The sequence below is a fragment of the Macrobrachium rosenbergii genome, chromosome 9, assembly GCF_040412425.1.
Source record: "Macrobrachium rosenbergii isolate ZJJX-2024 chromosome 9, ASM4041242v1, whole genome shotgun sequence".
Taxonomy (NCBI): Eukaryota; Metazoa; Arthropoda; class Malacostraca; order Decapoda; family Palaemonidae; genus Macrobrachium; species Macrobrachium rosenbergii.
Window position 1 is genome coordinate 42438799 of NC_089749.1, and position 72089 is coordinate 42510887.

Consider the following 72089-nt stretch of genomic DNA (forward strand, 5'->3'; position numbering starts at 1 on the left):
TACCACCGTCGTTTCGCAACGTTTGATGGCTGCATTACATATAGTCGGCCTTAAGCCAGCACGGGTCCTTGCTTAGGAGAAACCCCTGTGCGTGTGGCAAGGTGTGCAAGGGAATGACGGGCCTGGTAAGGACATCTGGACTCTGCCCAATAGGGACAAGATCGCGCCAGACTCTTCAAGGGTTGAATGGTTGCGGCTAATTTATATATATATATATATATATATATATATATATATATATATATATATATATATATATATATATATATATATATATATATATATATATATGTATAACTGAATCATATGGAACGTATGATATATAAATAAAGATAATATATATATATTACTAAAGGGACCTCATTCAAACTGGATGGTATCTAATAGATTTTTATTCAAAAAGACAAGCTTTCTTGGACAAACAGTCCACATTATCAAGTCTCCTACGGATACTTGATAATGTGGACTCTAATCCAAGAAAGCTTTTGAATAAAAACTCCATTAGATACCATCCAGTTTGAATAGTCCTTTTAGTAATTCTACTAATGCACAGAACAATTGTGTATGTGATAAAGTTAATATATATATATATATATATATATATATATATATATATATATATATATATATATATACATATATACATACACTGTATATATATACAGTATATGTATGCATGTATTTTTAACAACCACATGAATCTATAATCGTACATGATTTGCTCCCGTTTTCAGTCTTCTGTAAAAGAAAACTACTGAGATGGCTATTTGTCTGTCCGTCCGCACTTTTTCTGTCCTCCCTCAGATCTTAAAAACTACTGAGGCTAAAGGGCTGCAAATTGTCATGTTGATCATCTACCCTCCAATCATCAAACATACCAAATTGCAGCCCTCTAGCCTTAGTAGTTTTTTTTATTTTATTTAAGGTTGAAGTTAGCCATAATTGTACTTTTGGCACCGCTACAGGTACCAACAACACAGGCCACAACCGGACCGTGGCTGAGTTTCATGGGCAGCGGCTAAGAGTTTCAAGGGCCGTGGCTGCGGCCAATCACCGGACCGTGGCTGGGTTTCATGGGCAGTAGCTAAGAGTTTCATGGGCCGTGGCTGAGACCGCCACCGGACCGTGGCTGAGTTTCATGGGCAGCAGCTAAGAGTTTCATGGTCCGTGGGTGGGTTTCATGGGCTGCGGCTAAGAGTTTCATGGGCCATGGCTGAAAGTTTCATACAGCATTATAAGCTGTACAGAAAACTCGATTGCGCCGCAGAAACTTCGGCGCAACTTTTACTTGTTTCTCAGCGAAGACGAAAGCCCTTCCGACAGGACTTAGACACGACATATTTCCACTCGTAACACCGGTTTGTAATTATTAATTTTTGGAATATGACGGTGCCTCTTTTACCCTCGAGATATTATGCAAGGAAGGTATTATTACATAAGAACTACAGCGCCGTGTCCCGTTACCTTAAAACACTGACACCCACTACAAGGAACAATGGTGCAGCCGAGGTTCCTCACCTTAACCAACCATTTTTTCCTCCTCCCTCTTAGTTTTCTGGCATCACACACAACAACTGCGGATGGAAAGAAGGGCTTTTATGCAACTATCACTACTGACATTTTATATATATATATATATATATATATATATATATATATATATATATATATATATATATATATATATATAAATATATATACTGTATATATATATATATATATATATATATATATATATATATATATATATATATATATATATATATATATATATATATATATATATATATATATATATATATATATATATATATATATATATATATATATATATATATATATATATATACAGTATGTATATATATATACATAGAATATATACGAAGGAAGAGAGACGACGGAGTGGTGCTAGGCCTTTAGGCTTATGTCCTTTACTTAGCAGACTGATAGAAATATAAAAATAAGTTTACAAAGAAATAAATCTCGATGACAGATAGGGATCATAAAGGAAAATATGTACCTGGAATCCAACAGTTGAAGAATTATAGTAGACCTACCAAAAGAGAGGTTTAAAAACGATTAGGCCCAACCGCTCGAAAGCAGGGACAAATCAATTAAAAGATTATACAGGGAAAGATACTGACCACCAAAAAATGACTGCGGAAAGAGGAAGCTGATTACATATGTTATAAAAGTACAATCAATAATTCTCCTTATGGTAAACAATAAACATTTTTGCAAAGTGAATATTTTCACAAAAAAATATATTAAACATACGAATACATAGAATATATATATATACTGACTAATTAGTAATTAATTCAATGATTCTATCATTAAGGTCATTCTTGAATATTTCACTAATACAGGGGTTCAAATAATACATGCCAGGGCTAAGGTTAAAATTACAACTGGAAGTAAGCTGCATAATAGCAGATTCTAAAAGATTTCATGAAGAGAAATCTTTCCATCTGGCAAGCACTAAACTTTCAGCCCAATTTATCCTGTGAGAGTTTTCACTTAGATGAATGAATATAGTATTGGATGTTTGCCCAGTTTTGACAGAATACTTATGCTGTTTAATTCACACATCTAAATCTTTACTAGACTGGCCAATATAAAAAGAGGGACAGTCCAAGCATGGAATTTTATACATTATATGTTGTTGCTTCCTTAGGGCTATTTTTTTTATTAACATTCCTTTTAATGTATTATTAAAGGAATGTCAATAAAAAATAGCCCTAAGGAAAGCAACAACATAATATATAAAATTCCATGCTTGGACTGCCCCTCTTTATAATACACACACACACACACACACACACACACACACACACACACATATATATATATATATATATATATATATATATATATATATATATATACACACATAAATATATATATACATATATATGTATACAGTATGTATGTAAGTTTATCAAACGCCACTTATCTGAACATGCACGAGAGACAGAGATAAAGAGATTGATTAGACTGAAATGGAATTATCTTGACAGAGAGAGAGAGAGAGAGAGAGAGAGAGAGAGAGAGAGAGAGAGAGAGAGAGAGAGAGAGGGGGAGGGGGAATTTTGTTATACGGATTTTCTTTGACAAATAAAACCTCATGTTGCCTTTGCATTTCATTAACGACTGGAATTTCCAAATGTCCTCTCCAACTCCTCCACACCCCCAGCCCTCTCTCTCCCTATCTCTCTCTCTTTGACATCTACAATAAACCTGTTGCAACATACATGTAATTAACATTGAAGAAAACAAATAGGAAATTGCACATCACCTCCCCTTCCCTCTATTATGGGCGAATGAGTTCTGAGCCGAATGAGCAGAATTTCCTATTGTGCAACGGAGTCTCGATAGATCTTTTATTGGACTTTGCTAGACAGCGCCTGCGCCACGCTTCGTATTCCCGCTTCTCAGAGTGATAAGAACATTGCTGCACTTGAGGAGGGGCCTCGGACGCAGATACCCACAGCATAGGTTAAGCATTCAAGTGGTTTGTCAATCCCTTGAAATCTTATCGTCTCTCTACAAGAACATGCATTTAATAAAATCATGATGCAATGGCAAGGATGTATAAGTACACGCACAGATTATATATATATAGCCTATGTGTGTGTGTGTGTATGTATATATACAGTATATGTATATATATATATATATATATATATATATATATATATATATATATATATATATATATATATATATATATATATGTGTGTGTGTGTGTGTGTGTGTGTGTGTAATCTTACATAATATGTGTGTATGTATGAGTCTGGAGTGTTATAGAATGGTTATACACTATTGTATATCCACGTAGTCATTACAAGGGAGCTTGAAAGAAAAAATGGAAGAGAAAAATCTTGTTCGGTGTGAGCGATTGAAAAGCGTTGGCAGTTACACAAGTAATGCTCGGGATCGTTCTCAAAGGGAAATCAGGGCAGGCAATAACTTGTGCTCTTGATCACCTCATGACAGCTAAGTTAGCGTTCTCAGCAAAAGCGAAGTCGAAGCCGAACCGAAAAAGATTGCTGGATTACGCTTAGCAATTTTCAAAAGCGACTCTGTGTGGACTGTGATTTCAAAATAACCTCAGTTTTACCCACATAATTCAAGACATTCCTGCCACCCTACTGCTTTTCTTTGCAATTCTTTTTCGGTCTCTTTTGTAGTCACCAGATCATCTGCATGTAACAACTCCCATAGATACTCATTTCTAGTCCCTTCACTCAGGACATCCATAGCCAGTACAAACAGAAATGTCCAAGTACCACTCCATGTTGTAAACCCACGCTAACTTGAAAAATTTCTGGTTTGCCGCAGGCTGTTATTACTGCCGTGTTTGTTGTTTCAGACAAAATTTCAACCTACTTAACCAAGTCTCTGGCACTTTCTTCTTCCTTAGGCACCAAAAATGCCTTCTTTGTGTTTATAAAAGCAGAGTAGAACGTCTAATTACCTTCCAGCCTCCTTTCCTGCCACTGTCGAGGACCGACTTCCTTCATGTTAAAAGCTGCGTCCTCTTGAGGCAGCCTCAGAGCTGGTCTGACTCTCCTCAATCGTATAAAGAGTTAGGATTAAACACTTTAAAAGACTTGAGTAAACTTTCAAATGATGAAGGACAGTAGAATCTGAAGCAATAGGGAAGTAGTTTGAAGGATTAAAATAGCCATCTTTCTTAGGAGCAGAGTGAAGCAGCAAATATTTTCAACGACTACACATACAAATACTGCAATGAATAAAAGCCCGTTCATGCAAATTCCTTACAGATTCATGCAGAACAAGAAGTACAGGAATGGCTTAGAATTAAGGTAGGCCAGAATTCAAGACTTTGAGCACCGAAGTGACTGAACGAAGAGTGAGCTGGGAAATGACAGCCACAAAGAGTTGCCTTTTCATTAGAGAACAAGCTATTTATCCGTCAGGATGGAGGACATAAGGAAAACTTTGTTACAAGTTACTGACGATGAGCAGACATACTCCTCATTCTGAGCAAAGGTCGAAGGAACAAGCAAGCTGAAACTTTTAACTAGTCCAGAACGAATGGGAACAAGAAAAAGAAAAGGAAAAGAAAAAGAGGTGATCCTAACTTCGAGACAAGTAAAGAGGCTCTGTTTTGTTCAGCAGCCCTCGACAGCAGAATGCCCGTATGTGAAAAGAAAGATTGCGAAAAACAGAGCCAAAGGAAGTACATCAAAGCAAAACGGGGATGAAAAGCACAAATAGATAAGGAAGAAAACCAGGGTGTTTATTTATCTAACAAAGCAATTCCATGAAAAACTTCCTAGACACTTTAGAGTCTTTAAAAATAAACGACACGGTGACATTCATATTGACTCTATAACAGCAACTTTGAAAATATGATACCAATTAATCTTCACATAGTGCCTGAGAATAGTCTTTTGGCTCTCCGTCAGGCGTTAGATTAAGCTGTACTTATGCCTGCCAGCACGGGCTCTTGTACAATAGGCAACCCAAAACTTCAGAAGTTGGGGTCAGATATTGTAGGAGACTGTTGTTTACTCTCAGCTTCTTTGTTATATCTCCGAGAAACTGGCAGATTTTCGAGAACATCAGACGAATTCTATTTTCATTTAAAATGAAACATTGTTCTGTTCCTGGTGTTTGTTTCTGAACACAGAAATCATTTCCTAATTGTGTTTATGAAGTCAACTCACTCATGTTAATCCTACCTACCATTAGCTGGCAGGCCTCAGTGTGACCCTTGCTCCATTGAGACCTCTTATTTTGTCAGAGGAATGGGGTTTTGGAGGGTGGGTGGGGTGATAGTGGGGAGACTTCATCTTAGCAACAACAGAGTAACAGCCCAAGCATAGTTGTTTTTCTTACGTCATAGTTCCTCGTTGGAAGGGTCGGTAGAGTTGTGGGCTAGCACTCGCTAGGCCCGAGTTCGAGTCTCCGACCGGCTAATGAAGAATTAGAGGAATTTATTTCTGGTGGTAGAAATTCATTTCCCGCTATAATGTGGTTCGGATTCCATAATAAGCTGTAGGTCCCGTTGCTAAGTAACCAATTGGTTCTTAGCCACGTAAAATAAGTCTAATCCTTCGGGCCAGCCCTAGGAGAGCTGTTAATTAGCTCAGTGGTCTGGTAAAACTATAAGGTATACTTAACTTTTCTTACGTCATATGAAACCAACCGACCTTAAATATTCTATGACTGGACCCAGAATGTCCAGAAAACTTAAAGAGAGTTTTATGTCTATTCATACTGTAATTCTACCTGCAGGTGATGACGGAATGACATCAGTTCATTGAAAGACCAGTTTCCAGAACTTTAGGCAGGGAACGGCTGGATGCAGCTAACTTTACTCACATGCATCTCGTACCGAACAGATGGACTGGAATAAGAAACAGCAATTTGAGCTGGAGAGAATGCTCTCTCTCTCTCTCATTAGTGGCATAATGCTCGCGTTGGTGAATTTTATAAGAAATTATTTTGAAAGGACACCAATCTCTCTCTCTCTCTCTCTCTCTCTCTCTCTCTCTCTCTCTCTCTCTCTCTCTCTTGACGTCACGTTACCAAATAATATACCAAATGCCCGATTTTGGAATCATGCATGTTCACTAAAAGCAGATAATAACATAGGTAAGAAGTTCGGCAACTTCACAAACAAAAGAAACAGAACTTCAATTGACCCATCAATAGCGGCCGCTTTTCGGGCAGAGCCCACCGGCGACATCTTAAAGTAAGAAAAACAAGTAAACAATGTACCGAAATTTCTTCGGCGCAATCGAGTTTTCTGCGATACGGAACTCTCAGACACGCCCCATGAAACTCTCAGCCGCGGCTCATGAAACTTCCAGCCACGCCTCGGTGGTGGCCTGTGTTGTTGGCACCTACAGCGTTGCCAGACGCACGATCATGGCTAACTTCAACCTTAAATAAAATTTTAAAAACTACTGAGGCTACAGGGCTGCAATTTGGTGTGTTTGATGATTGGAGGGTGGATAATCAACATACCAATTTGCAGCCCTCTAGACTCAGTAGTTTTTAAGATCTGAGGGCGGATAGACAAAGCCATCCCAATAGTTTTCTTTCACAGAAAACTAAAAAGAAAAAAATAGGGAAAAAGAAAAAGAGTTCTTGTGACATTGCTGCTGAAGGAACACAATAGAATTTTTACCTTAATTTCTGATTCTTTCAAAGCCAACTTTACTGATTATGAGAGTAAAAATAAAACATTCTGAAAAGGATCTGAAGGATCTGAACAGCAACAAAATGGGTGTAAGAAACACAAGCGATTATCGAGTGGTGTTATGAAAACAGAAGCTGCTATTATCATTGGTCAGCAGTCATTGGAAACTATACGTCACAGAATATTACGTAAAAGGAACTGTACCGAATATATATATATATTTATATATTCACCTGCGTACCAACGAGACTTACTGCCACACCTACATATGTTTTGTATATATACCCTTGTATCTATCATCCGTCCATATTTTACCAGTGAACAGCGGCACAGAAGGAAGTGCTCGAAATATATGGTTGCAACGTCCATACAGTGTTTTATGGGTATTTTTATCTTCATATTACACTGTTGTATCACCGTAAAAGACATTCATATATATATATATATATATATATATATATATATATATATATATATATATATATATATATATAATGTATGTATTCATATTATACATATATATATGTATATATTTACATATACATATATATACAGTATGTATATTTATAAAATATATATATAAATAAATAAATATATATATATATAATATATATATATATATATATATATATATATATATGTATATATATATATATATATATATATATAGATATATATATATATATATATATATATATATATATATATATATATATCTGTAAAAGTAGTTGATGATGGGCAGTGTATATGAAAAATGGATCTGAGGGCATGTTTAACTTCCTCTGTTCATCATTTCTACAAATGTTTTAGTATCAGAGAGGTTCATTTGCATTTTGTCCTAAATGATGGCAGATAAGAGGAAATTCGTGTTACAAAATAACCTCCCCAAGTACCTTGAGATTTATAGATTTATATTAATTAATTTTTAGATTTTAGGCATACATGCCAAGCGCTGGGGCAACTAAGGCCATTGCGCTGGAACGGAAAGAAGAAATAGAATATGAACGGAGGTACAGTAAAAGGAATGAAACCAGTTGCACCTAGGGCCGAATAGACGCTGCAAAGACCTTTAACAAACACCTAGAGGAATTCTCCTCTAAAACGGCACTATACTAGTGTTTGGTGTTTTCCTTAGCCTTCACAATGTCACTTTCATTTATTTTATCCACGTCGCACTTTCTCAGAGTTAAAATGCACGTTTTTAAACAGAAGACTCGTTAAGGAAATTCTCAGTCAGTTCACGCTCGTCGTGTGGTCTCCATATGTTGCTTCATTTTTTAAAGCATGTAACGAAAGATACTCAGAGAAAGTATGTATATTATTATTATTATTATTATTATAAATAGGTAGTACAGTAGACTCTTTTAAACGCGTGGTGTTGAAGGTGACAGCTGGATCAGCGGCATTCAGTCTGTATAGAGTTCACTGTATTTTTCGGATAACTGATAATTGATTTTTCTAGTAACCTAGAAAGATCAGTTATCCGAAATATAGAGAAAACTCTATACAGACTGAGTGTCGCTGATCCAGCTGTCACCTTCAACACCACATATTATTATTATTATTATTATTATTATTATTATTAACTAAAAAAATCACAATCTCGTGAAAAACAGTTTATGTAATAAAAACCTACAGTTAAATAGTAATCTATATTATTATGTAGAAGACAAAAGCAAAGACTTCCGAACACCTGAACGGTGTTCGTCATCAGTGTTTACGTTAAAATTCCACTGATGAGGAGGAACACCCTTCAGGTGTTCGTGTCTTTGCTTTTGTTTTCTTCACAGTAATACAGTTTACCATATAATTGTGGATTTTATAACACAAATTATTATTATTATTATTATTATTATTATTATTATTATTATTATTATTATTATTATCCATGATAGAAAACAAATAAAATATGAGCCGAAGTTTCTTCGGCGCAATCAAGATTTCTGCACAGCGAATGATGCTGTATGAAACTCTCAGCCACGTCCCATGAAATCCTCAACCGGCCGTGGTGGCCTGTGTTGTTGCGGTGCCAGTCGCACGATCATGGCTGACTTTAATCTTAATTAAAATAAGATCTACTGAAGTTAGAGGGCTGCAATTTGGTATGTTTGATGATTGGAGGGTAGATGATCAACATAACAATTTGCAGCCCTCTAGCTTCAGTAGCTTTTAAGATCTGAAGGCGGACAGAAAAAAAAGTGGACGGACAGACAAAGCACTCTCAATAGTTTTCTTTTACAGAAAATTGATGCTGAATAACATGAATTGGATGGGTATAGGACATCAACCTACTGACCCGGTGATTAAATGGAACATCGGCCTGTGTGACGCCAGTGACCGCGACCCATGAAAGGCCAATATACGTGCTGGCAGACCTCCTCTGTGTGGACCTCGCCTAGAACACATGGCGTAGACATAAGTGCAAACAACCGTCTGCAAGTGTGTAAGTATATACATGTGAGCACGTGTCTGTAAATGAAAATTAATATTTATCTGTAGACACATAGATACAGACTTTCACATACCTATATATATATATATATATATATATATATATATATATATATATATATATATATATATATATATATATATATATATATATATATATATATATAAAAAGGACCTCATTCAAACTGGATGGTATCTAATGGAGTATTTATTCAGTTTGAATGAGGTCCTTTAGTAATTCTACTAATGCACAAAACAACTGTGTATGTGATAAAGTTAAAGTTAATATATATTATATATATATATATATATATATATATATATATATATATATATATATATATATATATATATATATATATATATATATATATATATGTGTGTGTTGTCACTTAGACACCATGGTCTGGTTTAGAAACAACGATGGACAGGTATTGTGGACACCTGGTTATACACACACTCACACACACATAAACACACACACACACACACACACACACACACACACACACACACACATATATATATATATATATATATATATATATATATATATATACATATACAGAGAGAGAGATATATATCTTTACAGCTTGGTAGATCTGAAGTAGCATTTTGTTGACCGTTTCTCACTTATTTCTAAACCAAACCCCAGGTTCAAATCTTGGCCAGAGCAGATGCACTTATCAGTTGTAATTCCCCTTGGGTGGAAGTTCCCAAGGCATTGAATTCGATATTGAGCTATATTAGTGGGATGTATTAATTTAATCGAGTACTGTCAAAATTGATCATGCTGTGCCATCTTGTTACAATAATAATTTGTTATAGTAACTCTCGCTGCAGCACTTTCCACCACATATCCAATGAATGACAGTTACAAATGACATCACCATTAACAATGCTACTTTCATGATGCAACTTGACATTCACTTCACTTGTTTTGTCGCAAACCTTTTTCTTTTGTTCTACTTTATTTCTATTTTGCTTCAGAATGCTTCCTATTCCCAAATGAAGAAGCACGATTTGCTTTCTAAGTATCAAAAATAAAATTGTGTTTAAGAACGACTGATTTTTATCGCCAGATTGAAGGCTGGTGTGGAATCAGGATTTACCGAGGGGCTCCCAACTGCCCTTAGGTCTACCGAGTGGCCAAGACCCTTCAGGCTGTAAGCTCTCCTGTTCCCCGAGTGTTTCTCCCGAGGGGCTGTTAAGGCCTCACGAGAGCACCATTTCTGTTTCAGTCTGAGGAAATGCAAACCACGCGGTGATGAATGCCACATACTGTGCGCCATCTTCATAGTTGTGGGCGATCCACGTGGGAGTCACAAAGCAGGAATAACTGAAGATTACAGATCGAGACCAAAGGCTCCGTGAGTCTCCCTTTAAGGATTATACTTTTCCTGAGCACAAAATGTGCCCAAAAACAGGAAGTAATGAATTGTATAAGATTTTATTAATATATTACACATTCATGGTTCAGGTATCATGATGAGTGGTACTCTGCTATATATATCTATATATAGGCTATATATATATATATACTCATAAACATGCGTGTATGAGCACTACGCTACACGCAGCCAGGAAAATCAGCTACGCGAAACAAAACGTTGGCGGGCAATAAATGAGATACAGACGTCTTATCCGTCTGCTTGACGGATTTCGTCAGTCAAAATTTGCCAACAAGCCAACAGAAGTGAGTCAAAACCTGACAGAAATTTGACAGACGCGTGAAAGTTGTCATCAAGCATCTATTGAAAATCAGTGTAGTAGAAAACTGAATAAATATAATCAGTGAAGGTGGTCACTTCAGGAATTCCCTTTTCACTTATGAAAGCGAGAATAATATAGTGGAAAATGCAATGAATCAATAGGTCTCTGTCTCTCCCTATCTATTATAGGCTATATATATATATATATATATATATATATATATATATATATATATATATATATATATATATATATATATATATATATATCCAAACATACACATCTCTCTCTCCGCTTACTTAAATGAAAATGACCGTTATATTACATGTATGTGCATGAATGCGTGTGAACGGTTTTATACATGAGCGTGTTAGAGATAAGACTTCGTAGACCTACCAGGGGATTTAGGGCGTATGGTTAATTTAAGAAAAGGTCAACCGTCTATGCGGCATTTCCTTTTCAAAGCTCACGGGTTAATTCAAGGCTTAGCCTCCTTCCATAGCCTTGACTCCACTTGAAACGGTGATGACGTTCGCCTGAGATCGAACGAGATGCATTAGACCTATGTTTCCGTCACACCAACAGCATCTACAGTTGTTGTCTGCGTTGCTGCCATCGTCCAAAAAGACAACGGTTTTGTGCCAGCATGGGATCTTGCGCTTTGGAACAGCACAGCTGTTTTCCGTCAATTCTATAATGAGTTGCCCTATACAGAAATAGCGAAAGAAAACGTTTATTTCTTCGTATAATGTCAGATTTTCTGATCTGTAACTTGTGAAGACACTACGGACTTTTGTAAATTGTGAAGGTTACTCATTTATGGAACTGCTTTCATACGACATGGATACATTTTTTTCTGGCATCAAAGTCATTACAATAATTTTCTTTCTGACGTTAGTGAATCCCATCCTTGGTTGTAAAATCATAACTACAACACTTACAATCGATATCAAATTGAAAATCTATGGATTATATATTTATACTAACGGAATTCACCAAATAAGCAGTGCACTAGAACATTCTTCTAATTCCTGTCCGAAGGAATATGAAAAAATACATCGATAACTTGTAACCTCAAATTGAAAACATTTAATTCCCAGTAATTCTGCAATAGTTATTGACTCTTTTAAACTATGATCGCTCGCACACCACATAAACCAAAAGGTACCGGAGCAAATAGTAGCCATTACGTGTACTACTAGGTGTAACTCGAGCACAGGGTTAAAGTTTTCTGATCTTTAGCGCTAAAGACAGCAAATGAGAACGGAGAGCATTTGTATCGAACAACTTAATGCACACAGGACACGAGACTAGAGTATATGCTAATAATTATTGTACGATTGATGCAATTTGAGCAAATTAAGAACTACTCTCATATTTCAAAAATTTCGCATCTTCTCACTGAATTTTTCTACTCTCAATGATTTGTCTTCTGGCTCAGCCTCATACGATTTGAGCCACCTTGGAGCGCCTTGACACTAAATTTTGCAACAGTAATCGAGCGTTATTGAATGCTAGTTTAGCTGCAAATCGCTAGAAATAGAATCTTCTAGCGGCAGATTTATAGTACTAAAAATAACTGGAATAAAGTATACAAGGGAAAAAATAGATTTAAAAAAAGACATGGAGATACATTTTAAAATATGATTGTAATGAGACATTGTCTCTAAATACTTCAAAACGCTTGAAAGTAATAATAGAGTATACAAAAATCTAATGATCATTTAATAAAACATTAGATGATAACTTTTTTGTAAGTGACGAAGCAAAATAAAATATATACAATAGATGACTAACAAACGGTTTAAAACAGCGTCACGTTTTATTACAAGTTGGATCAAGATTTCCGAGGCAATGCACACCTGCAGAATAAAAAAAACACGCACGCACACACACACACTATATATATATATATATATATATATATATATATATATATATATATATATATATATATATATATATATGTGTGTGTGTGTGTGTGTGTGTGTGTGTGAGTGTGTGTGTGTAGTCATCCTTCCCCAAGAGACATATCAAGGGAGGACAAACGTTAAATCGACCTTTTGTAGCAGCAAACATAAAAGTGGTTGATCCACTTTCGTTTCAAAATAGAAAGTCTGGGTATTAAAGTGGGACGGAGGAATGGGGAATATTTTAACGATGACTGGTGCTTCTTTCTCATTTATAATACCAACTGGATGTTTTTCTATGTAGGTAATATTTCTGTATACGAAGAGTTTCGTAATGTGGCTCAGTCTGTTGTTATATCGGATCAGTCTGGCACACAGACATTATTCAGTTATGCCTTTTAAATCGCAAACGTATATCAGCGAGAGAGAGAGAGAGAGAGAGAGAGAGAGAGAGAGAGAGAGAGAGAGAGAGAGAGAGAGAGAGATAGTCAACATCCTTAGTTATCATGTACGGTATCTGGGAAGTTGCTTGACTCGCTACAAACCGATGGGGCCACTATACGACTATTGGGATATAAGTTTCAAATGTAAAATATTGATGTATCTCCAGTACTCTGAATATAAGTAATATGAAAACGCCACTGTGTTTATTTCATGTATTAAGAGATGGAAAAGTCAAACCTGACGACAACAACAACCTGACATTTGTAGATGGCGGGTCCGAAGCATCTTATTCTGTGCACCAATGGGAGAGCGTCCCGCGCATTCAGGCTCCTCCCCCATGCGCAGAGAAGCCTGCGCACCCCACGTGCTCCCTAGGCAGCTGTCATATAGTTGTCTGGCGCGCGGGAAACGACTAACAGTCTCTGTCAGTCTACGTTTGACTTTAGTGTGTCATAGTATCTCTGGTGTCTGTAACCTTCGATAGCATGACTCTCGACGAAGACATCGTCTGCGACGAGATGGTGGTTAAGGAAGAGATTGTCGACCACGACTTCCAGACTTACGAAATAGGTAAGTAAATAAGAGTTCTCTTCTTGTATCGAAGCCTTGTTGCCAAGGCCGCGGTTCGCGACGCAAATATAGTCAGGGCACCACGTGGTTTTTTGTACTTACTTTATTTTCATTGGTGATGTTGCCCAGCTGAGATGCAGACACGCCTTACTCTGCCTATAGACGAATATGTACTTGTAGGATGGGAGCTTTTCCAGTGTGTTTGCACGTTGGTAAAAGTTTGAAAGCTCCACGCGGTGTGTCAGAGAAACGTCAAATTGAGCGCGGGTCGCCCCCATCCCCTCCCCAACGTCTCCCTTTCATCTCCCTCGGTGTCTCCTACCACCCTCCCTCCAGCAGCCCCAGAGCTTCCTAACGCAAGACATGTCTGCCTCAGTCGAATTGGCTACCAGTGAGTATCTACATTTATATCAGTGGTAATTTTTTTTATATACTTCCCCAGTTCTTATAAAAGTCATAAATGTTAGAGATGATTTTTTTGTATATTGGCGAACGATGCCTTCAGTTCAGCATTTTTGTCGAAATAGGCTTCCCGAGGGAAGTTAGCATCGAGGAGAGAGGCGAATGTTGGATGAAGGGGGAAGGGAATCTCCTAGGCGAAGGAGAAGGACTTGCGCACACGTGCTCCGAAACTCAATCTTGAACATCCGCGTGTGTCGGGGCATCCGTCATGTTTAGTTTGCTGTTTCTGTGTATGTGATATGGTGGCCTCTTTATGCTCACGATAAATCTCTCGCTCCCTCGCCTTAGTTTTAAGTGGTTATTTAGTATTTGATATTTTCCATGAGGCAATTTCGTTTTTTGTCGAAGCACATCTGTCATTTAAGTTATACAGAGTTCAAGTCAGTCACTTTCTCCTGTAGCCTAGAAGACGAACTTTACTTCAAAGCCAGCATCTAGTATTAATCCTTATTCACCACACACAACACAATTTATATATATATATATATATATATATATATATATATATATATATATATATATATATATATATATATATATATATATATATATATATATATATATATATATATATATATATATATATATTATATGTGTGTGTACAGAGTATATCATAGTGTGCGCGTTTGTTCGTTCGTCCTTTCTCCATTCATTTAGGCTATCAATTTTCCATCGTTTGACAGCTTTGTTGGCAATTCGTTGGCCTTAAGACTCCAGATGTTATTTTTTCACAAAGAATTTAATTAGTAATGTAATTGTTCTTTAGGGCGTTTATTTCTTTTCGTCTGAAAACCGTCCTGTGATAAGCGCGGGTGACAGCATCTTCGCAAGTATCAGCTGGGATTGAGAGTTGTATGGAATCCAACGCGTGGTTGGACAGACAAGGTATCCAGGCTCGTGCTGTCAAACAGCAGACCCCCGAAGTGTTTTGAATGGTAAATTCCTCTGCTGCTCCCTCCCCCCCAACTTCCCCGGTCACCAAATTCTCCTCCATCCACTATCCCTTACGGCGTCATGTAAAAGGTGGCTGGTGGATCGCTTTACTTATTGGGTTTCGTATTATTTTGGAGAAGTCATTGCTTTGACCAAGTGAGGGCTAGTGCTTTAGCGTTACACTATTTAGGCTATCAGAATATTTGTTTCCTTTTACGGGTCTAAAGCGTATTGTTGGGAATGCGGTGGGTGTAGGTTAAGACAGAACCTTCTTTTAATGTAAATATTTTTTTTTCTGATATTTGTGTTGGCATTTTACAAGTTTGTGTTTCCGGTTTTGAGCTTAAATCCGTTTATTGTTGATAGTTACGGTAATTGAAATAAAAAATGTTTATAGTTTCAAGTGGCTTTATTATTCTTACGATGTTGCGTTGCAAAATTTTTGTTGACTAGAAAGTAAGGGCCGGAATTGCCTTTGGGGAAGAGTTTGGCGTTTTTTGCATTTTTGCAACATGACCAAAGTAAGATGATAGCTATGGGAAAGGGTTATGCTGCTGGTAGTCGCATGCGTCCTTCCTGGATGGTTTTAGTCTCGATGGAATAGTTTCGGGTTATCTCTCTCTCTCTCTCTCTCTCTCTCTCTCTCTCTCTCTCTCTCTCTCTCTCTCATCCCACCGTTGTGCATTGTGTACCTGTCCTTCTGTGAAGGTTATATATCCTTAGGTGTATATCCAAGATGAACTAGTCTGGCACAAGACAGACCAGGTATGAATTTTACTGCCAGTGGTGATGTATCGATGTTTTTTTTTCAAGGGGTTCCACAACTGAAGTATCTGCATATAGTGCTATGCTTAAATTATATCGAGGTTTTGTTATAGCCAATGCCTAAAGTACTTGTGTATGAGGCGAGTGAAGATTTTCCTGTAATGTGCACCCTTGTTCTTTAAGATTACCCTTCACACCGTTACTGTCACAACAATGGAAATTCTCTCTCTCTCTCTCTCTCTCTCTCTCTCTCTCTCTCTCTCTCTCTCTCTCTCTCTCTCTCTCGTCCATGTTAACGCGAGCGCCGTCAGGTGAACTTGATCACCGTAACGCCGAGAGAGAGCAAGAAATGAAACATGCATGATCTTGCGCATCAAACAAACATTGTAGTCTTTGCTTGTTCATCGTAATCATTTGACGGACAAGGTTCGGTACTAGAACAATCTGTCTGGTAAAACAACGCCATGTTGGTAGCCTGGTAGCGCCGTAATGAATGAATCTGTGTGAAGCCGGAATCGAGGATTATGTTACGCATGCAAGATGCATAACGAGAGGTTTTATTCGGCTGGGGTTGTGGGGAGGTGCAGGTCTGAGGGACGGGGGGAGGGGAGAATACCATGTAGGACTGGGGCTTTATTTTCAGCGCGAAAGCGTCGCCTTTTGCAGCATGTTTCACGAATGTTATTCTGCCACGGTTTGGGGGCTGAAAAGACTTTCCATAAATTGTAAATAAAGTTGTGGGCTTTCGCCTTTTCGGTAAGTCAAGTTTAACCAACATTCTGGACAGCTGATATCCCGTATGTGGCTCTGTTGCCTACAGTATGTATGGTATTGCACTGGGCTGTTGCTCGTAAGAGCACGTTATCACACACACACACACACACACATATATATATATATATATATATATATATATATATATATATATATATATATATATATATATATATATATGTGTGTGTGTGTGTGTGTGTGTGTGTGTGTGTGTGTGTGATAACGTGTAATGTTAGCAGCGTCATAATTGTCTATGAAAGCAAATAACCAAAGCGTCGTTAATGGAATAACCAATATACACTTACTAAAGTATCATTACTGTCATATTTAGGTGCGGATTATGCTCACTCTCTCTTTCGTACTGTAGTTCGTCAGTCGTGAATGTAATATGACATTATCATTTGCATATCATGTCTGAAACGTTATTTCTCTCATTCCTAAAGGCGGTAGACAAAGGTCAGGAGGTTTCAGCATATGGTACGTATGCCGTCCTGCTGAATGTATGTGTATACATGTATGTGTGTATGTATATATATATATACACTCGTGTATATATATATATATATATATATATATATATATATATATATATATATATATATATATATATATATATATCTTTTTACCAGATACGTATATAATACTGATAGCCGCAGTGCCGTCAAAAGTTTAAGGATTCCTCCCACTTTTCGTAAACGCTTGTCTCATAAACATGTACAATTATACATGTATATGTATATATATACATATATATATATGTATGTATGTATTTATGTATGTGTCATTGTAGCTAGCTTATTAGTGTTTCTCTTTTCACCTCATGAGAGTAAAGCTTGTGATCGTGATCTTCGTCAGTGGGGTTGTTGGGAAGATTCTTAGGTCTTGAGGATGGCTGGAGAGTCTCGGAGGATCCTTCGCCTTCTCGTTTGGTATTCTTGCTGCAGCGACGTCGGTGGGCAAGTCAGTGACTTCGGTGGGACATCGAGTTCTTGGTTGAATCTCAGCTCTGCGTCTTTTGGATGGTTGTCGAGATCAGAGGAATGTTTACATTCGAAGGAGTTCTCGATTTATATAATGACTTCTGTGTGTGTTTGTCTGTCGCACTTGTTCGCTCAGTAGCATGCGTGAACCACAGTTCGAATTGTTGTTCTGTTGCTCTTAACGGGGTCTCAGAATGATGGTTTTGTTCCGTTTGTACTGACACGTTTGGTCAACTCAGGTTATATATTTAAACATACGTATGTGTGTATGTATGTGCGTGTATTGAGTCCTGATAGTATGAAAGGAAAGGTATCCCAGATATTTTATGAATAAACGCGGCATTTATTCCTTCATACAGGCACTGAGGTAGATAGGGGCCTGCACAAATCTTTCTAATATATTGGTGGAATTGTTTGTTAAACGACCCCTGGTGGATAATGTGCTCCATTCCATCACTTTTTCCTCTCACTCAGATGATTCAAAGTTGTTTTCGCAGAGTTTAAGACTATTTTCTTCTAAGCTCGAAAGGCTGTTGTTGCCTTTGAAGTGTTTTGCCGCTGCGACGTTCCGAAACATTTGGAAGAGAGGAAGAGGACGCGTTTTAGTTTTGCCGGTCATTTCACAAAAATACACCGCCGCTGGATTCGCACGCTTGATTGATTGGTTTGTATTAACACGGCCTGAACAGTTGTGTTAACAATCTTCCCCATATTCAGACAGTCTGTCATCTGAATCACGTGTGTGAAATGAACGCCTGTCGTTCTTCATTTAGAGCGCGCTAAGCGTATCCCAGGATCCATTGATCCTTGTGCATCCCAGGTCTAGAAGGCGTCGTCACCGCGTAGACCTTGGTTTGGGAAGTGTTTTTCGGCGTTCAAATCTAAGTTCTTCTTTCCATGAGGCTGATTCGTAACGAGCTTAGTGGACATTATTGTTTGGGTACACACCAGAATGGGGAGCAAGGGAACCCAGCCGCAGGAATTGGCGATTGGCATGAAGTTGTGGACTTTCGTCCAAATGACATATCGTCAAATATTCATCATTTCTCGTCCGTCCTCCTTCAAGCGAACGAAAGGAGGGGAAGAAAATGAGAATGAACCAAAGAGAAGAGAGCGAGAGAGGTATTTCACAGAAGAAATAAATAAGGGTACGAAGGTGTAAAAGTCGCGTTTCAAGACTTGGGCATGCATGTCAGGCAGACACTGCTTTCACGCTCCCTCCTTCCCCTCTCGCCCGGTTTGTGTCTGTGTCCCCTGCAAAGATTCGCCCTTCATGTGCCGGTATTATGTAATATGAAAGTGCTTTGGACTGCCTCCTCTTACACAAATCCTTGGCTAATGTCAACGTGGCGGGATCAGTGACAAAAACAAAATCTATAACATAATGTATAACTTGTCCGAACAGGATCAGTGACAAAAACAAAAAAACTTAACTATATATATATATAATATATATATATATATATATATATATATATATAAATATATATATATATATATATATATATATATATATATATATATATATATATATATATATATATATATATATAATGTATGTACCTATGCATATAACAAGTGTTTATGTATGTATATGCTGGCTGCAGAAAGAATTGTAATGTTTCTTTGTATGTTGATCATGCGGTCAAGAGGTTCTCTTTTCTCAAGAAAATTCGTGTTATGTATAAATGACACAAGGAGTTGTTCTTTGACGTTATAATGTGACGCGTTTGGAGAGATGCGAGGCTCTATAGCCTAGGCAGTGTCACACAGAGGAGCCCTCTAGTTACAGTTGCCCTCTGACTCATCTATTCTCGAGAGCCACGAAAGCTAAGGTCACCGTGCCCCAAAGGAGGCCGTCGTCGTTGGCGAGGCCTTTTTGATATTCAGTATTAATTTCAATTGGTTTTCTGGGTCCTGGCGTCATGTCATCCCGTGCTCTTCAGTGCTTATGTTTGAATAAGCAAGAGCTTTCGATTGTTGTATTAAATCTGCATAAATTGTGCGAGTGAGATTGTGTCTGTGGTGGGTTGGCATAGCAGAGCCCACCACAGCTGGCACTTGGCGCCTGTGCGAGGTTGGTGCAGTGCCAGCATTTTGGCCCCCGAGGCACGGGGTTTGGCGCCGGAAATAGTAGAGTAGGGAGAAGGAAGGAGTAGGGTAGGGTAGGTGGCGGGCGATGGGAAAAGAGAGCAGGCAGTAGTGGACCTGCAGCCGTGTCTGCCCTGTCATGGAGGGCATTTAGTTCGTAAACAAGCACACGGAGAGACCATCTGACGGACACTGGGCATTGTTGACGACTTTAGTCTGATAACATCCCTACATCGCTGAGTTGGGTCTCGGATAAACTCGTTTTTCTTTTAAAGTTTGAGTAGGACTCGAAACTTCGTTGCGTAAGTCCTTTGCTGCCTTCAGCAGCTGTCATTGTCGACAGCTTGGGAAGTTGACTGAGATCATGTTCCCTCTCTCTTATAATTGAGGGGAAAAGATGACAGAGCTGTTCGTATCTCGGTTACCCCGCGTGTCAGTGATTTAAGATAAATATCAAGAAATAGTAAAAGTGGGGAAAGATGGCAAGTTCGCACGGTTTTGATACCTGGGAAGTGTGTTTACATATCTAAAGACTGATCTTGCGGCCGGTATAGGAGAGAGAGAGAGAGAGAGAGTAGAAGAGTAGAAGTTCATCAGTAATCGCATTAATCGAGGATGTATTCCAACAACTACTACATCACTTCAGGTATGTAACCAAAGTGTCACTGCAAACGGTTCCATTTTTGGATGTTCGCACTTACATTTTTTGTTTTTGTTTTTTTTTCTTTATGCAATTCCTGAAATCTTGCTCTCAGTCCTGGGAGGGAGGTGCCTCCCGGGCTGCTCATTCACTCTCATTACATGATGTTCAGTCGAATGGAATGTATTGTAATAGATGCTTTGTTTGTGCACGCATTTCGATAGGTCAGTTATTAGTTCTTGTGGTCGTTCAGTCCGGTAATGAACTTAGGCCTAGTTTTCGTGAATGAGCAAGGCGTTTTTATGCAGCGAAATTGTTGACGGTAACTTTTTCCAAAAATGCATAGCCCTTTTGATATCATCTTAAAGAGGGCCGATTGCTTTCATTCTTGATCGAAACCTGACGGAGGAGTAGATCCATACAAATATTACAAAGAATGAGACATGTTAAATAGCTGACATATTGTTACTGCATAATCGGAGTTGTGTGTCCATAGTGAGCTCTTATGTCTCCTGAAAAATAGGCTTGAAAGAGGTCGTTCTGAGTCACTGCCTGATGCCATTAGCAGTAATGAGTCTAGATGCTTTCCAACTAGGAAGAGGGACAGCCTCTATCGTCGACAGTGTGGCACTTCTGCCAACATCTCTCTCTCTCTCTCTCTCTCTCTCTCTCTCTCTCTCTCTCTCTCTCTCTCTCTCTCTCTCTCTCTCTCTCTCTCTCTCTCTCTCTCTCTCTCTCTCTCGATTGGCACGCTCCTCAGAATATGTAAAAGTTCTTTCTACTTAGAGGTAAATCATGGTCCATGGGTTGTAATTCATTACTAAACATTTAAAATTGTAAAGATTTATGTGAGGAAACAGGAAACATGCATCTTTAAGGATGATAAATACAGAGAGAGAGAGAGAGAGAGAGAGAGAGAAATCTTTTGGATAAATGTGTGCAACCAAGAGACTTGGTGGCAGAGTTAACGAGAGCAGTAGTATGAGGGACGTGGGTCCTCATTTTCCATTTGAGATTTTTCAAGTGCGCTTGTGATGTTGAATATTACTGTGGAGATGATGTTCTCTTGTACAGAATTGCCATCACGGTAATGAAGTCCTCGTGTCACGATCAAGTTATCTCGTCTGGAAAATAACAGGTTACCTCTGGTTATGTGTTAGTTGGGGGTGCGAGTTGCTGAGCTATAGTTAATGAGTTGTGGGCCCTTCGTGTCTCTTGAACATACAGTACTGCTGCTCCCGTCTTTGTCAGGTTTGAAATTTAAAGAATTTTATTATTTGGCATTGAAGGTTTATTCGTAAAACGGGTCGGGTCGCTCCTTGTTTTCCTCTAAAGATGACCCCATCTACAAACTGCCCGATGCCTTACTTAAAGTGTTCACCTTTCAGTGACCACCTTGTGTAAGTTTTCTTAATAACCGCCCCCCCCCACCCTCCATGACCCGCCTTTGGTCATGATCACAGTTGTGTGACGGCGGCAGCCGTATTGGGTTAGGAGGGATATAATGCTTTCCATCCTTCGTTGCTCAAAGATGTCGGAATTTTGCAATGTCAAGCACATACTGGATTTATAAATAAATTAGGTGCGTTGATATTTATTTGACTCTCTCTCTCTCTCTCTCTCTCTCTCTCTCTCTCTCTCTCTCTCTCTCTCTCTTCTCTCTCTCTCTCTTTTGTATGGCACACCAGAATTTTTAGATGAAATTGAAGGAATGCTAATCAGAAAATATGCTAGCAGTACACTGCTCCAGGGAAGGTTGAAAATCTTAGGGAGAGATTTCTTCACTTGCATCTCATGCGTTATGTTTTGTGAGAAGGGCGACGACGATTGGAGTTCTGACATGACGTTTGTTGTGACTCAACGATTTCGGGAATAGGCCCCCGACTTCTAGTAGGGTTTTGACGGCCAAAGAGTGGGCTTTCCTGTTGTCAAATTCAAGACCTACTATTTCATTGATGATCACTGCCGAGTTGCTTTGTACATCCATGTTTTTATCATAAATGTATTCAGACATTTTAGTTTTTGTTCTTAATAGTCATTCATTGAAATCGTCGAACTTTTGCCTCCTTCCATTTCATGGGATGTTTACCTGTTTCTCTTGTCAGTGTTTACAAGTGCGCTCTCTCTCTCTCTCTCTCTCTCTCTCTCTCTCTCTCTCTCTCTCTCTCTCATCCGATTGACACGATACCCAGAAGGCTTTGAACGAGGCTCCCGAGCTGGCTTTCTCTTTGCACAGAGAGGCTTTCTTTAGTTGTATACTTTCCATGATGTCGCCAGGGGGGGGGGCAGCTATCTCCCAATAAGTCTCATTCCTAACGTAGGTTTTTCTTCAATTTTGTTCGTCAGGTTCACTCTTGTAGAGCTGTTTTGTGTTTTTGTCATAATGAATGAAAGTGAAACATTTTTCTTTGAATAACTGATGTTTAGCCATCATTACAGTATTCGTCCTGTGTATATGTAAGTTCAGGTCCGAGAGTTACCAGAGTTGCCTTTGTTTTAAGTCCATGTTTGTCGGTTAGGTGTTTGCAGACTTAATTACAGCAAGTCATCCCTTAGTTATCAAGATAAGAGGCATTGCAATTGTTAGGGCTAAACGTCGATGATTTCTTGCACATAATTATGCACTGGGTTTTTGGGCGTCGGAGTGTGTTAAAGTTTATTGAGACACTTTGTTGCTTGCACTTCTCCAATAACTCGAAAGATCACCTCCCCAAATGTCTTCCATAAAATTAAGGAAAGAGCACCAGCTGATGCTTCCAGATTGAGGTTTCTGGAAACCCAGCTTTTGCTGTTCGAGTTTATCAGTAGTTCACTTCTTCGCAAGTATCTTTGATTGTTGCAGCGTGCGATTTAACTGTGGCTGTTATGCCCTTAGAATATAGCCCATAGCAGTTACAGATGTTGCACATTAATGTCGAACATATCGTTTGGGTAGCCGGAATCAGCTGCGCTCCAGACCTCAGAAAGCGACGTTGTAGCCAGACCTGTCGAAGGTGTCTTGGAACCTTTACTGGATATTATAACAGCAAATTTGAATTCAAAATGGGATATTGTTTTGTAGATTGTTCAGCTGAACGAACGAGAAAGAATGGGCTGCAACATAATGTCTCTGGATAGATGGGTTGTAAGCTCTATTACTCTATTCTTGCCGTGTTGTGGCCTGGTGCCAACGGAGGTTGGTGAATGTGTGTCGCTAAGTTGTGTACTGACGACTCTTGAGGATTTTTTCTTCTGAGGGAGTTGACCTCCGTTTTCCTCTTGGAGGGACTCGATAAGTTCCAAGGTGTTCGTTCGCATCAGAATTCAGTCACTGGCCGGGTAGTATGGTTAAAATGACTTGGTCAGTAGGAATGTTGTTGGGAGTCATTCTAAAAATGTTCTGCTTAGCTTTGATGGTAGACTTTGACACTGTACACATTTAATTTTCTTATGTTCATCAGCTGTGTATTGTATTCTTAAGTATGTTGATTTATTTGTCTGTACTTGTTTACATTTTTTACTATTATTTGCGTAAGTAAACGCTCAATTTGATTTCCATTTAAATGTACACATTTTGAATATTTTAGTAGTATCCAGGAACAACGCAGTGCGGGATTTAGACAAGTAAGTTCTCGTGTGTGTGTGCGTGTGTGTGCGCGTGAGTTTTTGGGTTCTGGCGCCAGTTGGCAACCTGCATTAAAAGACGAAGCCGACTTCGTTTGATTCACCCTCATTCAGAAGTAGCTTTTCTCAAGTTAGCTCTGTGGCCCCGTTCCACCGAACATTGAAGTTCATATCTCTCTCTCTCTCTCTCTCTCTCTCTCTCTCTCTCTCTCTCTCTCTCTCTCTCTCTCTCTCTCTCTCTCTCTCTCTGCATGGTGTTGGATCATCGGGAGTATCTAATCAGGTTATGCTTTCTTGGAATGTTTGGTAATGTTCCTTATTCAAAACAAACTGAACATTAAGCCGAGATAAACTTTCGTGAAATATATCATTGTGACTGGATGAAGGAGGCAGGATTCGAAGGAATCTCTCTCTCTCTCTCAAAAACATCACGGTGGTTTTGTACTCGCAGCATCACTTAGAATTGCAGCATCTCTCTGTGTTTGCAAGCATCCTCTAATTTCTATGGTTGAGCGCATCCAGGTCCTAGCAGTCTTTGGCAGGCATTGTAAATTGTCTTTTGCCTGTCCATAGCCTGGCGAGATTGGCTAGTTAGTAATATATATATATATATATATATATATATATATATATATATATATATATATATATATATATATATATATATATATGTATGTGGAGACCACCCCTTTTCTGCAGTGCCCATTCTCTTGCTTCGGTGGTAGGTTTTTGAATTTTGTGTTACTGCTAAGGAGATAAAAGATGAGTAAAACCTTTCAGGGGTGTCATGGTGAGCAATCAGTTTCTTGACAGCCAATGAGAAGGCGGCCTCGCTGCCACTCCTCTCCAAAGCCTGTTTTGATTGGCAGATGCCAGTATTCTCTCACCTTGCTAGAGTAAGTCCAGACATTGCTGAGTTTATGGTGTTATTTGCGTCGCTGTTGGGTATTTTACAAGTTGGGAAGAGTGCAAAATTCTGACCTAAGACTTTTTTTTTATAGAAAATTATTTTTGAAGTGAAGTTTTGACTTGACTGGTGGAAGTGGACGCTTGAAGCCGCGTTCCCTTGTGTGGGAGTCATTGAAACGAACTTCATTTGGTCAATGTTTGTATGAACTCGTGGAATGCGCAGTTATTGGGTGTCTGCTCCCAAGACGGGGATTTGGTCGTTTACCTCATTGTTGATGTTGAGTAAATCCAGACACTTTGTCTCTCGGTGTGTGACTGTGGGCCGCTGGGCGGCGGCGAAGGGACGGGCTTCTTGTTAAACATCCTTGAGCGCAAGTTTCAGTCTTTAACAAGTCGTCGGTGTCTGTCCTCTCCCCCTTCCCCAGCAGGCCTTGGATACACTGGCTCCTCTGTCGAATCTCACTATGCCAGCGCTTCGGAATATTTGCTTGCTCTGCACGTCAGTCTTCTCTTTCGGGACAGAATTCATGACAATATGACTTTCCCTCATGCGAGCACATGCAGGTATGAGAGCACAGACTGTACTTGCGGGGCTCACCCACGGAAATTGAAAGCCATTGTGTGCCTTATCGTGACCCTGATAGTCTGATGCCCTTTTGTGAACCTCAGTCGATTTGCTTACTAGCAAAGGACGTCTCTGTCGAAACTGCCCTTGATCCCTCCTGAAGTGGTATTAGGAGTAGTTCGCTGTGAAGTATTAGGAGTAGTTCCCTTCACAGCATACGAACATCTATAGTGATGAACTGTAGAAACAATGATTGTTTTGGCTGAAACAGATTCTTGCTATCACCCATCTGCCGAGTGACCTGCTGGTGTGTATGTTGGCGCTGAGGTGCTGGGAGGCTGCAGGGAGCTGCTGGGGTTGGGGATGGGGATGGGGTGGCTACGGGCTTCTGTGGCCTTGAGTCTGTTTCAGGTTTGTCAGTTGTGGCTATTGGCTGTTGTTGGGACTTGACGGGGGGACGGAGGGAGTGAGGGGTCCGCCTCATGTAAAGCTGAAGGTGTGTAGAAGCAGCTTCTGTAAGTTTACTCATTTCCTTAGCATTCTCATATATATATATATATATATATATATATATATATATATATATATATATATATATATATATATATATATATATATATATATATATATATATATATATCTCACCCTATACCATACAATGTCCAGTGCGTAGCCACTGCCGCTTCTTTCATATCTTCCTCTTTAGACATAATCTAAACAACATAAAACGTAACATCTTTGTCTTGTTAATAGTTTAATGGCATTGCTTAATTCTCTCTCTCTCTCTCTCTCTCTCTCTCTCTCTCTCTCTCTCTCTCTGTCTATGGCGACCGCGCTGACATCTCTTAAGTATCATTTATGATGAAATGTCAGTGCCCTACTCGTACAAGTATAGTTGTGTTCCACTTGTTTTGCAGGATAGGAAGGAGTTCCTTGTCAACATGTGCGAAGTGGATACGCCAAGTGCGAGCGTCTTTGACCCTTGAGAGGGCGGCGCTGGCCTTGATCCTGAACAGTGGCTGTGATAAAGATGGTAGTTATCAGGTCGCTGGGTTGGTGGTTCATTAGGTTAATCATCAGACTAATTCACTCCTGAATCGAAGCTTCTTTTGTCTTGAACATTCCTCGATGGCAAGTAAAACAGGCCATGCATCATTGGCCTTGGTTTTCTAAGCGTCTATGCACCTATTCATTATCTAGTGTTAGCTTAGTCATACGGAACTATCCGAGAAGATCAACAGACTGCCAAGCAAGCGTCCACAGAATTTATTTCTGGTATTTATTACAGGCACAAACTACACTGGTATTCATACGCACGCGTCACTAACATACCTTCACTCTCCATGAACTGAGCCCGATTTGCAAGGTTATCAATGGTCAGACTTGAAAGGGTTACAGCGTCAAGTACAGTAACAGGAAGGAGGAAACGTCCATGAATTCTGGTGATTATATATATATGTATATATATATATATATATATATATATATATATATATATATATATATATATATATATATATATATATATATATATATATATATATATATATATATATATATATATATATATATATATATACACTGATATTGACAAACAGTCCTCATTGTCAAGTATCCTCGATATGACAATGAGGACTGTTAGTCCTGTTCTTTCATTTGACAAACAGTCATTGTCAAGTATCCCTCGATACTTGACAATGAGGACTGTTAGTCCTGGAAAGCTTTTCATTTTTATTGGATAAATATCTCCGCTAGATACCATACAGTTTCAGTCTGTGTGTTTGTGTGTGTCAAAATTGTTCACATGCTTATACATGTGAAATTATTTTTGTAAATCGTGCGGACAAGTTTGTCAAATACCATGACGTAGCAGAAGTGGTGGACTACATTAAGTAAGCGCTGTAATAAAATTTTGTAGTAAAATTAGAAGTATGGGAGGTTCAAGCGTAACATGAAGCTGCGGACAAAATTGAGGAAGGGGGTTTAAAAGAAGTTCTTCCAGCGTTCAGGTTGGGAGGGTTATCTCTGTTGAATAGTTTGACAGATATTGAGTGTGCGGCTCTAGTACTAATTAATCAGTGGAATGAATGTGGAGTAATGTAATCATGCATTTTGCCCATAAACAACAGTGTTACCAAAGAGACGTAGAAAAATCTTTGTAACGGTGTATCATATTTAGATTTTTAAATTCATTTGGGAGGTATCATCGGTAAACGTGGCATGCTGGCTGATTGCAGTAAAACAAAACGGGCTTTTGATACAAGTTTCAAAAAGTTCCACACAGTTGTCATGAGAATCCAGGGAGCGAAGAATTAGGGGGATTACAGAAAGTCGGGTGATTTAAATCCATCATGAGGCCGTGTTAACCCCATATGTTTGGGCGTGTTTATGCTATTCTGCAAGGTGACTCAGGAAGATATTCTTAGATGCCAGGTCTTCTCAGTCGAATATGTGGCAGAAGGTTGCAGTTGCGGGATCGTGTTAATGTTTGATTTCTGTCAGCTTGAGTTAGCGTGAATGGAAGGTAGTGCAGACATGTGCATAAAATAATGCCACTTAATAACGTTTTGGAAACGAACATGCAGTAGACGATCTAGATTTGTGGCTCTGTCTGCAAGGAATAGTATGTCGATCTTTGTCAGTGTGGTCAGATACACAAGTGCTGAATTATCGATAAGAGGTGATATCCAGTAGTAAAGGAATAAAAAACCTGCTAGAAGTGGGTACCAATGTGTTTGTTTTTAGATCATATGGTTCTAAGAGACACGGAGTAGCTCAGAAAATGTATATTGAATTTTATTTTAATGTCGAGTAAAGTTCTGGGCATACGTAGTGTGCATAAGTCCTGAGAGGACTCACAATATGTTTATCTTGACTTTACACTCATTTTTTCCCTTGCCAGGATATGAAAACGTGGGGGATGCTTCAAACGTAGTTGTCCTGCCCGACTTAGGTAAGGAGAATTCTTTGCACCTTCAAGCATGTAGTAGATGTTCTCAAGCAGAATTGCATGAGACGACGCAGTTCAGAGCTCATAGAATGACCAGGACATTTGCTTCTTAGTGTGTCTTGTAGTAGGGATAGAATGCTGCTTTGGCCGCTGTTGTGAGTAGAAAAGGTGACGGCGATAGGAACAGGGAACAGCCGTGGAGTTCCAAGGCCGTCAACTTGGGAAGAAGACTGCAGGGCAGGGCAGGGGTTCATAACAAGTAAACAGACTCCATCCCGGTAGTGTGTTCGCAATAATAAAAGTATTAGTAAGCTCCAGGGTGTGGGGAGGCGATTGAGTACTTTCATTGCATTTCTAGTTTTGCATGTAGCGTTCATCGCAAATTTAAATGTTTGCGAAGCTTGTTTAGAAGTCCAGTAAATACTTAATAAGTATTGCATTGTCAAGGTCATCAGTCTACATGACATCCCTGGCCATCGACTGCATTGCGAAGATGTCGAAACTGGTGGTCAGTTGCCGGCGGCGTTTATAGCCTAGCATTGTGTAATACAGGAAGTATTTCACCTTAAGGAGGCGGTTGAATGGATGAGTTAAAAGGTAGGTCAACCCCTCATCCCCCCTTCCCCATGTCAACCGACCCTTTGGGACTTTTAAAGCACGAAGACGGTATGGCTTTCTTTGATTCGTGCAAGGATGTTCAGCAAGCTTTTCGTCCACTGAACATGAACGTCACCGATTGCCCTCACACTGAATTGAGAGAGAGAGAGAGAGAGAGAGGTAGGTTCGACTGTTACCCGCCATTCCTCCAAAACCCCGCGCTCTAGCTTGCCTCCCATGGTCAACCCTCCACCCATGCGCACCTCTACCCCCAAGGGCGCTAGCTACCAAGACTGCTGCGGCGGCGCCGTTCCCTCTCACCCCCTGTACATCCCCTCCTGCCAGCCCCTCCATGCAGGCCCTCACCCTCCTTCACATTATCCTTCATTCAGGCTCCCCCGTACCCGCCAGTCCCCACTTAGTACTCGTCGTTTCTTCAAGGTCTTGTTAGGTGAGGGCCGAGGATAGGAGGTGGGGGAAGGGAGGGGGTGTTGGGAGGGAGTACGTTCTCGTCGCATCGTGGGTCCTGTCAGGCAAAAGGCACTGTAAGTGTAAGAGATTCTCACGTTCAGTCCCTCACGTGGTGGACCAGTGGATGCAACAAAGTCCTCATCGCACTATACGAAAAGTAACTGCACTTGGTGGCAAATCTAACGTGCTTGTTTTCGAGAGTAATTCTCACTGCCAGCGTATCAGTGTTAACATGAATGACGTTCTCAGCAGTAACGGGGTTAATTGATATGTTAAGAGCAGTCCGGAAGTTACACAATATTTGGCGCGCTCGAGTGAAATGAATAGAAGGACCACGTGCTTCGTGAAGATAGACTGTGGATAGATATAATACTTGTTAAATTCTGTATGCGTGAAAGTGCCACATTGGATGTTCAATTAATTCATAACCTTTGTGACGGAGATGAAAGATGCTCGTATTTGACAGAGCTGGAAAATTTGACGTTTCTTTGACAGCTATCAAGCCGGGTCAGAGCGAGTGGTTCACGCTGTCAGGCAGAAATGGAAGTTTTACGCAATCACTTCTTTCTGTCGGTTTGAAACATTTCTAGTATTCCGAGTTCAGTTGATAGTGAGATTTTCAATTGACCAACATCTGATGCACCCCCAGCGTGTGGGCCTTTTAACATGGCCAGTAGTAGATCTGAACCACATAAATACGCATGTGGTCGCAGTATCTCACAGTAAAACAGTTGTCGGAATATCAGCAAGGCAACTGTAGCCACGTTATTTTTTTTAAACAAGCCAGAGAACTCAGGGTGAAGACAGGGAGGGTTGCTTTGGTGGTTCCTAACAGTTATAAAAAAAAAAAAAGGTTCAGCAGTGAGAGAACTCGTTTCATTCGCCATTGACTCCCTTCGCCTCTACGAGGGACCATTATTATGCATTACCTCTCCGACAGCTCTCAGGATGGTGAACTTTTCATTACGAAAGCAGGTAATTTTGTTTTTCTCATAGAAGCACGGGATTCTCTCTCTCTCTCTCTCTCTCTCTCTCTCTCTCTCTCTCTCTCTCTGTGTGTGTGTGTGTGTGTGTGTGTGTGTGTGTCCTGTCTTAAATTGAAAAGTTGGAATGGCGAGTTCTTTCTTTTAACTTTTGCTTTTAATGAACGTTACGCCACACAGGCACGACATTTTTACTTGCTATTATAACGAATTGAATTTAAAAGAATGAGGCGAGTTGCCTCTTGGTGGCATTAATGAGATTACTTCAGTATTTCCTCGGAAAAAAAAACGAGAGAACAGGATTCTCTCACTCTATGGGGAGTGGGGCCAGTAACCCATTTTTTTTTTATATCTTTATGACATCTACAGTCTTTATTTTTTTACGGTAATCCCAACGGGCTTGTGTAAAGGAAGGTCATAGAGATACTAAACATAAAATATATATATGATGGCAATAAATGCACAGTATATAAAGAATGTGTCAAAGGTAGAAAATAATACGGATCATGATTTTGGCTAATAATCTTCTATGCAATTCAATACAAGAAGAAAGCAAATTTGAAAAGAACCAAAGACCCCTTTTCTGCAGGAGCTACGATACTGACGAGAAAACACCGAAAGACAATTATAAAATATAAGAAGCGCCTTATTTTGGAAATGTACAAGGGCCCGCCAGAGAGGGAATTATCCTTGTGGAGGGCTGTACATAAAACCAAAGTGAAGTAAACACGCCGCAAAGGTGGATACATACCGGGTTTAAAACCCTCGGGTCACTGCTTAGGAAAGATCCGAAAAATCATACCTTCATCATCATCATTAGTGGCACCCTTGAGTATGTAGAAGTATTCTTTTGTCGTCTTTTTATCTTTAGGTGATCCTTATCTGCTGATAATTTTTTTTTTTTTATCGAGGATAGCATCTTGAAATTTTGTTATTTGATGTTACCGTTACTGTATTTATGTCGAACAGTTTTTTCACTGAATCCCATTGTGCTCGGCCTCTTGCATCCGTGTGCATTCGTCTGGTTGGGCTAAAAAAGGGCGCAAGTTGCCTATTTCACAGAAATTTTCTCAAATATGGACTCAAGAGTTAAAGCCGAACTAGGCATATAGAGGAAGGCTGCAAGACTTGTGCGCTGAAGATTGATATACAGGCTATCTATGTGTGTGTGTGTGTGTGGAGAGAGAGAGAGAGAGAGAGAGAGAGAGAGAGAGAGAGAGAGAGAGAGAAATATGTGAAAAAAGAAGGCAAGACTTATGTGCTTTGGAGATGAGTTTAGTGAATGTCCCAATGAGGTGTCATCAGTGCCCTGTGTAGCTGCATAATGCTAGTTTGAGAAGAACCTCTCACAATGGAGTTACACAATCTTGTTTGTCAGGCACACTGCCCAGGAAGGGTTGGTTGGGGGAGGGTACAGATTGTAAGTTGATGTGTTAAGAACTCGCTCTCTCGGGACTTCATTTTGGAGTCTCACGAAATGGGATGTGTTTTGATTACTCTCTCTCTCTCTCTCTCTCTCTCTCTCTCTCTCTCTCTCTCTCTCTCTCTCTCCTTTTCTATGGGGACGAGCCATGGATTAAAACAAGTAATTATTAAGGTTAAAATTCTCAGTATTGGTCACCATAGCCTTAAAACTACGCCATGTTACGTAAGGCTGTTTGGCATACGTTCATGGTGGAAAGTTGAATCGTTTAGGATCTTTTAATGACTGTTTTTTTTTTTTTTTTTTTAACTTGAGATTAGTCGTGATGTGAACGGGGTTAAATCGAGTAAAATCCATGGGATATGCTCGACATGTTTGACAGTCATGAGAGAGTGTTAGTATTACGGTTGGCAGTTTGTCGAGCTTTATCTGAGATTCACTTGAGATAGCTCAGTACCTTTTATGCATTGTAAATTCGAGTAGCATAGGTCGCTGTGTAGTAAACAATGTTTTCGTGAAAGTACCAAGTCAATACGTCAGTCGAATAAATCGTACAACGTTTGCGGAATATTCATGCTTTTCGGGTTTAGACGGTCGTGTATTGCGATCACCTAGTCATGCATTCAGTGTTACGGAAGACATGAAAGACTGTCTGACTGGGAAGCATCAGTCTACCCAAAAGAGAGCAGGTACGTCGGTTGCTTCCCAGGCCAGATAGTGGGAGTTAGGCTTATGTTGGGAAGTAGAACCGGTTAGTAGGGGGAATGCCATGGGCTCATTTCTTGTTCGGTTCTACGATATGTACTTAACTATGTATGGCCTTTCCGAAGTGCAACAGTCCAGGGCACAAGTTACGTATTGCCTACAATGTGTGCTGTCAGTGAATCTTTCAACGTTAAATGAGTCTCGCCGATTGATCTTTCTTTGGCTTTAGCTAATGAATTGTTTAGTTTTGCGTGGGAGCCTCTTGGCAACGTTTATGGCCTAGAAATTGTACTGACCACGAGTTTCTGCCCTAACACGTTTTGTACGGAAAATGTTAATGCATAATATCTTGCGGCCACATTGATAGTCAAGCATGCATATGGAATAATGTTTGGGTAAAAATATTGCCCATTGAGCTATATGTCTGGTGGTTTTGCATGTTTAGGTATAGTTTGGTTATGCTAATGTTTTGAATTTTACTATTTATTTGATCCATTTTAATGTTAGTATTCCTGTTGTCATAACTTCTGGTATATTTGTATAATGTGAGAGTTATTCATATTTATCTTTGTTTCCTTCAGGGCGAGAGCGATCTTCTTCCACGAGCACGGACCCTTCGTCTGTAGGAGACGATGCTAATTTTCTGAGGACTGCAGCAGCTGCAGCTGCCCGAAAACGACGGGGCAACCTGCCCAAAGAATCCGTGAAGATCTTGAAGAAATGGCTGTACGACCACCGCTACAATGCCTACCCCTCCGATGACGAGAAAATGCAGCTCTCCAGGGCTGCCAACCTATCCGTGCTTCAGGTGTGTGTCATGCCCTTCTGTATGTATGTGCTTGGAATCTGCGTCTAATGTAGACTTTGGTAATGGTGATTATATTATTATAGCAAATAAATAAATAGACTGCTGCAGTAGTCTGACGTCCTGAAATCGATTTTAATATCTTTTGTTTAGTGTTATTTTGAGCCGGTGCAGTGCTTGGGTTTGTTCGGCTTACGTCTTTGGACGATGCATTTTCTATGTAAAATCCCAGTGCCAGAGGCGACACTGTAACTTTAGTTTTAATTAAATATCCGAGAACACCATTTTGATTGGTATTCAGTGACTTGTCGTTTCGTTGCAGGTGTGCAACTGGTTCATTAATGCCAGACGAAGAATTCTCCCAGAAATCATCCGAAGGGAAGGACACGACCCTGACAAGTACACAATCACCAGGAGGGCGAAGAAATTGAAGGGCATCTCCCCCAGAGACCGCATCGACCAGGAGGAGTACCCCGCCCGCCAGTCGCAGAACGATTATGCTCGCCCTCGTCCTCGCTGGGAGTCGACCGACCTGACAGATCACGACTACGACTTCTCCATGGATTCCCGCGTGGCCACTTGGGTCAATGAGCACCACAGAGTTCCCACCAAGCCCCATTACGAGGCTGTGTGTCCCTGTGGATGTGGGTCAGAATCAGACCATACTCCCACGACCTTTGCGAATAACAACACAGCAGCGGCATCGCCAACAGCCCCTGCACCAGCAGTAGCCGTAGTAGCGGCAGTTCCTCCCAACGCTACCCCGGGGGCCGTTCAACAGACGACCGCACCGAGCTTCGTCACAGAGGTGGCTCCCGCCACCTCCACTGCGAACCAGAACCTGTACACAGATGCTCACTCTCCTGCCTACACTCCCAGCGACTCCCCTCTGTACCCGCCATCCACACCGGAGCATTACGTCCCGCAGACGGACTACAACCACAGCTACAGCACCCCCGCTCAAGTGACACCTCCCCCCACCCCTCCGGAGGATGACGCCGACAAGTTCAAGTGTTTGTACATGTTGGTGGACGCCGCCCTCAGTCAGTGGGAGAAACAGAATGCTTCTCCTCCACCCCAGGATGCCATCGACACCACTCGTACCTACCTCAGCCTCTGATGGGTCATACTCAGCCTTTTTCTCTCTCTCTTTCTATTGCTGCCATCAGAATGATGATAAAGTTTTCATGAGATTATTAGGCTGCAAAATTGTTGATTTTTTTAACATTGAGGTTTGTGCCTTAAGAGTAAGCGGGATTAATTTTTAATCAAGTTAAACCTTAACGCAGCTAATGGTTTAAAAATAAGCACTTAGAACAAAACTTTTGATTGTTGTGCTCACATGTAATGTAGAAATATGTAATTGATTTTTCTTTTTGGATTCAAAGTGAAGTATTTGTCTTTTTGGTTGTGAATTTTCATGCTGTTAGTAGTCTAACGAGAGACCTTCGTTAATGCTTCTGTACACGTACAGTAGGTGTTCACAGTTAGTTACAGGATGCTCACGGTCATTTTTATTTTCGGCTAAAACAAATTAGGTGGGCCTCTATATTAGGCATTCACTAGTGGATTACATTACATACTAACCACGTACGGTATATTTCTTCCTAAATGAGGTAGCTATGAATTGCCACGTTCTTTAATAGTACAATGGATCATCTTGCAAGGATGCACTTTATTTTAGTTCACCTGAAATGTTTTAGGTAACCTTTATTGTTTTCATTCTTTGAAAATATACTCTCATAGTTGTAGTGATAGAACATTCCAAAATTGTGTTATGTCTTCCCTTAATAAATATTGTCAAAGGTCCTTCGTTGGACTGACATACTGGCAGGGAATCTACTGTATAGAACCTGCTGCTGTGCATATATAGCTTTTTTTTAAACGTATTTGCTGTCAGGTATGTCAGTCCATTGCTGGACCTGGTAACATTGCCTTAAGACATATCGCTCAAAGTCCTCCACTCATACATAAAAAGTGTATATATGTGCCTTACTGAGTGATGTTGAACGAGGGTTATTTATTCATTCATTCAATTTTTTTTAGCTCAAGGACAATCTCGAGTTTAGAGAGTGTTCACACAAACAATCCCACGTGTACAACCTACTTGTGACCTATTTTGCAGCTTTAGGAAGTCATGGCAGGAGGCTGCTGCTGCTGCTGCTGTTCGTTGGTCTTGAGGAATAATTTCCTCGCAGAAACGAGGCCGATACGTTCACACTGGCCTTTAGTTTTTGCCAATGTCCTTTCTTTTAATATCGGTTTATTTTTGTTTTGAATCATATATCCTCTGTTATTATCTCTTGAATTATTTGCTTTATTTTATTGGGCTTTGGTAAAAACGTTTAACGATTGAAAACTTTAAACATTTTTTAACAGTTGAATTTAAATAATTTTTGGGTTATGTAGGTAGACCTTTATTTGAGTCCTTGTTGACCGTTTGCTATTGGCTTAACGTTGCGTTACCGGTATTTTTAAGAATATTCGAAGGTTATTTGCATTTTTAAGTTTAGTACTTCATTTTCCCAATTTTAATAGTTCTGGTACATATTTTAAAATGTTTTCTACTTTCCATCTTTGATCTATCAAACTAATATTGTATTTCACTTGAAAAAAGAACAGATTTAGTCTTTTATGTTGACGATTTTGATATTTTGTTTCTGTATGTCGATCTAAGGTGATATACTTTGTACAAGGAGACCACATAAAAGGAATCACATTTTCTACTTAAAGTAAAAGAAGGAAAATCTTTTCAACACAAGGGTGCTATTATCTCTGTAAAGTTAAGGCCCCTTTTAGGGATTAGTCTAGCCATGTGCATATAAACCCCTCCCAGCTGGTTCAGCTCCTGAAACTCCAATGAAGCTTTAATTATTTTGATAATGTAGTAGGTGTGACGATGAATGTCAAATTTGGAAGACTGACTGTGCTAGCCTGGTAGTGAAGAGGGATTTTCTTTTAGGAGTTTATCAGTACTGTAGATGAGTGGAGTTTGTGTGAGATGAGGTTTACCATTTTCGGAATGCAGTTTAGTGTTGCCACTCCCGTCCGCCTCATGCAGAGGGAATTTTAGGGAAGGGAGTTACTGCCTGCCTTCTTGTTTCTATACGTAATTTTTATTATGTGAATGGTTTAGTCAATTTGAAATGAGATAACTGTAAAGGCACAATAAGATTGTTTGAGTTATTTTGTGGCAGTGCATATTTTATGGTGTAACATTTTGAAAGCGGTATTCAACACAAAAAACATGGATCAGGTAACCGTTATCATTCTGATTAGTTAATCGTGCCATGAAGGTCCATTGAAATGCCACGAAGCAGTCCATTAAAGCAGTTGAGTTACATCGACATTGCTCATATCGGACAATCGAGTAGTGATCCTAAATCATGAAAATCGAATAGCTGTAGATGATGTGAATATAAGAAGTGTGTTCTTAATTCCGGGCGTCGATCAGAGCCACTCGGCTCCCACCAACATCCTCCGGCTGCTTGGTTTCCAGAGACTGATGTCGTCGCTCAGCTGTTGTTTATATGGACGTTCTTTATTTTGCTGGGAACGGGTAATCTGGAAGGCAAAGGCCTTTTGCTCTGCGTCCTGGGGATGTTGGTGGGTGCACGCTCAAGTGTCACGGTCAGGATGCCCCGAGCGTAGTAAAATACTAGTTTGTTTATTGTACAGTGCATAACTATTAGGAAATAAATGATTATATATGTATATTGACATGTCATTTTTTACCTCGATATTTATAATGAAGAAAAAAGTGGAGAAAACACCATAGAAAATAGGGGGAAAGAGTCCCCAGCTTGCGGAAGTGACTAAGGTGTAGTTGTACAACTCACTCACTCTCTCTCTCTCTCTCTCTCTCTCTCTCTCTCTCTCTCTCTCTCTCTCTCTCTCTCTCTCTCTCTCTCTCTCTCTCTCTCATATGTTCCAAGTTACAATTAGAACAGCAAACTAGGTCAATTCCAATGCAGTATACAAAAAAAAAAAAGTTCTTCAGTTAGTCATAAGAACACTGGATGGTTCTCAAAGTTCAAAGGAAAGCCTCCTGGTTTCAAAATAATAACCTGAACAAGTCGACTCAAATTCACGATAAGCTTGCCTTATTTCTGTTATTATTAATATTATTATTATTCAGAAGCTGAAACCTATTCATATGGAACAAGCCCCCAGGGGCCACTGACTGAATTCAAGCTTCCAAAGAATATGGTGTTCATTAGGAAGAAGTAAGAGGAAGTAAATAAATAAATGGAAAAAAATTTAAAATACAAGAATAGTATTAGAGTAGTAATGCATTGCATCTTCGCTTCAACTTCTGAAGTTACAACTGCACGACATCCTCAGCAGGGAGTCTGTTCCACAGTCCAACGGTGTGAGGAATAAAGGGCCTCTAGAACTGAGAATTTTGACAGCGAGGCACATTTACTGCGAACCCAGGTAAAATAAATCACTGGAAAAAAGTCAATTTTTCCCAGACAGCAACTCCCAAGGGTTTTAAACTGGTATATATCCACCTTTGCTACGTGTAGAATACAAGCCCGTTGGGGATTTCCGTATGAACATAAACAAAAGACTGGACGTATCATAAAGATAATGACCCCCAAGAAATATTGCGAATTTTTCCCTGTGAATTTATTACCGGCCACCATAAATTGTGACTTATTTTTTCCTAGCTAAAATTGTTACCGTTTTTCTTGTGACTATTACCGGCTACCGTTAACTGCATATTAGTGCTGCTGTTCGGCGAATCTGGTTCCTCTCGGCAGGGAAAGGGCATCAGGGATCAAAAGTGCCAAATTGCTTCCTGGAGCCCTGTTGGACTCTCGAGGCCCATTTGGGACCTGCTCAGACCCAAGAGGAAAGGGGTTGAGCTTGCCCACGGGTGAAGCGATGGATTTAAGAAACCAAAGCCAGAACCTGAGCAAAAAGACCAAAAACTGTGATCCAAAGTCCACCGGTTTCCTTTAAGGATTACCGGCTACAGAATTGTTCTGCAGCGTAGCTCACTGTCCATGAAAATTAGTGCATATCCCCCACCCCCTTTTTTTGCTGTATCATGATTATAAAAAAAATAATTAAAAACAGCCGCTAAAAAATTATTTGCTAGAGAGAAACATTTACTGCATGCCACACATTCAACATTGGTGTACATAAGGCTGTCATAGTAAGCGAAATTAATGAATATATAAGGAAAACGCCAATTATGTTTGCAGGTTAATAAATAGGAAGAGAATAATTATAATAATTCTCCTAAACGGAACTGACTCACGCGGTGCACTGTAGGCATTACTTAATTCTTTGCAGCGTCCCTTCGGCCCCTAGCTGCAACCCCTATCATTCCTTTTACTGCACCTACGTTCACATTCTCTTTCTTCCATCTTGCTGTCCACCCTCTCCTAACAATTGTTTCATAGTGCTACTGCGAGATTTTCCTCCTGTTACACCTTTCAAACCTTTCTACTCTCAATTCCCCTTTCAGCGCTGAATGACCTCATAAGTCCCAGCGTTACGCCTTTGACATAAATTCGAGATTCCAATCCATTCCTAAACGGAACTGAAAGTAAGCCGACCACTTCCGACACAATTCTTCTTGATACCTACAGAATCAAAAACGACAATGAGGGGGTTGGCGCCATACAGGAAGTCCAACCCCTGATACGTTACGCAACATCCTAAACCCGGGACCAGGCGAACTTAACTTTGCATACTAATATAGGGGCCAGTGGTGAGAGAGGCTGGCCCAGACTGGACGACGGCTAGTCTAGACGTGGAGTTGATCATCGGAAGAATGTCGTTGTTAGACAAAACGAAAATCATATGGATGCACAAAGTGTTTTATTATATGGAGTTTATAAATTTTAATTTATTTTGGTTTTCCGAATGTCAACAGTAATTTATTTTTTTTTGCCCCTAATACGACCAATGAAACCCCAAAAACGCCAGTCTAGAATATTTTCAAATTCAAAGTATTGCCTCATATATGAATCATAAATATCCAAAGGTTATGGGCATAAACTCAAGTCAGTATTAACTACTTCGGTCTCGGTGGCCAATGTGATTGTTTAGACACCACGACTCATCACTTAGCTACAAAAAAAAGAAGAAAAAAAAAAGGCAACATGCGGTGCATCCAGCAGTGTGACGGTGTTCTTTACTCAGCACAGCAACGTTATTGCTGCTTGGTAAGTATATACTGCCATTTTTCTAAAAATATTTAATATGGTGAAATGAACGTCATAATTTACTTGTCTGCTACATGCTGTATATGACTTCTGTCGCCACTGGGATGTAATGTCTGACCTAATTGCAAGGCCTAATAGAATAATGACTGCCGAGTTCAAAAAACGATTTATCATCCTGTTTATTAATAATCTCATCATTATTCGGACAGACTTGGGACAGAAAACGTTCTGAAAATTGACGGTGATTTTTGTTTTGCATAATCAATACTATTGTTGATTAGTTATCATATAAGAGTTGATCCGTGGTCATGACATTCATGGCAATATAATGGCATAATAAACTAACAATAAACACGAGAGGATAAGTGATACCCCGAAAGTTTTTCCTAGTCCAACCTTTATTGACACATCAGTCTACATTTCTCTAAGGTTTCGTGAATGCTGAAAAGGATGTCGCCTAATTTGCGTATTCTAATACATGAGGGGTGAAGCCTTTATCCCCGTTTAAGGTGCCTGAAACTCTGATGTTTTCGTGAAGTAGAAAAAAAAAACCTTAGCACTTTTCTCGGGGCTACAGACTTTGTGAACAGAAGAGAGCGTCACTGAAGTAAAATAACAGAAGAATTTCATCAGACTACGTTACCATTCGCGTAGAATGCAGGACTAGCATTGCTGACATTCAAGGCCAGATATCATTTAAGTATTAGATGAAATATGTCCGTGTCATGACCACTGATGGTCATTACGAGTAAGTTGTTCAGGTGGTGTCCTGCAGCAACAACGACTGCTTCTCCTTGGCAGTCAATGAGTTCGGTGCCAAGTACTTAAAATAGTCCACTAAGACCAGACCGCTTTATACATTCCAAGTCGAGAAACAATTCTGAGGTTTATGGTTTCATCATGCTTTCCTCGGCCTAACCATTTTTCAGAGACTCACTGAAACGAATGACTTGTATCTACTAAAATCGCTCTGGTGAAAGTTTCATTGAAAACAGACTTCGGAGGTGTCTAGTTTTGCTGAGTTACTGGTATCTTGGGTCTAATCGCTGCCCCGAGACAGAAAGAATCCTATCGTTATCACTTCGCACTAAAGTCATGCAAAGGAAACTACAGTCATTGAGGATTGTTACTCCTTGTAGATGGCTTCCATGAACGGCCAAACATTTCGAATTCCAAGCGAATTTGCGCATGGCACGTTCATTTGCGTATGGCAAGCTCATTTGCTCTAATCTTTTACACAAGCCAGCTACCACTTAAAGCAGTGCATGGACATACTGTACGTACACTGAACCTCCTAAGTCAGTTCTAAATACGAAGGACAATTTACCATATTTCATTGCACAGTGCAGAGGTCACATTGATCCTCGCAGTGACCCCATACTGATGTAATTTCCACCGGCGTCTGCTAATGATAGCTTTTCAATGAGAAAGAAAGAGCGAGTGAATGAACTTAAGAAGAAAATGCGGCTCACCGTGACATGAAATTCATCAGAAGCAAAGAAAAGATATACTCACAAAGATATACTTTTATTCCATCTTATATATATATATATATATATATATATATATATATATATATATATATATATATATATATATATTTATATATATATATATATATATATATATATATATATATATATATATATATATATATATATATAGGGCAGTCACTATCTCCCACTGACCCCCTCGTAAGTGACCAATGCAGGATGAGGTCTTGGTCCGAGCTTCTTAAGGATGGTACTTACCATCCTTAGGTTCATACATAACAAGTCTTCTAAACTTGTCTTACATACCGTGATCATTCTATGGTAGGGATACACTTGTCACAATCAAAATCCAAAACAGCGCAGCGTTCCATGCAACAACTCCTCAACTCCGCATGGAACGGATCCTGATCAGTTGACCACTGACTTCCAAGTTCACGCAGAGTCGCTTATCAACAAATCCTTTCCGTCATAACATACGATATATTTTTGAAACAGAGCCGATGGTCAGGCAACCAAAAATCTTCATCTAGCTCAGAACTCCCGCTCCCTTTAAAAAAAAAAAAATCACTCAAGAGCCACTTCCTGGAAACATCTATACCACAAGAGCCAGGAGCAAATCTGAACCAAACTAAGTTTAAAGTGCCCTTCTCGACTAACAAAATGTAACCTGCAGATGTGGCAATCACCCCTTGGGGACGAAATACAAATCACGCTTTAAACCGAAATGTTTCCAAAAGCCACCTAACGAGGTGCCAGTGATCGCGTCTTTTGCAAAGGCCGGCGAATACGTCAGAGAATCAACAGCTGGCTTCGCCAGAAAATCTCTGCGGTTAAGCGACACTTGAAATTGACCTCAAGTCTCAAAATTGTTGCGCCACTAACCTGAAAACAGAGCACATGCATCTCTCAGAGAAAAACGATTAGACAAAGTCTTTAACAGTATTTTTGCCTTCCAAATACAATCAAGTCTAACAAGGCTTTACTCTGGACAGAGACTTCAAACAGTCCTTTTTTTTCCTCGCCACCGAGCTACAAAAGGGCAATAAAAAAAAATCTTAACCATAATGATACTGTAACTACTTTAAACGAAATCGGATTTAGGTCAATTCTCATGCCTGGCCAGATTATGATGATGATGTGTACTGAACTACAAAAACTGAAGAATTTATTCCTTCAATTTGATGACTTTTTCCATTGTGGGGGCTGGATGTGTGAGCCTTAGATTCTGTACAAGCACTTTTGGGATTTCATTAGCTCCATGCCCATCCCCAATCTGGCTGCAACCCATTTCAATACAGCAACTGTTAGGCACTTAATTCGAAATTCAGTCAATGGAGACGCAATGGGTCTTAACAGAACTCGCCCAAGAGTTCTGTAGGACTCAGGAGAAGAGGAAGAGAGAGAGAGAGAGAGAGAGAGAGAGAGAGAGAGAGAGAGAGAGAGAGAGTTAAAATTTAATAGTAAATACGATCGTGTAAAACCGGCTTTAACTGCAATATTGACAGGGAAAATTCTTCTTACCAATAAGGAAAAATAAAACTGCAAGACAGTACAGTTTTTGACTTGAAAATATACACTAGGAATTCGATACCCATTATGATAGAAAACTAAGGAAATAATGTAACTTCGAATTACACTGAATTATAACGCATTCTGTCGCAATGGTGCCAGTCACGATCTCGTCTACAGTATATAACTTTCATATCGAACGCTAAAAAAAAAAGTATTCATCACTCTTATGCCTTCAAAGAAGTCGTTTCTTTTTTCATATTCTCTGGTCTCGAGCAAACGTTTCGCCAAATGTTTTCGGCATGAGTCAAGCAAAAAACTGGGCACAGGGAACGATGCAGATGCGAAAGTGGAGTGACGTCAGCAGCTCACAGCCAGATTTATCCTTTCTCGTGACCACTGTGGCGGGATTCGTGACGTCATAGCCTTTCCGTAGGGGAAAAAACGGCAGAATGCGTCGACGAGGAGAAAAAGGATGATACACAATTGCTTTAATTCAAGATGTATCAAGATTCTTTATAACCCCAGTTCCATTCTTTCGTTCAATTGGACAATCTCCAATATATCCCCAGTCGTAGTTATTTTCATTAACGCCAGTTGCTCGATCGATTCAACTGCATGCAAATAAATGCATATTACCCTCTGAAGGGAAGGAAGATGAACGAAATGAAAAAATCATTATAAGTTCTCTGCAAAGCAGAAAATTATAACGTTATGCCAGAGACCTTTGTAAAATCTCTGTCTATACCTTATTCCTCACAAATCTCTACAACAGCCTTCACGCTGGCTTCATCTTTCATTGTTTTAACGAACGCTGCCTGTCCGAAGGGTTCAGATCAACAAAACACAAGAGTCAAGAGTGGTTTTGGTTGTCTTCGAGGTTTCCGAGTAAGTCCACGCTTGGCTTCCGCAAAACCCATCAATCTGTGAAGGTAGATTTGTAAGTTAGTGTAACCCCCGCGCCCCCCCCCAACCCCAACTCTCTCTCTCTTCGCAATCTTGCATCTCCTTTCTTTGAGATTTATATAAACTTTCAACTTTCATTCGTTCGATAATTCACATTCGAAGGCCATTCTGTTAAGCTTTTAGATTGGAACAATAATTTTCCCAATAAAAATTCATGGTTCTGTCAGTGTGACATTGTCCAGGAAGCAACGAAAGAATTCTCGCTAAACAAGTAAACTGTAATGTCTTCCAAAGCGCCAGGCAAGCGTCCAAAGTGGTTCTTTGTATACTGTCGTTTGAAAAGGTTGTTTTTCGTTCACAATCTTCCGCCCACCATGCTGTCAGTGGGAATCAGAGCCTCCTGGGTTAAAAAAAAAAAAGGACTTGGGGCTGGCAACCACATCCATAAAGACTTAGGACACTGAGGTTGTAGTACCATTCCAGCCCAGCCCCTCCAAAGAGTAAAAAAAAGTCATGGAAATTTTCTGCACAGAGCCTTATTCATGTTTTAGCAGTTAAAGGATGAAAGTGGCAGTGACTGCTGGGTTGTATTTCGGAGCCACATAAATTATTAGAGAGACGGCTTGTTGGGATAAAAACATGAATACTCAGTGCTTCGTTTCCCTGTCCTGCATGAGTATGGTCACCTCATAAATACGAGTGCCTCGGTTCGACTCGTGGACGAGGGAGAATGATGCAAGTACTTCATGGTAAAACTCACTCTGCACAGTACATACCAGGTTGTCCCTCAGCACCTATTGCACTTTCCATTTCGCCTTTACTCCACTTCCATTTCAGCTTCCTTTCTTCAATCTTGCTGTCCAGCTTCTTTAATTATGACTTCTTAGTTGAACCATCAGTGTTCCTCCCAGTTTCACCTTCAGATGTTTTACCTCGTCTTCATCTTATTTTCTGGATCTCTTCATCTTGAGTGATTTATGAAAGCTAGGACGACAAGCCAAGAACTGGGCACATTTGGCTATTCAGCGCTATCTCCTTATCTGGCTGTCCAGCCACTCCAACTCCCTTTTTCACTGAGTTCAGTGATGAATGCCCAAAAGTGCCCCAGTACTTGGCTTTAGCCTTTATTTCATGATTCATTCATTTATACCTGGTAGTCAGGCCCTGCAGTGGGTTGTGACCTGGAATGAGAGGGGCTTGCGGCTGGCATTATAACTGCGAATAACTGAAAAGCTGAAGTCTAGGGCATCCCATAAATACAGGAAAAAGTGTGTGTGTGGGTGTGTGTATATACATACATACACACACACACACACACACACACACACACACACACACATATATATATATATATATATATATATATATATATATATATATATATATATATATATATATATATATATTTATAAATATTTTGCTGTTCGCCCTCTCTGCATTATTTAGTAAAAATATCATCCAAACAAAGACAGAAAGGTGTCTCTGTAAACGCTAAGGGAAGCTAAGCAGGCAGAGGTAGGCTGTGTGTTTTCAAAAAAGTAATGTCTTTTAGTAGCTGATAGGTTAGCATCAAGGGGCCTAACCCACAGGGAGGGTTTTAGCAAATTGCCTCAAGTGAAGGTGGTCTTAAGCTCCCTTTTCCCCTGTTCTATGCATTCAGCGATGTTCTGTCAAATTTTCAGACTGCCGGCGGCTACATACAGGCATAATGATGCGAACAACAGCCCAGGACTACAGCTTTGCCCTGACCTGACCCGACGCCAGCAGAGAGAGACTTGAGTTCACGCGAAGCACATGCATTGTGCATAACTAATTCTATGTGCTTGCCCTCCTACTACTTTTATTGGTACTAGTGAGGCATCAAACGGACCTTTTCAAGATCGTCAGTTGCATGCGCAAGCAACCCACGTCAACAGTAAGTCTGAAATTTGACAGTTTTTAGTTGACTTGCTAGTGTCTCTCCCCTGTACTTCCATTTCTATTGGTTCACCACTTTGCCACCAACTACGAGAACCTGGTATAACCATATTTCTTTTATGAAGTCTAGTGTATGAATAATTAATATTGCCTAGTGACATTGCATAAGCTATTCCTGTGCAGTAAGTAGGAATCAGGGAAAGTTAAGTAAGTAAATTTCAGGCAGCCTTGTGTCTAGATCCCATGGTTTGGAAGAAAAATAGCCTTCCTAGTACTAAAACTGTGTATGATATCTATTAGTACAGACATTCGTTGCATTATATTTTCTTACGGGAGCAGGGAAAATTGACCATGTCCGACGCTGGCGAAGGTTCATGTAATTTCCTCACTATTACTGCACATTCTTTCATTGTCGGGACTAATTGGGGTTGATGTAATCTATTTGTTGCTGAGCAATCCATTATCCCATACATTGTTTCCCGGCTGAGAACTTAATTCAATTAAGTAATTGTCTGTTTTTGAGGTTAACTTTAGCTTTAACTGACAGGTTATGTGTGACACTGGCAAAGCAGGGCTATATAATTTAAATTAATTAATTAATAAACTCATCAGCCAAAGGCCACACGTAACATTGGCGATCTCCCCTAGGATCACTAATTAATTTAGAGATAAAAGAATCTGGAGTCAAAATTAATTACATATTAATTCCAAATAGAAAAGGCTGATAGTTAATTTCATGCTATTCTTCCAACCAAGAGTACAGGACAAGGCATAATAATAATAAAAATACCAGTTTATAATTAAGAAATTAGCAGAGGTAGGAAAGTGTGCATTGAGAGTATTTATAATTAACAATTTACAAAATTTTTAAAGAAACACTTTTGCCGCGTTCAGATACCATGGGTTCTACATTCCAGCGAAGGTTGTTGGCCAAGTTAGTGTCATTGTTAATATTTTGCTATTTTCCCAGCCAAGGATTAATGCATGATATTGATTTTTGAATGAGTTAATTAGTGCACGACAAAGAACGGAGAAAGTGTGCCTAACCTGTCTCTCATAGGTAGGGAGGACAAAAATTTCCGAAGTTCATCGAATTTCAAAATCAGTAACTGTTCAGCCTACGAAGAGGCCCCAATCGAGCATGATGGGTTAATAAGTGTTCATGTAGTGGGAAGCATATCAAAATCCTATGTCATTAATATAGCAAGCGAACGGCAACAGTTAATTTCATTATAGTTTGCAATTTCCAAGTAAAGTAAATTCAGTCCCGTCAGGACGTCACAAATCCATTTCCTTATTGTCTTGCTAACGGCTACTCCATAAGCATGACAGAAGCGGACAGCAATTAATTCCACGCGAGAAAAGAAAAAGAGAAAAAGCATGGCTCATAGTAATTTTGTTTTCCATCTCCCTAACGTAAAATCCTTTGCATTGTTGGTGTATTTATTAAATCTGTATTCCTGCATTTGCTTCAATCATTTTGTGAAAGGAATTCAAGTGCTTTGTGTGATTCAACTGTAAACAAACCGCGGCACCCGAGACGTCGTGTATTCACCCGCCGAGACTGCCACTCAGCTGCATTTTTGTTTTGAATTGCTGTGTTTGGAGCCAAGGTTGACTGCTCCCCATGTCCACCATCTTAAAATCTTTGTTGTTATTGGGTGTGTGCACCACAGTCACCTTTTGCCTCTGCCTCATTGCCACTTCGGGAACTACTTCTTTGTGCGGAGTAATCCCCCTCGCAAAATCTTAGCCAGACATAGACCTCGATAGATAGAAAATAGGATAGGGTTCCATACAATAGATAAAAACAAGACATAATTTAGTCAGGGAATGATAGGTCTTAGTTAGGAAATATGTAACAAGTTCCTAAATAAATCTACTGGCATAAGAAATCATATAAGGAAAAGAAACTTATCATATTTTAAATCATAACTTCTCTGAGTAAGACGTAGACTCGGGCCACAGGAAAGTTGCGGTTGTTAAAAGAATCCTCTAAAAAGAGAGCCCAAGACGACGCATCTCCCAATCAGAACCCTGCCAGTGTGCAGTTATAAAAATTTTACTTACATTTTCTCAGGCAGCACGAAGTTGCTGATTGAATCTCTCTCTCTTAGTTTCAAGTAAGTATTCAACCCAACCTAACCGAGTTCACATGCACCCTCTCCATAGAAAGTCTGGGCCAACATGAATAATTGATTAAACTAAACCAAAATAAAAGAAACACCTCTGTCCCATAAATAGATGAGGACAAGTTAAGATTAATTACAGTTAGAAACTGTCAGTCACGAGTGAGGTCTTTTACCCAGACTTAAGCGGAAAGTAGCCTTTTCCCCTCTGCATGAGAAGGGGTTAGTAGCACAGCAGGTACTGGGACCAGACACTCATGAAGGCCTCAAAAGCAACCACAATTCAATTTTCCTTCCACAGTGCCACTAATCTGAAGCACTGTCATCAACTGAATAGCTTACATCTCTCTCTCTCTTACCTTCCCTTTCTCTCTCACTCATTTGTTACACTCTGCTGGGGTAAAGTGCATTTCCATAAATACAAACTAGTGGACTCAAGTAAAGGGTTCCTAGGATCGCACTGGCACCATAGTGCCACCAAGCAAAGAGGAAAACCAAAACCAGACAAAAGGAACACAGAAGAAAAGTCCTTTTGGTACCTGAGTTACACCAGTACATAAGGATACGAGTGCCACCAGTGTGACCTTTACACGGCACACCCAACCACAGTGCCACCTTATTGAAAAGGTGCCACATCACTGAAGAGTCACCCTAAATCTGAGGGACACTTTCTTGCTGCCCAAGTACGTCCAGTCGACCCGGATAGCAGCCCCTCCCCACCAGAACCATGGCAGAGAGAATTATAACGCCTTCATGGAACTGGGGACGGTGGCAGGTCTCACTGGATTGGACCTCACCAAGTGGGTCAAGGAGCAGATGGATGACTTGGCCAAGCAAGAGAAGGAGGAAAGACTCAAACGGCTGAATTATGAAGCCGAGCAGAGGAGGTATGAAGAAGAACGGAGGAGGTATGAGGCTGAACAGAGGCAGCTGGAAGATGAAAGAGAAGAAAGGACAAGACAGCATGAGTTACCCTTCAAGGAGAGTGAAGTTAGCTCTCAAAGAAAAGGAGCTCGAGCTGGAAAGAGCTAGGAAAGAAAATGCTGAAGTATTTGCCAGACATCAAGCCTCCGACCCCACACCGGCTGCACCAAATGCTCCAATCTCGAACATTAATTCCCTCGACCCCAAGTGGACTGAGGATGAGCCAGAAGCATGGCTGGAGGAAATCAAGGCACTCTTCGATAACTATAGCACCACCGAGACAGAGAGGGCCTTAGTACTAGCCAAGCACATGGAGGGAAAAGCTAAGGCAGCCCTTCGCTCACTGGAGAAGAGCCAGAGAGGCAACATGGTTGAAGTGTGTAGAATCATCACAAAGGCCTACAAAATAACCCCAGAGAAATGGAGACAGCGGTTCCGAGGTCTTGCCAAGGAAGTTGGCTGGTCGTGGACTGAATGGGCCTGTCACAAGACCCAGTCTGGTACCCACTGGTTCGACTCCTTGTCTTGCACAACATTTGAGGACCTCTTTAATCGAACCATGCTGGAGGATCTTTACCAATGTGTGCCGGGGCTCCTTCCTGTATATCTAAATGATAAGCAGCCCATCACCCTTATGGAAGCCTGCTGTATGGCCAATTCATGGGAAACCTTCAACCAGTCCCACAGCACCTCTCAGGGGCGCATAGTGCCACCCGGGTACCTCTCAGGCTCGACCTGCCCAAAGAATGGACTGCCGAGCAAGCCTCCATTCACCTACTGTAAGAGGGTGGGGCACACTGAAGCTGAGTGCCGATAAAAGCTCGGCACTAACAAGCCACCTTCTACTACCAGTCAGAACTCCTCTCCCTCTACATCCACTTAACCCTCTCCACCAACAGTCACTGCAGGTCACCGAGCCCCTACAAAGGGCCAGTGCCGATCCTGTGGTGCTGCTGGCCACTACAGTGCTGGCCATCCAGCCTGTCCACATCATGTCCCCACCACCAAGTTTGTCAACCTCATCAACACCTCATTGTCCGCGGCCGGGCCTCAGAAGATACTTTACCCTGAGAGACTGGAGACCCAGTTCATCTCGGTGGCCTCCCTTAAGGGCTCTACCATGCCCGCAACCCTTCTGGTCATGGTAGACACTGTGGCAGATGTTAGCCTGGTCTCCAGGGCCCAAGTGCCAGCCGGTGCCATGGTTGACAAGAAAACCCAGTGGGAGATGAAGTGGATAGAGGGCCACACCATTACCGTTCCCACAGTCCAGCTCCAGGTCACGACACCTTGGGGCATGCTACCCCACTGCCTTGGCGTGGTGGGTGGAATTCGGCCCGGAGTGGACTTCCTGTCGGGTCAGGACCTTCTCTGGGGAAGCCCTTCCCCCACGCCACTTCGCCGCCACACTACCTCCTCCACGGAGGCTCAGACTGTGGGAGCCCGTCAAAACAAAAACCCACCTTCTGCCCACTGAAGTGGTCAGAGGAAAAGGTACGCACCAAACCATTCTCGGCCTAGCCCTCTCCATTTGCAAAGAGGCAGCCAACAAAGAGGTCCTCCCTCTCCCCTGAAGAGACATTCAGGAGGAGCAGTACCGCTGTAGGATGTGTAAGCGGACAGGCCACTTCACAAATTGGGAGGGCTGCCCAAGTAAGCAACGCCCAGCGGACGCCCCCGAGCAAGACTCTCTGAGAGGCTCTGATCTCCAGCTGGAGCAGGAATCTCTGCCGCAGCCAAATTCAAGCCATCCGTGAGGTATTGCACCTCCAGACCCCTTGCAGGCGTGCCTGACCCTCAAGCGCTGCCAATGCCACTTGAGAGCACTGAGCAGTACCACTCTTTGTCCAGCTCAGACACTGAGCCCTCAATTAAGGAAGGACCCTGTTCCTGGCCAAGATCATGAGGCGGATGAACCCCTGGTGGACCAAACTGTTACACCTTCTCTGGGAGACCAGGAACTGGCCTCCTCGGATGCAGAGGTCGAGATCGCTCTTACTCCGGTTGTCGCAGCAGTCGGAGCAGGGAGCCCTCCTGTAGCTTTTGAAGTTACCCCTGACTTTGTGCCCGCTAGCCCTTCTGGCCTTTCCCCAGAGTCGGTGCCCTCATTACCTCCTAGGTCTGACATAGATAGGCCTTGGAGGAACCCAAAGAAGAAGAAGAAGAAGGGGTGGAAGAGAGCCCAGTAGTTGCAGAGCCATGAGCTCATCCTGCCTTACCATCTCAGAGTGATCCTGGCCTCTTGCCCAGAGGAGGTAGCCAGCGTGATCTCTACCATACAGTAGCCAAGACCAGATTAAGTACATCGGAATAGTAACTTTATCCCTTACACCTTCCATTAAGCCGCAGTAATCATGTAAGTACAGTGTAACTGAAAGCAGACAATGTAAGCTATGGTGAAAAGAGCCACTACGCTCATGACACGCATGACCTAAGACCCCATTGAGGCAAGCATTTATCATATGAGGCAAGCTTCATGTATTAACCAATAATTACCAATTGTGTTGAAGAAACCCTTGTAATTTAGCTAGTTCATTGTCCCTTACGTTGGTGCTATGGTCAGGTTAGGATAGGAGATACCATAGAATGTACCATTTGGCTAGGTCTAAAACATCACTATTATAGGAGGTAGCACATAACCATAAGCACCTTTAAGTACAGTTAGGATTCTGTAATGTAAGTGATTAAAGCTCATGTCCTATCTAAAGTTAGGTAGATCCGTAGCTAGTTAGACTGCATGGGACAAATCTGCTCAGGGGAAAAGAGAAAAAAACATAGAGGCAAACAGCTTGCTTAGTACAGACCTTCATGCCTGAAAAGGGAGTGAAGGCCTTCTTAAGGGGGTGGGGGGAGCTTTTATAAATATTCTGCTGTTTGCCCTCTTTGCATTATTTAGTAAAAATATCATCCGAACAAAGACAGAAAGGCATATCTGTAGACGCTAAGGGAAGCTAAGCAGGCAGAGGTAGGCTGTGTGTTTTCAAAAAAGTAATGTCTTTTAGCACCTGATAGGTTAGCATCAAGGGGCCTAACCCACAGGGAGGGTTTTAGCAAGTCGCCTCGAGTGAAGGTGGTCTTAAGCTTCCTTTTCTCCTGTTCTATGCATTTGGCGATGTTTTGTCAAATTTTCAGACTGCCGGCAGCTACATACAGGCATACTGACACAAACAACAGCCCAGGACTACAGCTTTGCCCTGACCTGACCCGACGCCAGCAGAGAGAGACTTGACTTCACGCGAAACACACTCGTTGTGCATAACTAATTCTATGTGCTTGCCTTCCTACTGTTTTACTGGTACTAGTGAGGCATCAAAAGGGTCTTTTCAAGACTTCTGATCATGAGTTGCATGTGCAAGCAACCCACGTCAACAGTAAGTCTGAAATTTGACAGTTTTTAGTAGACTTGCTAGTGTCTCTCCCCTGTACTTCCATTTCTATTGGTTCACCACTTCGCCACCAACTACGAGAACCTGGTATATCCATATTTCTTTTATGAAGTCTAGTGTATGAATAATTAATATTGCCTAGTGACATTGCATAAGCTATTCCCATGCAGTAAGTAGGAATCAGGGAAAGTTAAGTAAGTAAATTTCAGGCAGCCTTGTGTCTTGATCCCATTGTTTGGAAGAGAAATAGCCTTCCTAGTACTAAAACTGCGTACGATATCTATTAGTACAGACATTTGTTGCGTTATATTTTCTTACGGGAGCAGGGAAAATTGACCGTGTCTAACGTTGGTGAAGATTCATGTAATTTTCTCGCTATCACCGCACACTCTTACTTTGTCGGGACTAATTGGGAAGTAAAGGGGTTGATGTAATCTATTTGTTGCAGAGTAATCCATTATCCCATACATTGTTTCCCAGCTGGCAACCTAATTCAATTAAGTAATTGTCTGTCTTTGAGGTTAACTTTAGCTTTAATTGACAGGTTACGTGTGACATTTGCAAAGCAGGGCTATATAATTTAAATTAATTAATTAATAAACTCATCAGCTAAAGGCCTTAGGTAATATATATATATATATATATATATATATATATATATATATATATATATATATATATATATATATATATATAAAATTTATCCACTTATGCACACCTGAACTTTTTATCTTTACGAATATTAAGCCACAAATATCATTTGTTATCCAGTTCACTATACCATGGGAATAACTCACACACAAGGGGAATCATAATGAATAAGTGCTTCGTCCTGAGTAGGAAACAACTGATTGGTTGATTCAATATTAAATTATCTGGTGTTGTAACAACAAAAGTCATCGACACTAAAAAATATAAAATAATTTTTTTATAAAAGCTACAAAATTATAACAAAAATAAAACTTACAGTTGTGAAATTAATTTAAGTCATAAAACCTCTTAATACAATAAATTGCTGCTCAAGTGCCATTAAAATAAATCATGTTTTGTTGAGGAGTCTAGTTCCTTCAATATCATTAAAATTCACGTCCTCTTTGAGTGTTGAGTATTCTAGAGAGCAGGTACTTACCATCATTCAGACACTGAGAAAGGGAACACCTCAGGTCAGGAACGAACAGTCATCACAGGAGGGCTGGGGCTGCTTGTCTATCAGAAATCCAATCCAAGGGTCAAACGCGTGTCCAATGCTCAGCTGACATACGACGGTTTCACATCTCCTTGGCATACTCTTGTAAGCCAAGAGGGATGACTTAGTAACTGCCAATATTTACTGGTTACTGCCAACCACCTTTTCATGAGAATTGCCAAGCCTCCTTTCCTTCCATCTGGACTGTTTGGAGGACTGGCTGCCCTTTCATTGCATATTGCATCTATGTGGGATGGTGCCCAGCAAAAGTTAATTTCTACACCATAATGTTTAACTAAAAATATCCATTCAAAAATCTGTAAGACAACTGGATGCTTGGTATTAAACCTTCCCAGAGACTGCAGTACACTCAGAGGAGTCACCAAAAATTACAACTTTTCTTGCCACGAGTTAAAATTTCCTTTAAATCTTAAAAATGCATATCATTCTGCTGTAAAAATTTATGACATTGCACATCAAACCATTGCACTCATCTGAGAAAACTGCTCCAAATCCAGTCAGATTTAGGGCCACCGGTGTATACTGGGACAGCATCCCTGTGCATCAAAGCTGTTTCTAAAAATGAAGATTGCATTACTTCTTCTGATAGCTACTGCTTTCCTGCATTGAGAAGTTAACTATTCAATTTCTGTTAATTGCCACAGAGGAATTGCAAACATTTGAAAGACAATATATTAAGGTTTGTTAGATATAATTTATACTAAACCTCTTTTGCTCTGAATGAGAAAGGTGTAAGAAAGAAACGAGCAGGTAAAAGTTACTGCTACTTTATTACAGATCCAGGCAAATGTTGGGAAGACCGACTTAAAGGCTCCTGTGTCGACCAGCATCATCCTGCCGAGACGGTGTCGCGGAAAAAACCTACTGTTTTGAGGCCCTGGGTTGAGCATTGAACGAGCAGGGCGGCAGGCAGTTTCGTTTTCCGAACCACTTGTGGTAAAGCCGCCTCCGTCTGCTGTGGTTCGTGGACGATGGCGTTGACGGGCTGCTCTGGCTGGACGGAGCTGACCGGCTCCGGTTTTATCCAGGCTGTGAAGTGTTGTGCCCTCTATGAGGTCCTCGACAGGCATGGTGTAGCGATCTGGTTGCGTACTTCCCGAGTTTCTGAAGCTTATCTCCTGCCGCTTGTTTGTGCCACCCAAGACTGGTATTGACAGGAGATCTCGACCATGCCCCAGCGTCTCTGGAGAGGAAGGTCCCAGGATTAACCACCAGGGAGCAAGCTTCGAGGAGGAACTTTTGTGGTGCTGTATGTGAGGGTGTGTTTGGTGCACTCCATTTCTGTACACGTCCGGAAGGGCGTTGAGCACTGTGTCCTGTTGACGTCCGTGAGGTCCGCGATTCTGATACCCTGCGCAGCCACATCGATGGGTTCCTGGCTTTACGGTGAGGGCGGCCCGCGATTGTGTTGCCCGGCCGTCGTGTGTTCGGGCGCTGGTGTTTGCAGGAGGGCCTCGTGTGATGGGAGGTAGGTAAACCTCGGAGTCCTGTCCGCGTTAACTGCATGAAGGAGGGGATATCCGCGAGCTCGCTCCTTTGACCCCTTACTGGAGTGGGGATTTTTTATTCGCCGTGTGGTTCCGCTAGTGACGCTGGTGGGGTGCGCCGATGTGAAAAGCACGCAGGCCGCTATTTTGGAGAAATCCTGGAGCCAAGACTGAGTTGTGAGTCCGCTAATGGCTCCGGGATACTCGGGGTCACCACTGTAAGGTGTCAAAAGAAACGAGCAGGTAAAAGTTACTGCTACTTTATTACAGATCCAGGCAGCTTATATTGCGGCCGACTGACGCCGGGCCGTGAGAGACAATGGAATTGACTGTGACCTGAGGTCGAAACAATAAACAATAATATGCAGTGAACGAGTACAAATTACAATACAAAACATACAGAGCTACAATATAGATACAGTCTTGATGCAATGAAGAAACATGTGATACACAATGTGTGACATTCGTATAAATACCATAAAGTAAAAATGATTAAAATGCGTGACCTGGCACGTTTTAGGCGTGAAATTGAGCTTAAAAAACTCAGCGGAGACTTAATTAATGGCGCCACTAAACACTATCCTGGCGCCGATTTGGTGACTTTACAAAGGTAGTGGCTTTGGGAAATGTTCTTGTAATAAGCAAATATGTTTCACTTTGATAGCTGTTAAAGAGCTAGGATGCCTCTGGAGCCTCATCCACCTATGAGCTATCCCAGTCTGGAAGTGAACTTCTAGAGGAAGGTCCCAGAACCCACCAACATTCTTTCAATAGGAGACAATAGGAAGGTTCCTGTGGGTTATGTAGATTCCTGTTCTATGAGTGGTGATTTTTTATTCTATAGTAATCCTTCAGTTAACCGATTTAACCTTATCTGCATGCAACCGGCACCCAAGATATATGCATAATATACATGCAATTCATAAAAATGAAAAAACTGCACTTACATGGTTGGTAATGCTGCACAGGCTTAAGAAGTGTTGGTAACACTGCTGAGAGGCATAAACAGGCTGAGAAACGGTTAGGGGAGTGGGGAGGCTGGAGACAGAATTCCCCAGGGGTGGATGGGCGTGATGGGAGTGGAGTGGCTGACAAACCTGTGTAGGGAGGGAGAAGTGTTAGTACTGCAGCTCACAGAAATAAGCACACAGAAGAGGGGTTACTGGAGAGGTGGGTGGCCAGGGAAAGAGTTTCCTGGGGAGGTCATGTGGCAGTAGGAAGGCATTTGATCTCTTTAGAGCTTTTACTTCGTTTTATGTTTTTTCATGTTCATGTTTTATTGCATCTTGTTATAAGATGTTAATCTAACTTGTGACAACAGAGAGAGAGAGAGAGAGAGAGAGAGAGAGAGAGAGAGAGAGAGAGAGAGAGAGAGAGAGAGAAATCTTTTAAGACTGTCATTGGCTTAAAAGCACAATGTCACTTAACACATCATTTAACATAACTTGTTTATTGCTTTTAATTGGCTGATACAAATAAGTCATCAGTTCAACAGTGTATGGTTGAAGGCGCGTGGGTGGGCAACCACTTGTTTTTTTTGTAAGCTTTCCCGCTATTGTCGGAAATGCATATGTCATTACATCTCATTGTGATTTTTTGCTTTTTAATGGTTGACAGACATATGTGTCATAAACATATCTTTCTCTAATTGACTACATCCAGAAACTATCAATGCACTTGGTAATATAGAGTGTTTTCCCACTTTGTCCAGTCATGTGTGATCTATCTTTTTTAATAGTTGTGAGTGCTTCCTGTAAGCAATGCTTTTCTTGCAACACTTTGCTTTCATTCAAATGCCTGCAGGATGGCAGGTTCTATTGTTTTTCTCTGCTAAGAGGGCAGGGATGATACTGACCCTTCAAAAGAAGTTTGAAATCGTCACAAGATTTGAGGCAGATTGGTCTATGGCATGTACCATGGAGGAGTATGACGTTGCCCAATCAACACTGCAGGATATCAGAAATGCCAAGGATGGGCTGAAGTGCGCTGTTTCGGTTCAAGATTCAACATGGGTTTCGTAAAAAGAAAACTCATGGCAAAGCATTGGATTACTTCTGAGAAAGGAGTACAAGAATTTTGCCAGACACTGCAAGACCAAATGAAAAAAAAAATGAAAGCCTTGTTTTAGGGCATATTAACAATGCAGATGAAACTGGCCTATTCTATCACTCTTAACTACTATCACCTTGGCTGACAAGAAGGAAAAGAATTTACCTGGTCAAAAGCTTTCCAAATAACATGTGTCTGGTTTGTTTTGTGCAAGTGCTTCTGGTAGCCATAATCATTGCAGAGCAACCATGTGCCCCGTGTGGGTTGATGGATAGGCTCCCAGTGATTTGATATCATTCAGTGAAGGCTTGGTTCACCTCCAAGATCATAACTGATTGGTTCCATAACCACTTTTATAAGAAAGTTGTCTGTCATTGCACAGGACCTTGGCATTGCTAGGCAATACTAGACATTTGTCTGGTGAAGAAGGCCATATAAGGGTCATTTATGTGCCCCCACTTCAACTGCAGTCATTCAGCCAATAGACCAAGGCGTTATTGTTGCAATGAAAAGGCTATACTAAAAGAAGTTCCTGGAGGAGGTGATGATGGTGTTCAAGAACAAGGAGGAGGAGCAAGGTCTGGATACGTTGAGGAAACGGACACTGGAGAATCTTTGAAGGTACTTGCTGAAGTCTGCCATCTACAACTTTACAGATACTTTGAAGGATGTCACTGTACAGACCCTTGAGCACACTTAAATCTGTACCCTGAAGGGAGAAGAGGGCTGATGGACTCCCAGGGGTTTGAAGGCAACGACTTGCATGCCACACTCATAAAGTGAGGTGATAATGTACCTGAGGATGATGTATAGGAGTGGCTGGATGATGACTGTGGCAACCCTGGTTTCCAGCTGGATGATGACTGTGGCAACCCTGGTTTCCAATTTTTGTCTGAAAGTCAGATAGCTGCTGTAGTTGCTGCTGGTGACGAGGAAGCCCCTGATGAAGAAAACGATGAAGATGACAGGGAAAAGACTATCACACAACAAGCGCCTTCATACAAGGACACATATAGTCTTCGATATGTTTGTCGTGATCATGGAGAACCCCAACATCGACTCTAATAACTGCTCCAGGGCCTTGGACTTGGGTGCACAAGCTTGAGAAATGTGGCAGAATATCATTGTGAAGTAGAATCATTGTTTATATCATCAGAGGTCCCTTCATTTGAGAATCTGTGTTGCTACCCCACTTTGATAACCATGACCCTCCAAGCACCTCTACACCTCTTCTGGCCAGTTTAGCACATAATGTCTACTGGAATTCACAGGAGTCACAGGAGGTACAGCAAGCAAAAGGTGCCAGTTTTGACACACACCATTGAGCTGGTGGAGGGGAAGGAGGTGGAAGAGGACTAGTAAACCTCCTTACAAGTTTTTTTAAAGTCTGGCCATCGTAAGCACTAAGGGCAGCACACACGCATCAGTGACAGAGAAAAAGGTCGGTTTGATTTTCATATTTTTTCCCTTTGCAAAGAACGAATGTTTGTAAGTTTACTTTTGTTTGTACAATGTATTTTTAAGTGTATTTAATGCTGACTGCATTTAGGAAAAAGAAAGTGATACCCCATGTTATTCAGTAGTGTGCTGCATGTACAGTGCACGTATTGTACTGTGTGATGTGTGCGATAAAAACAAAGGGTTTGCTTTTTTTTTTACAAAGTTTATTTATACGGGGTATCACTTTCTTTTTCCTAAATGCAGTCAGCATTAAATACACTTAAAAATACATTGTACACACAAAAGTAAACTTACAAACATTCGTTCTTCACAAAGGGAAAAAATATAAAAATCAAACCAACCTTTTTCTCTGTCACTTAAGGTAGGGGGAGTATGGGTACAGAGTTGCCATTTTACATGTATTTGGATTTTGACCTTACCCAACTTGTATTTGGATTTTGACCTTATCCAACATGTAATTGGATTTTGACCTTATCCAACAGACCCTTGGCTCTATTATTCTGGATTATTGGAGGATTAAAGTGCATCATATTCACAGCACAATTTTTGTAGGATTAACACCTTGTACATTTATCAGTAGCTGTTTGTGGTCATCACCCCATGAGGTTGTTGCTCCTATTAGCACTTCTAATATTTAACATTTTCGAAATGTCTTAATGAAAAGGAGTAGCTCCCCTCTCATATCACAATCATAGAGATCCTGCAGAATTCCATGCGGTTTCATATGACTTTCCTAACTAAAAAAATTATGGTGAATACTAACAGTGTTGTTTAGATGTGAATTCCTCCCATATGGATGATCCATGTGGATTAGCACATCTGTGATGGAATGCATGTTTCTGAATCCGTGTTGGATAATGGAAAGATAACAGTTATGCTCTAAGTACCACATGAGGCAAACATTTGCCATCCTTTCCAGAATTTTACAAAGGCAGGAGGTTAAAGCAATGGGTCAGTAGTTGGTTGTCAACAGGCTGCCTTCTCTTGGTATAAGAGAAGGAAGCACTCACAAAGTTTCCCAGATATGTGGAAAAGTGTGTTAAATATATATTTGATTTATGGTACCTAAAATGAAAGTTTTTGTGTTTTCTGTCGCATGTTTAATCACTTCACTGGGGATTTCATTTAGACCAGCAGCCAATTCCTTAGCATTAGCTAAAGCCAGTTCAAATTCTGTCATGTACAAAGGTACTTTATAAGGTTCTTGCCTTATAGAGCATTATCAATCATTTTCTGTTCTACTCTATAGTAACAGTCTGCACAGGTTTGTCATGGAATTTCAGTGATGCATCAGCAAAGTGCCTGGTAAAAGTGTCAGCCACTGCCTGATGATCAGCAACTTTTTTATGGTTTATTTCTAGTGCTGGGATTTACTAAGGACAAATTTCCCCGCTACCTTTTTTTAAAATTTTTCCAGACCAAAGTAAGTGGAGTTTTTGCATTTATGCAGTAGTTGACCGACATACTGTATAGATCAATGTCCTTTCTTAAGTTTCAGCCTGAACTGCACTCTGGCCTTGTGGTATTCAACCCGATATCAACACACCTGTGCCTCCTATAACATGTATTAGCAGCTCTTATGGTTCCATAGGCCACTTAGCATTCTGAGCTCCACAAAGGCACAGGTAAGTGAACAAACATTCCTGTAATTCTAGGAATAGGCTAGAGACCAGCTGTAAAAAGGGTAGTGTTAAGCATTTTAAAGGTATTGCTTATAATAGGGAACACACCAGCAGGAACATTTATTCAACTCTTTCTGAACAGAAAACCCAGCTTTTGGTATTTTACACTGGTGAACTTTGAGGAAAAGTGATGGTGATTGGTAAGTGATCACTAGTCTACCTATTGTTAATCACCTCCCATCTAAAATTACTGACAGAGTCTTCATTACAGATAGAGAGGTCAATAGCCAATAATGTATCATTTTGAACTTGGAAAAAGAGTTTGTTCCCTTTCATTTAATATTCCTAAGTTCAGTGTTTCAGCAAAGGAGGATAGGTGATGTCCTCACTGGTTACTGAAAGCATCTCCTCAAAAAGGGCTATAATCGTTCATATCATCCAAGAGGAGGAATGGAGAGGGAAGCTCACTGATTAAAGATTTTAAATCCAAGGTAAGTAAATAGAGAATATTGTATATTCCTTCTCAAGAAATACTTGCACTGCTACTGCTCATAATTGTTGGGGGTGAGCGAGGTGTGTCATGGCAATCAAAAATTAATGTTCCACAATGATTTTCAACGGCCAGCAGGAATATATGTTGAGTGGAATGACAATATTCCCTTGGGCATGGAATGTTGGAGTTGCCTTGTCCCTTGCAAAGCAATACAAATAGGGGATATCCCATTCAGCTCTCAACCCTTGGCAGTTTTACTGAACTATGGAAGAGAACTCATGTTTTTGGAATCACTGGTGAGGTTCCCTCTCATATATTTGGCGCAGTTTTTCTTGCAGTTAGGAATTTTGGAGATTTTGGTGGTTTTTTCTTGGATTTTTGGAAAGATATTTTACATTCCAGAATCCAGCACCGTTGCCATCAGCTGCTGAAACAGCATTCTCTGTTGAAGGCTCCCCAGCACTGACAGAGACAAAAGGGGCCTAACGGGAAGAACTAGGTGAATTTGAACATCAACGTTAAGGGCTGTTAATGGCGCCATAACTGTGATGCAACATCAGGCATCAAGTTAACGGGGCTCATACGACGCTGTAAGCCCCCAAAACACCAAAACACTGACTTACGGTGGAAATCAACTAACAGTGCGGTGGTGGGACTGATTATTGCCCTATCTACCTTAAGACAATTAGGAGTTATAAATACTATTTTGAGGCTTGATTGGGCTAACTTGGCTTTCTTTCACTTATGAACTCATGCTTTATTTAAAGCTCTTTTGTTTATGTGCATTGGGTCTACTATTCACATGGTTGGGGATTATCAAGATATCCGTAAAATAGGGGGTTTACTTAATTTTATACCTACTAAAGCGATGTGTATTAATTTAGCTAATCTGGCTCTTTGCAGTTTTCCTTTTTTAGCTGGATTTTACTCTAAAGATTTGATTTTAGAGGTAGCTTTCTTGACTCCTCTAAATGAGGTTTGTTTTTGGTTGTTAGCTGAGCTGCCATTGCTGCAGGCACCCAAGCAGAAAAGGGAATTTGAGCTCTCTTAGTTATAGCAGCTAACACCACTAAAATAATAACATATCTAATGGCAAGAGACCTCCTCCTACATAAAATTAAAAATTTCAACACCCCAAACTAAGTATTTGAGAAATACTGAGTAAAATGGCCACATTACCCACTCGGTTAGACAAAGCTGTCAATATACCAGCTCCAGCAGACTTTTCATTTTGATGATAAATAACCAAAGCATAAGAAACTAAACCTAAACTGTCCCAACCCAACAAAATACTAATCATATTAGAACTGATAATCAATAGAAGCATAGAAAGAACAAATCCTAAAACCAAATACATAAACCCCCAATATTATAATCCCCAGACATGTAGACACCTCTATAAAATAAAATTATAGAAGAAATGAAACAAACAAAAGACATAAATATCATAGACATTGTCAATAATTAGTCATTTCAATGCTAGCCCTATAATACTAACCAACTCCCAATCTATAATATAACAACAACTGGAAAAAGTAAGTTTAAAGAGGTAACCAGACTAACAATAAACACCATTAATAAAAACACTATACTTCTTAAATTTATCTTATTCCACAACACTACCTAAAATAAAAAAATTACATCTTTGGATCCACACACCAACATTTTATTTAAACGATTTAAACTATTAAAAACCAAAACTTGAATCTTTCAACACTAAAACATTCAAGGGGAGCCAATGGAGTATTAGAATTAGATACTCCCAAACTTGCAAGGCCAACAGCTGCCAACTTTACCTCTGAAAAGGAATCGAGAACTGAACAAACAGCTTTCGTCTTGAACAGAGTCTAGGCAAACGACCAGTCCAGTGGAGAGAGTTTGATGACCTGCCTCCAACTGCCTGTCACCTACTCCACCAGGAACAGATGACTTTAAAACCCTGGAGATATCGCATTCACCTCATCCAAAAGGGCGAAAGCCTTCTATGAGGCCAGGAACTTATATCTGGAACCAGACTGGTTCGAGAGTGAGGGGTGATTAAACTCAAACGGGTAGTAGATAACCTTCCACAAGGACATCTATTACCCAGGTCTCTGCTCCATATCACTCCCTAGTTGCCCAGTGGCTCGAAAGGTCCTCTTCCCCAACTATTGGTAGCAACTGGGGAGGAAGGCCATCCTAGTGTCCTCCTCCCTGCTTCTTTCCCTTGCCCCACTTCCTAGAATGGAAGGGGAGCGTGAAATGGGCATGACTACACACCTTTTGCTATTAGAGCAGAAGACTGTGTTCCTCTATGTGGGGCATAGGAAGTCTGGGACTTTCTCCAACCGGAAGGGGAAGGACCAGCTTGACCTGAAGGTCAGGATGTAGTGCCACGCAAAGACCAAGATATCTTGGATGCTACCTGGTGGACAAGCTTGTCATTGTTTTTGACATGAAGCCTCTCCACCACAGTCTTCACCTCACTCCTAGTAAACCTTGAAAGCTGAAACAGAACTGCATCTCACCTCCTCAGAACTACTGCCAGGTAGGTGATAGCCCTACCTCCAGACAGCATCAGTCTCTTCAGAGCCGAGTCCTTCTCAGACGTAATAGCACCTGAAGAGGAAGTGGTCCTCGCCACTGTAATGGACCAAAGATCTAAACATGAGACTGTCTGGAATGCTGCCATAGCAGTCAATTCCAGTGCCACTGCCTCTGACCGTGAGAAACAGACTCCCTCCGCACACAGATGGTCCAGCAGTGGCCCAGGACATAGACTTGTTAAGTCCAGGTCAACCTGTTTTATTGGCGAATGGGTTCTCTGAATGGAAACAAGAGAATTCACCTGTCTAAAACCCTGTTGGCAAGTCTAGAAACAATGCCCAAAGAGTTAAGTATATCTTAGTTTAACCAGACCACTGAGCTGATTAACAGCTCTCCTAGGGCTGGCCCGAAGGATTAGATTTATTTTTACGTGGCTAAGAACCAATTGGTTACCTAGCAATGGGACCTACAGCTTATTGTGGAATCCGAACCACATTATAGTGAGAAATGAATTTTTATCACCAGAAACAAATTCCTCTTGTTCTTCACTGGCCGGTTGGAGATTCGAACTCGCGACCAACAGAGTGGTAGCACAGAACGGAACCTGCTCACCCAGCGCCAAAGAATGGTGTGCAGGACAGACCACAGTGTCTTCCTTGAGAGCATTAAAATGATAAACCATTTTAATGATCTCTAAAAGGTGCCTCCACAACTCGAAAGTGTCTGAGTCCAGGGGCATAGGACCCTCTGATCCCTCCAGTTAACGGTCCTCCTGAGTTACTCCCTCCACAGGAGAGGGACACCTGCCAGAGCCCCGTGGTGATCTCTTGACCACTCAGGCATGCAGCCTGTCTGGCCCAAGGACTGATCAAGGAATAAAAGCCTCTGTGGCAGGGCTGAGATGGGGTTGAGAAGGTATTGGTACCAAAACCTGGCCCTGTCCAGCTCCCAGAAAACCCTGAGGAGGTGGACGGGACAGGTGAGAGATTGCAAGCACCTTTGCCCAACCTGTCAAAGACCAAAGTCTCAACAGGTGAGCAAGGCTGTGGGTGGTCATCAAGCCACAGTGATGACGTCTGCATGGGTCAAGGAGAGCTGACCTGCTCATGTGAACGTGGCTGTCCTTTAAGCATGCTCCAGTCTTCTGGGAAGCTGAAGCCTCTATTGGAGGAGAAGACTGAACAAGGGACCTCCTCTTGCTTGGTTTGAAGGCCACAATCACTGGGATCCCTGGGCCCCTCTTTGAAGACCAGGAGTGGGGTGAGGGACACCTTTTGTTGGGTTGTGCTAATAGCCAGGACCATGTTCTTAGACCTGGAACCCTTGCTGATGGGGCGCTACCAGGGCTGGTAACGGTACACTGAGGGTCTGGAGAGTCCTGGCTAAGGGCGTGTCCTGGGCAGCAGTGCTCAGTGGAGATTGTCAGCCCTCTCTATAGCAGAGGGCTGACCACTGGAAGCTCTACAAGACTTCCAGTGAGAAGAGGAAGCAACCCTCTTCTTCCTCCACTTACTAGCTTTGGAAGATGAAGAGGAGGAGGTGACAGCACTCAACAATGAATATAAAGACTACGATGATGACTTCCTTCTCTTCATCTTGGACTACTTCTTGCCGGGCACAGCGAGGACAAAGCAGAAGACAGCATGTAAAGGACCTCCCCCAAGGACAAAGTGGATGGAAGCATGTAGAGACACATTACTGATGCTATGGGGTAACCAGTGAGAAAGGGCGGTCCTGGAGCCAGTGGAGATTGTGACCGTCGAAGTTGTCACAGTCACAGTTGAAGCAGTCACCGGTAGGCCCTTCATTACCTTTAAATGTTCAGTAAAGGAAGAAACACTCGGTTCTCCTGAGATGCCCAGGGAGTGTCACAGCCCCCTGTGCATCTCAGCCTCCACAATACCTGACTTAAGTCAGGTTAGGGGAGAGCTCTTCCCTTCATCCCGAGAAAGGGCATACTCCAGAGGACAACTCTGAGCGAAGAAAGGCTCCCAGGGAGAAATAGGGCTGGCCACTTTCCCCCCTCGGCAGTTCTCTACCAAAGCAACAGTAGAAGGGGAAACTATTTCCTTCAGGGTAGTAACAGTGGGAGAAAGTTTGGCAAGTGGAAGGGAATTACCAAAGAGAACTTTTCGTGCCACAGCCAGAGTATTGCACTTCAATTGCACCTGGGAGACCTTCTCTCTCTGCTTCCTGGCAAACTTCACCCACTGTTCAGATGGCCAGACACAGCACTCTGAACATGGACTATACTGGTTGCGCTTATGATTCCTGCATGAGGCACAAAAGGTATGTGGATCTATTTCAGCAGAGCAGAGAAACCTGTTACAAGACCTTTCCTTCCCAAGACAGTGCCTAAAAACCTGGGGCTTTCTCTCCGAGGTAGCCGGCTTAAATGATTGCGGGGTTTGCAACATAATTAAAAAACAACCGAATTTCATAGAAAATATTCAACAAAAACCCAAAAAAGCATAAAGGGAAAGCAAACGGCAAGTCGAGTAGAGAGTTGCTGAGACATCTGCACGACGGCGGCCAAAGCAAGGCGGAGTGCAGACAGACAGGTGGATGGGGCTTCCACCTCCCTTTCGATAGTTTAGGACCTTGTCTGAAAGCTAAACGCCGTTCCAGCTCGCGTTCGCAAGCTATGTAAAGAATGCAGGTTTGTATTTCTGTTAGAACAAGTTGCTGTTACAAGATTCACTACTGAGGTCCTGTTAACAGAAAATTTAAAACAATCGCAACTTCTATGTACATTTGCATCTAAAAAGGGTAGAATGGGCCGATCCTTTTTCAAAAGTAAATTTTATGGAAAGGACAGTAATTTTAATTTCAGTAATAACACATACGCCCTCATTATTACAGGCCACACAAAAACGTCATCAACGTACCAGGCCCTTACAACTCTTGTGAAACATTTCTCAAATTCCATGTGAATGTTAATTGATAAGGGATATTTCACTGCCATCCCAAATCCTTGTTCATAAAAAAATTCTATTACAAATAAATTTGAACTCTTGAACACACAACTTGAATCATTTTAATCGAGGTTTCAGAGAAAATTCATATTATGTAACTCATCTAGCAAAACAACTGGTACTTTAGCAAATAGTGACATTACGTAAAAGCTGATGATTTCCAAGTCAAAACTGAAATTCGAACTTTTAACCGACTGATACATTCAACATTACCTTTCAAAGACAAGTCAGAATTACTTCTTAACGAAGTCTTTTCATTAATAAGCCATTAAGATGTATTTACGATAATACCTAAATATTCATTCAGAGCATGCATAGGCTACAGTATCTTAACAGAGTTTGCAGACTGGGTTATCTTTTCAGATAAACTGCGTGCGTGGTTCCCTTCCTTTTGAAAATTATAGATTTAATTTTTTTTTTCTAGAATACACTTTATATTCGCTTGTACGTAAACATGATTCAAATAACTGACACAAATAAGCGAAAAACTGCTTTAAATGATTCTTAGTAATGCTTAAAGAAAAGAACTTCCGATGAAAATGCAGAACAACGTCAAGAGCAGGCTTGAAGCCCGGTTGTTTTCACACGTCACTGACCTATTGAACCCGGTTTCCGTGACATTTGTTGTCATGGCGTATGTACTTAGACTTTTATCTCCACACTGTTTTGCATATCTATTACTTGTGACCCAGACCCAAGATTGCAAAGCTGAATGACGTCAGAGGAAAGTTGGTCTGTTGTAAAAGTTCGAACGTGTTTACACGTTTGTGCTTGGCAGCCTAGTGCAGTTTTATATGCATGCAGGTCACTTGCTATTTTTTACTTCCACGATTACATCTCAGTGTTTTAATGCAAAATGCTTCATCGTAGATTTAGTGTTTCGTTAGTAATGCAAATTATAACACATTAACACACACACACAATATGTATATATATATACAGTATATATATATATATATATATATATATATATATATATATATATATATATATATATATATATATATATATATAACACTGTGTGTGTGTGTGTGTGTTGTGTGTAAAACATTGTGTGTTATAAATCTGCATTGTTAACGAAACACTAAGTCTAGAATGAAGCATTTTACATAAAACATTGAGGTATAATCATGGAAGTAAAAATGACATTGTATATATATATATATATATATATATATATATATATATATATATATATATATAAATATACACACACACACACACATATATATATATATATATATATATATATATATATATATATATATATATATATATATATATATATATATATATATATATATATATATATATATACATATATATATATATATATATATATATATATATATATATATATATATATATGATGGTTGTACACAGGGTAAAATTTAATGTTAAGCTATTATCTGGTCCATAGTACAGGTCTACATGCTTGTATGTTTTGTTACCCAGTATCTGCATTAATGTTCTTAATCTACTTGATTAAAATTAGTTATCTTGCTTGTTAAATTTTTCACTGATCTATTCATTTTTATACACACATATATCACACACACACACACACACACACACATATATATATATATATATATATATATATATATATATATATATATATATATATATATATATATATATATATATATATATATATATATACTGTATATATATGCTCATTTAGTATTCCCGATTTGCTAATTTTTGTATGGATTGAGATTTTGTTTCCATTTGTCCACTATTTGTTAATAAACTAACGGATAATAAATTTCCAACATGGAAGCTTAAAACTAATGAGTAAATCTGAATAAAGGAAGTCTCGTACTATCAATAGATATAATTTAAATATTCTTTTATATCCACTGTATATGTATTATACTGTATGTAAATCATTATCTGTATTCTATAACTACCTTATTATTATTATTATTATTATTATTATTATTATTATTATTATTATTATTATTATTAAGACGTTTTAACCAGACCACTGAGCTGACTATCAGCTCTCACTGGGCTGGCCCGAAGGATCTGAAGGAAATATCAGGTCTAGGCCAGAGACCAAGCACTGGGACCAAATAGGTCATTCGGTATGGTGATGAATGAAAGAAAATGAAATTAAAAGCTGCACAAAGGCATACGCTCTCATGCTGGAACACACTCTCACAATAAATACATTTATAATCATGTTTCCCTACATACTCAATAAAAAGGTATATTAAAATTCAGAATATATAACATTCTAAATTTTTTTGTTGTAAAATTCATTAAACGCCCTGTGGGTTTTCGTATGTTTATTATTTACTTATTTTTATATTTATTAATTAAACCACAGCCCCTCATGAACATTAAAATTAGAATTACTGAAAATGTAGAAGATTCAGACAAAATTTCTCCCACTGATTCTTCTAAAGGTTGATAATCGCTGTTGGTTATACTTTGGACAGTCACACAACACATGTTTGACTGTTATCAACACTGCATTCTGAGCATTCTGGAGGAAGGCCACATGGACGTCAGAATTACTTCTCTCTCTCTGATATGATGAACTCCTTTTTCCAACACAGCATTTTATCTGTTTAAATTTATCATTTTCAGGTTCTTCATTCCAATATATTTTGCCCTTTGTTTACAATCTTTCTATATATCTTATATAGTCACAAATTGGGAAGTTTACATTTGCTCTTGCCAGCCGGACTGCTTCTTTAGCTGCTTTATCAGCTTCTTCATTTCCTTTAATCCCTACATAGGAAGCAATCCAACATATTTCAATATTTTTCCCATTATTATAAAACTTATGGAGTGAAAACCTAATTTGTGTACAATATTATTTTCTGGATTGTACCTTTGAATAGCTTCTACAGCGCTTCTTAAGTCGCTAAAAATCACAAAATTATTAAATGTGGCTTCTTTATTTCTATGGCTGATGCTATTGCACATAAAGCAGCTGTAAATACCGAGTCGTTATCAGGTAGAGAGAACTGATACGTTTTGTCTTGTATACTGCAGCATATCCCACTCCATATCGTGACTTGGATCCGTCTGCGCATATTACGTATTGTGGACCTTTTTCGGATTATATATTCTACTGTATGCTGTCAATGGCGTTCTGGGGTATATGAGTAACTTTTTGAAAAATATTGTATGCGAATTTTCACTTTATTCATAGTCCAAAGAGGAGGTAATTTTACTATTGAAGGTAATTGTATATTTATACCGAGTGACTGAAGCAGTCTTCAAGTTCTACCAGGAAAGGGTGGTGGATGATTGTTTCTAAGTACATCTCTTAATTCAAATAATTTTTTTGTTGGAGAATCACTTGTCTGAATTCTCAAGGCACTCTTAATTGTTACCAGCTCTCTATGGATAGAGGGAGGTAGTTCACCACATCCAACTTGTAAAAATGACTTTGGTGATGATCTAAAGGCTCCTGAACATATTCTAAGGCCTTCGTTATGTATGGGGTCTAACATTTTAGCATTGCGTCTGATGCCGAGCCATATATTTCGCTTCCATAATCAATGATATACAGCACTGTTGCTTTATACAGTACAATAAGGGTATGTTTATCAGCTCCCCAAGTAGTGTTCGATTGTTTTTTAATTAGATTTAATGCTCTTTTACATTTTGATTTCATGTATGTTATGTGTGCTATCCAGTTCATGTATCAAATACTAATCCCAAAAATTTTGCTCTTTGGCCAATTGGTATACTATGGTTTCTGATTTTTAAATCTATCTCTTCACCTTTTTTCCACTTTCTATTTTCATAAAACATCACTGCTTGAGTTTTATCTATGTGAAATTTAAAGCCTACAGATGAGGCACAATCATCTATTTTTATTATGCTTTTATTGATCATTCGTTCTGCATGTTTATTCGAGGTGTTGGATATATGGAAAAATCATCCATATACAAGTTACTTTTAATTCCAATATGTAGCTTATTACTGATATCATTTATTGCTAAAGTAAACAGCGTGCCACAAAGGACGATTCCTTGTGGAACACCGTTTTCAAGTGGAAATGTACTTGACAATACATCATCAATTCTCACCTGAAAACTGCGATGTCAGAAAGTTTTGGATAAACCTAGGCAAAATGTCCATGGATGCTGTTTTTATGTACCGTTTTTAATATTGCATACCTCCTTGTAGTATCATATGCATTTTAAATGTCATAAAAGAAAGCTACAGTAATTTGTTTTCGTTCAAACCCTCTGTGCATGTGGTCTTCTAAGTTGGATAGAGAATCCAATGCAGATCTGTTACACTGTGATCCAAATTGAGTGGGAGTCAAAATTTTATTTTCTCGAATGTGCCATGTTAGTCGAGCATTTACCATTTTCTCTAGTAATTTTCATAAGCAACTTGTTAAAGAAATTTATCTGTAATTAATTACATTACTGGGATCCTTTCCAGGTTTGGGGATAGGAATTATTATAGCTTTACGTCATTCATCAGGAAATAAATTTCGAAGCCATATATAAGTGATTATAAAACTCTTAATAAGTATGACTTTACCAAAGGTGCTAAGTGGCAGATCATTTAAAAAAAAAAAATATTGTCACCTCCGGGGGCAGATTTATTGCTGTTCAAAAAGCATATTCCAACTCTTCTATATTAAATTTTTTATTATAATATATATCTTCTATTGTTTCAAAATTTATTGTTATTAATTCTATATTATTTTTCTTCATCCAGAAGTGTTCATCTAAATTATTATCACTACTAACATTTGCCAAGTTTTCTCCTATTAAATTACTTGTTTCTTTCGGATCAAGTATTCTTTTTCCATCTTTTAATATAGCACGTCTAGGTAGTTTAACATGGGTACCATTTACTTTCCTGAATTTTTCCCATATTTTTTTGTATGCAGGTATTATTAGAGAGATCTGATAAATATTTCCTCCATGAAATGATTCCTCCTTGAATTACTTCATTTTTAAATTTTGCAGATATTTTGTTATAAAGAGGTTTTAACGTATCAATTTCTAGTAATAATATAGTGATTTTTTGTAAGTAAAGTTCCTTCTAATATCGGTAATGCTTTATTTATTTTAATGAACGTTCTATTCAAATTTTCTAATAGTCTTACTATGGAACTTTTTATTTTTATTAATTCTGTTAGTTTTTCAGACAACCATGGAACTTTGTGTTTTGTTGGATGAGATTTTGATCTTGGTATTGCTTTATTGGCAGCATTTTTAATGAAATTAAAATGAAATTTGTTTTCATTATGATCTTTTATATACTCAAACGGTGGGATACTCCTTGTGTGCATTTCATATTGCTCCCAGCCTGCTTTATAAATGTTATATTGGGGGACATGCTTGGTGGGATCATTTTGTAATAATGAAATTAATATTGGGAAATGATCACTGGTGTGCAAGCCATCAACTGTATTCCAGTCTAATCTGTCAACTATACTTGTACATAGAGTTAAGTCTACTGAGGAAACCGTTCCATGTGTTTTTGAATATGTGCTGATTTCATCATTTAAACAACACGTGTTATTTGAATCCATGAATTCTTCTACTTTGCTACCTGCTCTATTTGGGTGTACAATTACAGTCCCATTTGGGGTTGTGAGCATTAAAATCCTACTATTAATGTAGGTTCCCTGTCATTGTTAAGTAATTCTTTAAGTTTATCAATATCGTAATTTTTATTAGGTTGGCTGTATAAGTTATAAATTACACAATTATCGTTTTTTATTCGGATTTTAATACCTGATATTTGCAAGTCAGTAATGTTTGTAGGTACTTTGTCATAAAATACTTTATGTACATATATGGCTGTACCCGAATTTCCTTCTTCCTCTGTAGATGCAGATGCGAAGGTATGTTTACCTGTTGTTCACATTTTGTAAGCATATCACTGGTTCATATTCTTTTAGTAG

General features: G+C 40.1%; 1 protein-coding gene across 10 annotated transcripts; it reads left to right on the forward strand.

Annotated features, from left to right (window-relative positions):
* Nucleotides 1–13923: 13923 nt before the first annotated feature.
* On the forward strand, nucleotides 13924–37638 carry LOC136841726 (uncharacterized). Of its 10 annotated transcripts, none has more exons than XM_067108953.1 (4): nucleotides 14014–14268; nucleotides 28893–28943; nucleotides 33701–33927; nucleotides 34247–37638. In XM_067108953.1, the coding sequence occupies exons 1-4, from the start codon at nucleotides 14184–14186 to the stop codon at nucleotides 35042–35044; spliced, it is 1161 nt and encodes a 386-aa protein (XP_066965054.1). In that variant the 5' UTR covers nucleotides 14014–14183; the 3' UTR covers nucleotides 35045–37638. The 10 variants fall into 10 exon arrangements, with proteins under 10 accessions (XP_066965055.1, XP_066965054.1, XP_066965057.1 ...); XM_067108956.1 differs by lacking the exon at nucleotides 14014–14268 and adding an exon at nucleotides 14422–14659; XM_067108955.1 differs by lacking the exon at nucleotides 14014–14268 and adding an exon at nucleotides 19949–20919.
* Nucleotides 37639–72089: the final 34451 nt, after the last annotated feature.

What these genes read in the sequence shown, in the direction of transcription:
- LOC136841726 (XM_067108953.1), top strand. Translation starts at nt 14,184, where the DNA reads ATGACTCTCGACGAAGACATCGTCTGCGACGAGATGGTGGTTAAGGAA. An exon ending in CTTCCAGACTTACGAAATAG is followed by an intron (nt 14,269 to 28,892) that starts GTAAGTAAATAA and finishes TTCCCTTGCCAG; the next exon opens with GATATGAAAACGTGGGGGAT. An exon ending in CCAACCTATCCGTGCTTCAG is followed by an intron (nt 33,928 to 34,246) that starts GTGTGTGTCATG and finishes GTTTCGTTGCAG; the next exon opens with GTGTGCAACTGGTTCATTAA.